This window comes from Vicia villosa, unplaced genomic scaffold, assembly GCF_029867415.1.
Source record: "Vicia villosa cultivar HV-30 ecotype Madison, WI unplaced genomic scaffold, Vvil1.0 ctg.000349F_1_1, whole genome shotgun sequence".
NCBI classification, from domain to species: Eukaryota; Viridiplantae; Streptophyta; class Magnoliopsida; order Fabales; family Fabaceae; genus Vicia; species Vicia villosa.
The window spans coordinates 883361-955449 of record NW_026705156.1 but is presented as its reverse complement, the minus strand read 5'-3'; the positions used below and the strand labels follow the sequence as shown (position 1 = coordinate 955449).

Sequence of the window (72089 nt, the reverse complement as noted above, 5' to 3'; positions counted from 1 at the left end):
AATCTCTTCATGATAATCATACTTGGGAACTGATCAAGAAACCTGTTGGGGCAAGGTTAGTCAGCTGTAAATGGATTTTCAAAGTTAAGGAAGGAATTGAAGGAGTGACGTCGAAAAGATACAAGGCAAGGTTAGTTGCAAGGGGTTTCACTCAGAAAGAAGGTGTCGACTTCAATGATGTGTTTTCTCCTGTTGTGAAGCATAGGTCCATTCGAATGTTGCTTGCCATGGTGGCACAGTTCGATCTTGAACTGGAACAGATGGATGTGAAGACTGCGTTCTTGTATGGTGATCTAGATGAAACGATCCTGATGAGGCAACCTGAAGGGTATGTCGAAAAGGGGAAGGAAGATTATGTGTGCAAGTTAAAGAGATCTTTGTATGGGCTGAAACAATCTCCTCGACAGTGGAATAGGAGATTCGACAAGTTCATGGCACGCATAAGTTTCATTAGAAGTCAGTTCGACCACTGCGTTTACTTCAGATTTCGACCTGGTAATTCATTTGTTATTTTGTTGCTTTATGTGGATGATATTCTCATAGCAAGCAACAATGTTGAAGATGTGATGAGGGTGAAGGCTGAACTCAATAAGGAGTTCGATATGAAGGATCTGGGAGCTGCTTCCAGGATTCTTGGAATTGACATTCGAAGAGATAGAAAGAACTCGAAGTTATGTCTATCTCAAGAGGCATATCTACGGAAGATTCTTGAAAAGTTTGGTATGTCGAATTCGAAGCCAGTTGTGACTCCAACAAACCCTCAATTCAAGCTAAGTATTGATCAGTGTCCCAGTACTGATGTCGAAAGAGCCTATATGAATAGCATCCCATATGCTAATATAGTCGGTTCTTTGATGTATGCTATGGTCTGTACTAGACCCGACATAGCATACGCAGTAAGTCTTGTAAGCAGGTACATGGCGAATCCTGGAAAGGCTCACTGGCAAGCATTGAAGTGGATTTTAAGGTACATAAATGGATCTCTGAACAGAGTTCTAATTTATGGTGGAGCATTGGGTGAAGATAGTAAAGCAGTAATAGAAGGATATGTCGACTCTGATTATGCAGGTTGTATGGATTCCAGAAAATCTATTTCTGGATATGTTTTCACTATGTTTGGCACTGCAATTAGTTGGAAAGCAACACTTCAGAAGGTTGTTGCTCTATCAACCACTGAAGCGGAGTATATTGCCCTAACTGAAGCTGTGAAAGAAGCATTGTGGCTTGAAGGTTTTGCAAAGGAGCTGAAACTTCAAGGTCGAGGTATCACTGTTAAATGTGATAGTCAAAGTGCAATACACCTGTCAAAGAATTCAGCCTATCATGAGCGAACTAAGCACATTGATGTGAGGCTGCATTTCGTCAGAGGAGTAATCGAGCGTGGAGAAGTCCAAGTGCTGAAGGTTTCGACTGAAGACAATGCTGCTGATATGATCACCAAGACATTGCCGAGTTGCAAGTTTTTCCACTGTATGCAGTTGATAAAGCTGCATGAAGAAAGCTAGTCTGTCCCTTGATGTTGTAGAGTTAGATCCAAGGTGGAGATTTGTGAGATATTGGATCGAACTCTAGTATGGTCGAAGGGTAGCTTCTTGGTTCGACAGGATTAAGCATGAAGTCGAAGGTTGTTCACATGCTTGTGTCGAAGATGCTAGGGTTGTTAGCATGTTAAATTAGGTTTTAGTGTTTAAACCCTAATTTGTTAAGTTAGCTTGTTTATTAAGTTGGCTTGTGTAATGGGCCTTGTGGAAAAAGCCCATTAGTTAGTATGTTAGGTTTTATTATAAATAGCATACTAGTCTCTCATCATTGCTAAGCTGCAAATCCTAATTTAGGGTGAGAGAGGTTATTTGTTATTCTTGTAAACTTGTAATCTTGTTTTAAGAGAAAGTAAAAGAATAACGGTTATAACCAATTATTGTGTTCTTCTTCTCCCCTATAATTCCCTATTATACTTTGTTATTGGTATCGTTTTTCACAACATGTTCGATATACTTTCCAATTTAAGAAATAAATTCCAAAATTCACTAACAACTTTTTTACAATTAAACCCAAATTTAAAATAAATTAATTCCATTATTTAGGTCTCTAATTGTTATTAGGCATTTAAAATTAAATTAACATATTATTAGTTATTGATTATTACTATTAAAAAAAACTAATTGAACCTCCAATTTCAAAAGAAAAACGAAAAATTCACTTACAACATCTTCAAACCTCTAATTCTCTTCATTCCTAAGAAACTAAATAAATTAAAAGCCATAATTAACATTTTTTATGTTAGGAGTTTTTATTGATTTACTCCATTCTTTAATTAACATTTTCACTTACTTCATAATTAATTAAATTTAAGTTTATTAATGTATTATTTTTCATATTTGATTTTCTATTTCTTTGTTTATATTGATATTAATGATTGATGTATAAAAAAACGAATTTAAAACATTTTATCCTCATTTGATATTTTAATATTTTAATAATCAATTTTTAAAAATAATAATTTTATAATCAAGTTACTAAAATAATTTAATAATAAAGATATTAAACATAATTTTCTCAAAATACAATATAAGATATTTTATTTTAAAAAGAAATTTTCAAAATAACTGTTAGAAAAAAGATTGAATACAAAAGAAAAAATTGGTAACAAAAAATACGATAAAAATAAAGTAATTGTGTCTTTGTTGTTTTTTTAGTATTCAACACTGTCACTTTGAAGAACAATTTTGCAGCAACATTCACACAGTTTCACTATTTTCATGAACAAATCAACAAATCTCAATCATTCCAAAAAATCAAAATTTTCTTTCCAAATCTCATTCCACAGAATCCAAAACAGCAGGAAAAAAAGTATAAAAAACGTATAAACTGTTTATCAAAAAAATCAGGTTTTTCCAAAAACTAAATTGAATCTTTTCAATTACAACAATTTGATACGCGATATCAAACCGGAATTAAAACTTTCTCTCATTTAATTATACAAACAAATTTCACAATCAAATTAAAAAAACGTTTTAAAAGGAAATTAAAAAACTTTTACAATCAAATTAAAAAGATATCTTCAACTCATCTGATTTAATGAATCAAAATATGCATCATAAAAAGGAAAGCAACAAAAAATACCTGAAACAAATCTTTCACTTTTTTTACTCAATCAAAAATAGATCTCAATAACAGATTCAATTCAACCTTCATCATTAGTCCATTACATTATTCTCCTTGATGCCGCAAATCCTCTTAATAAGTACCAATCAAGTAAAATAATCATGAACCATATAGTTTTTCTATTCAAGATTCAAGCTATACTTCCCCTGCATCCAAAAGTAACAAAAATGAAGATTAACCGACATTAATCAAATCAATTATTATTATTTATTTAATTCTTAATTCAAAACAAAACTATGAATTATGAATGAGAAATTTCAAGAACTGAAAATTCCATTTCAACCTCAGATTCAACAACCACAGTAAATCTTAGCAAAACAAAGCAATTCGGCTTACTACGAAAATTGGAGTTCTTCAATTCGACTCCATGAAACAGCATAAAAAAAACACACCCTGAAATTGAATGAATAAAATAAATAAAATAAAAAACAAACTCTAAAAAGGAATGAAATCGCCATTGAAGAACACCACAGAGAAATAAGAATTAAGCAAAAGAATGATGAATACTTGAATGCATATTTAAGCGCGTGTGAGATCGAATGGTAACGTGAAACGTGAAATTAAGAAACTTTCACAATCAAATTAAAAAACTTTCTAAAAACTTTTCAACCACCAGTGGTTTTTTCCTCTGCTTCTGCAACCTACATAATCATATTTAAAAGGAAGCTAATTATAAATCATATTAGCTACTAATGTTACAACCTTTATGCAAAATAGTGTTGAACCAAACAACTACCTGATAGAGCTATGTAATTTATTCAGCTTGTCTTTCGTTCCTCCACCTCACGAATGATACGCCCGAAACCCTACCAAAATCCAAACACAAAATTAGTAACCGAAATTACACAAAAATCATTAATCATGTTCAGGTCAGTACAGATCAGTTCATATGGGCGGTGCATACTTGAAGCTTGAAAGATGAGATGTTTAGGGTTTGAAATGGAGTGGAAGCATATATTTATGTTTGACAAGAAAAGGAAAAGATAGAAAGTTGGGAAATGGTGGTTTGAATGGTAAGTTGTAGATTAAGAACCATATTAATATAGCTTACAGGAAATCAATTGAATGAATATTGGGAAAGGGTGGGTATAGTTGAAAAGCGTGTGAAGATCGATGGAATGAATAAAGGGGCATTTCCCCTCTTTTGTAATGATACACTTCGTAAAATGGATTCAGCAAAGAGGATAAAGGTGAAAAATAGAGAGTAGCATAGATGGTTCTCAATATGATCTTTCACTGCTAAATGCATTGAGGAGAGTGAAAGTTTCATTGAGCCAAGAAAAAGCACGTGGTTTTTCTGTTTTGTCTATAAAACAAATCATGTTATTATCTTTCATTATTATCTTTCATATTGATCAATGCATGCAATGTGGAATAATTAAAAAAAATGAAATTGAAGAGTGGTGTAAATAAATATTGCAGATTTTTATAGTGATGTCATGTCAGCAAATTTCAGATTACAATCAATCATATTGCAGTATTTAACAAAAGGACTAAATATTGCAGATTACAATCAACCATGTCAACAAATTTCAGATTACAATCAACCATATTGAAGAGTGGTGTAAATAAATATTACAGATTTTTTGATTTCCCATATTTCTGTGGTGTATTTTGATTTCTCATCTTTGTGCGGATATTTTGTTTTTCTGTTTTTGTGCGGTGTTCATTTGTTTCAGGTTGAAAGATTAGTTTCAATCTAATGCAGATTCAATCAATGACTTTGGTGCCGTCAACGCTACAGACCCGGAAACATGAATATTTCAGACATCTCAATACAGTCAATACATTAATATTTGTAGGCATATGCAATTTGCCGTTTTATGCTATTAACATGGATGCTGTGGATTTGTTCGCAGATTCATCCTTTTTGTTTTTGGCGATTTTGAATTTGTATTGCAACGATGTACTCTATCGATTTGAATGAATATCATTTATTTTCTGTAAAAAAAAAAGACTAAGTTGTCCTTAATTATTAGATTAGATGAAGTTAAACTCAGTTAGGGTAATCGTGGAATTTCCAGGTACTTTAACTTTTATATATTGTTAATAGATGGTTATTGATCTAACAATACATTTATTATATATTGTTATAAATATTTCTTAATAAATAAAATTAGTGTTAAATATTTTCTCAAAAAATTAATATTAAATAGATATAGTTATGTTTTATTTTTTATTTAAGAAAATTATGTGTAATTTTGATTTTAATACCTTATCTATTTTTATTGGCCATAAAAAATTAACTAAGATCTACTATTGTTTCTACATTAATAATAGTAAATCTTTTTAATGATTAATTTTGAATTAAAATTTAAAAATAATATTCTCTTTTGAATATAATTCTTAAATTATATAAATATAATAAGTAATTAGTTTTATTATGTAGTTCAAAAAATATATAACATTAGTAAATTTAATTCATATTGATAAGATGATAAAAGTAACATGATTTTTTTTAATATTAATTAAGGATTAAAGTAATAAAATTAATATATTTAATTTATATTATATAGAGATTTAATTGAAGAAAATAATAATTTAAAAATTTATTGATGGTTTTTTATTTTAAAATATAAATTAAAATAAATTTTAATTTTAAAAAAATTATCTTAGGCCTCCAAATTTGTTAGATCAGCCTGAAGGTCTAATTGATAACTCTACTAGTGCGAAGTCAGTCACAATCTTGCCTATGATGAATGCTAGTATATATATATATATATATATATATATATATAATTCGTGTTTGCTTTCGTGTCTCCTTGTCTACCTTAGCACAATAAATAGAAATCAAGTCTTTTTTGTTTTTTTGTCTGAGACGTGTTATTTATAGCTATTCATACGCCTTAAATGCTCTGTCTGCGTAATGATATATACTAATTAAAAATAAAAATATTGTTCTCAGACTGACCTACTCGACTTGGCTCATTTAAGTTGACCCAACTCAATCCAACCCTTTAACTGATTTAATAACGGATTTTCATTAAATCTTTATTTGTCTAAAACAATTAGTCTGGTCAACAATATAAAGTTATAAATTAACGGGAAATCTTAAATTTTGGTCTTTGTTACGGATAAAAGTTAATTATCAGTAAACTATAATACTAATATTCTTAACATATTTATCTTTTAACTAAAATATATATAGTTAAATGACACTTTATATTGAATACTAACAAAAATATTTTATTAAATTTATTTTGTATTTTAAATAAGAATATTAATTGTATTTAATTAAAATTTTAGCGTGAAGTTTGACTTTTTTCCCAAACCAAAAAAAAAGTTAGACTTTTTTCTCAAACTGATTCTCACACTCTGGTTTTGAAAAAGTTTTTGTTGGTTTTGAACTTATTCTTTACACGTCTCAACAATTTTGATATATATCTTTGATTTTTGACCTAAAGGGTTCAAGTTCATAAAGAGTAATTCATAAATTAAACAAATAACATAAAAGTTAAACTTTTACTTATTTTATTGATGAAGTCTAATACATACAACAGCCATTAAAATTAATAGAAAACAAAACATAGTCCTCCTACAAAACAACCCACCCTACCCATAGCATCTTCAATCAAATGAATCTATTCTGTGGATTCACTTAACTATAAATTATGTCTACTTCTGCTTCTCATTCTCCATAAGCTATTTTCTAATTCTCTACAATAATTATTAATTGCACCCTTCAAAATGGAATGCTGTATAATCAATAGGCTCAAGACTCAACCTTTATGGTTCGTCTTAGTCTTTCTTGTGGGCTTATTCACCATTCTAAGATTTTCTTTCGTTCATTTCAAAGGCTTCTATGTCAAATTTTTCAAAGCTCCCAAGAAACTCAAAGATTGATGAATAAATTATTTTCAAGAATCATTGTATTTATGGAATTGAGAGTAATAAGAGCTTGTGGAGATCTCAGTGAAATCGTTGATTTTTAGTTTTTATAGATTATTTTTCTTTGAGTTTATTGTTTCTGTTATTGTAATTTCTTCATTTTGCTTATTTAATTTCATATTTGTGGTCACTTTTGTCTATTATCAATGACAATAAGTCATGTGGGTCAATATATAAGGAGCCTCTTGTTTTGAATTTAAAGTTGGGTAGCTGGTATTTAGTGCATGTTGTATAAAATCGGCAAAAAAAACCGCTCACAACAAAATTCTGTGTCCATATTTAAATATAAACAACTTTATTATGTTTGGTTAACTGTTTCTTTAAATGTTTGATAGATTTATTTATTTGTTACATTAAAAATTAAAAAAAATGAAAATATATACTAAAGAATAACCTACAACATCACCTAACAATATTGACCAAAGACAGCTTAAAATATCTGTATAGTAAAATTTCAATGGTTACTTTACTATCCATGGAAGGACAAGAAGTTTAAAATATATGTGTAGTGATGAAACTTCAATGGTTCCTCGCTATCGATTGAAGGACAAGAATTTGAATGTGATGGTTGAACTAAATTATTTTTCTTTTTGAATTAAATATAATATATTTTTAGTAATGTAAGCGAGATTCGCTTTAAACTATTTTTTTATCTCTTCGATAATATCAAGATTCTTTCGGCTCATGTGCACACTATTTTAACTTAGATTCCATTCTTTTAGTGACTTGGTAATACATGTGGACTTTTATTTAACTTTTTATTTATTATTTAAATTTCATGTGAATAAATTTTATTTTTTATTTTTGTACATTATATATATATATATATATATATATATATATATATATATATATATATATATATATATATATATATATATTAATTTTTATACAGAATATTTATTAATTAATAATTTTTATACCGGATAACTTGACTGCAAGTTATCTGGTGAAGAAAAATTACAAACCGGAAAACTTGACTGCAAGTTATCCGGTGAAGAAAAATTACAAACTGGAAAACTTAATCGTAAATTATCCGATGCACTTTGGTAGGGGTGTGAAATGGTAAATATTAAATAATAAAATTATTTTATAAATTAAAAGGATAAAATGAGAATATTTTAAAAAATGTAGAGGTAGAGGGATAATGGTAGAGGCACGAGGTATAATTTTCCCAAATACTACAAGAATTCTCTAGAAACTCTACCCAAAATTACTTAAGCCCAAAATAACTAAACCCAAAAATACCAATAATAATTAGGCCCAAATCAAGTTTATTATTTCAACATCGCCCCTTAAACTTGATTTGTGACTCCAAGCATACTCCTTAGCTTTACGAAAGTTTCCAACTTGAGTGGCTTGGTGAAAATGTCGGCAGCTTGATCTTGAGACATCACATACTTCAACTTCATCTCCTTTCTCTTATGAAGTGGTAACGTGTGTCAATGTGCTTACTTCTTTCATGAAAGACAAGATTCTTTGCTAAAGCAAGTGCTGATTTATTATCAACACATATTTTTATAGGATCTTTTTGTGGCATCTTTAACTCTTTCAACAAATTCCTTAGCCAAACTGCATGACAAACACATGATGTGGCAGCGACATACTCGGGTTCACAAGTTGATAGTGTGACTATAGGTTGCTTCTTTGACATCCAAGTGAATGTAGTATCTCCCCTAAAGAACAAAAAACCAGTAATGCTCTTTCTATCATCCAAGTCTCCACTCCAATTGCTATCATTATAGCCAACAATCTCATAATTGTTAGAAGAGTAATAGTGCAAGCCAAAGTTTGTTGTACCTTTGATGTAAGAAGGATTCTCTTTGTCGCCTTGAAGTGAGTTGTTGTTGGAGCTTCCATGTAGCGACTTACAACTCCTACAACATAGAGAATATCTGGTCTTGTACATGTCAAGTAACGTAGACTTCCAATCAAACTTTTGTAAAGAGTTAGATCCATAATCTCTCCATTTTCATGCTTACTCAACTTGCTACCACATTCCATCGGGGTGCCAACTGGATTGGCGTCATCCATCTTGAATTTCTTAAGTACTTCTTTGGCATAGCTTTCTCGGGTGATGAAAATTCCTTTGTCTCCCTGCTTTACTTCAATGCCGAGATAATATGCCATGAGCCTCATATTTGTCATCTCAAATTCATTTGACATGTCTTTCTTAAACTCTTCGAACATGCTTGGATTGTTCCCTATGAAAATCAAGTCATCTACATACAAGCATACAATCAAAATATCCCCACTTTGTGCTTTGGTATAAAGTGCATGCTCATATGGACACTTGATGAAGTTCTTGTCTTGAAAGTACTTGTCAATTCCAACATTCCAAGCTCTTGGTGCTTGGTTAAGACCGTACAACGCCTTCTTCAACTTCAAGACTTTTTCTTCTTGCCTTTTTACTTCATAGCCAAATGGTTTCTCGATATAAACTTCTTCTTCGAGGAAACCATTCAAGAAGGCCGACTTCAAATTCATTTGATAGATCTTCCATTTATTTTGGGCTTTCAAAGAAATGATCATTCTAATAGTTTCAAGACGATCAACGGGAGCAAATCATCATAGTCAATTCCTTGTCTTTGACTATATCCTTTCGCCATCAATCTTGCTTTATATCTCTCCACGTCTCCTTTTGAATTCTTCTTCATCTTGTACACCCATCTTACTCCGATTGCTTTGTGTCCTCGTGGAAGTGTAGTAAGTTCCCACGTATCATTCTTCGTGATTGACTTGATTTCTTCATCCATGGCGTCTCTCCATTTTATGTTTTCCGCCGCTTCTTCATAGCTTAGAGTCTCACAATCACCAAAAAGACAAAAGAGGTTAATGTTATTTAGGTTTTCGGTTACCTCATAAATATCTTCAATGCTCCTTTATCGCGGTGTCCTCTCACTTGAGCTTGTTATTTCCAACCTTGGTGTTGGTGAGGTCGGTGGTGTAAGATGTTCCTCTATCATTGGTTGTTCAATTTCTTCTTCTTCTTCTTCTTCTTCAAAGTAAGGAAGAAAATCATACCTTTCTTCTTGAACACTCCAATCCCAACAATCTTCTTCATCGAACTCCACGTTGCGGCTTATGACTATCTTTCTACTATTTGGATTATAAAGCTTGTATCCTTTGGACCTTGAGTCGTAACCTATGAACACATATTTCTCACTTTTATCATCGAGCTTTGTTCTTCTTTCATTTGGAACATGGGTATAGGCAATACTTCCAAACACTTTGAGGTGAGAGATATCGGGATTCCTTCCACTCCATGATTTTTATGGTGTCTTCTCGTGCACACTTCTTGTTAGGGAGCGATTTGTCAAGTAAACTGCACATGCCACTTCTTTGGCCCAAAACTCCTTCAGCATCTTCTTGCTCTTGAGCATGCTTCGCACCATGTTAAGTATGGTTCGGTTCTTTCTCTCTGTTACTCCAATTTGTAGTGGCGATCTTGGGACAGTCAGTGGATGACGAATTCCATGGTCTTCACAATATTTTTTGAACTCATTTGAAGTGAACTCTCCTCCTCGATCAGATCTCATGGCCTTAATAGAAAGACCACTTTCTTTCTCCACAAGGGATTTGAACTTCTTAAAATTTTCAAACACTTCTGACTTCTCCTTCAAGAAATAAACCCATGTTTTTATGGAATAATCATCAATAAATATGAGAAAGTACTTATTCTTGCCAAAAGAGTTGGGTTTGATTGGTCCACAAACATCTGTGTGTATGAGCTATAGCGGATTTGTGGCTCTTGATGGTGATTCCTTTGGAAAGCTTTTTCGGAATTGCTTCCCAATTAGACATCCTTCACAAAGTTAGTCTGGGTGGTTGATGCTAGGCAAGCTTCTCACCATCTCCTTCTTTGTCAAACGTTCTAGACCATCGAAGTTGAGATGCCTGAATCGTAGATGACATAGCCATGAGGAATCGGTATAGAAAGCCTTGAGACATTTTGCCACATCATTTTGAATGTTCAATAGGAACATTCTATTCTTTGACATAGGCACCTTAGCAATCAAGTTATGTCTATAATCTCTTAAGAAAAGACTATGTTCTTTCAAGTGGATATCATAGCCTTTCTCTAATAATTGTCCCAAGCTCAAAATATTATTCTTCATGTTAGACACATAGTAGACATCGGATATGAATGGATGACTACCATTCTTCAAGCGCATGAGAATTTTACCTTTGCCTTTGATCGATATCTTTAAGTTATCTCCAAATGAGACGTCCCAGTTGCCGCTTCATTAATCTCTACAAACATGCTTTGATCGCCGCACATGTGGTTGCTTGCGCCAGTGTCGAGGTACCACTTGTTTCTTTTCTCTTCAACTTAGTTTTGACACGCGAGTAGAAAATTTTCTTCTTCTCCACCTTTTTCTTCTACAAAATTAGCTTTTTCTTCAACCTTCTTCGAGAATCTGCATTCGGATGCATAGTGACCAATCTTGTTGCAGTTGAAGCACTTGATTTGTGATTTTTCGTACCTCGACCATGAATTTCCTCTTCCACAACCTCTTTTTGCTTGTGGATTCCAACTTCTTTCTCTATTTTTGAAGTTGTTAGAGTAGTTGTTGTAAACTCCTCTTACTTCTCCTCCACGTCCACGATCTTGGCCACGACCTCGTCCTCTTTGTCTCTTGTAGTTTACATAGTTTGCTTCCTTTATGTTGAGTTGTAGTAGTTGCTATATAGCCTCCTTTTGTTTAGTTTTTCTCTTTTGTTTTTCTTCATATGCTTGTAAGGAACCCATGAGTTGCTCTATGGTCATGGTCTTTAAATCCTTGTTTTCTTCAATGTTGGTAACAATGAAGTCAAAACTTGGATTTAAAGTGCGGAGTATTTTCTCTATGACCTTCACATCATCGACATCTTCACCATTTCTTTTAAGTTGATTGACTACGACCAATACTCATGAAAAATAATCAGAAATTGACTCAGACTCCACCATAAACAAACTTTCAAAGTCACCTCTAAGAGTTTGAAGATGAATCTTTTTTACCTACTCAACTCCTTTGTTGCAAGTTTGAAGCTTGTCTCATGCTTCTTTGGTCGTCATTGCGTTGGATATCTTCTCAAAAGTATCTTCATCCACCGATTGATAAATGAGGAAGAGAGCTTTCTTGTCTCTCTTTCTTGACTCTTTCAACATATCTTTTGCCCTTTAGCTTAACGAGGCTTCATCTTGCTCCTTGAAGCCTTTCTCAACGATATCCCACACATCTTGAGATCCTAGTAACGCCTTCATCTTGATACTCCAATTATCATAGTTGTTCTTTGTGGGCATCGGTATTTAGAAAGGGAATCCTCCATTCTCCATTTTTTGAGGACCTTGAATCTCTGGTACCACTTTGTTGGAATTAAGGTTGAATCTCTGCGTCCAAACTCCATCCCACTCTCTTGATCTTTTTTGTCTCGTCGTGCTATAAGGCCTTGTATATTGTCCAAACTCTAGATAATCGCCGTTTATCTTCCCCGGTTCATTTTAGACATTATGATATTTCATATTTATATGGACTTGAGAATCCACATCATCAAGCGTCAGAGCGAAGGGTCTTCCTAGGATACAATTGTAGACACTTTTGCACTGGACCACTAGGAACTAATAGTTTATTGTCTCAGTATCTCTCCTATCTCCAAAGGTGAATATTAGCTTGATATAACCCCATGGGAGAGTGGCTGTGCCATTAAAGGAATGCAGGTCGAATCCCTCGTACACCGATAACTTCTCTCTTTTCAATCCAAGTTTCTTAAAAAATAGCATACATGATAATACACAAACTTTCACCATCAATAAAGATTCTCAACACATCAAAGTTTTCCATAGTTTATGTTATCATTAGAGGGAAAATTTTGTTTGAGATACCTTCCATCTTTTCACTATCATAGAATTTGTGGATATTTCTTTATGGTTTTTCATCAGAGGTTGTCCTTACCCTTATGCTAACTCCCATTAGTTCGATGATTCTTCTCTTAACGGTTCCCTTAGACGTGTTCTTTAATATGGAAGAACTATCGTGATGAATGTGATGTATTGGCATTTTCCTATTTGGTCTTCCTCCTATTCAACGTTGTTACCTTTCCTCCTTTTGATTTTGATGAGCATTGTTGAACAACTGACTCCAAACACAAGAGGGGTGTGAATTGTGATATTCAAAAATCTCAAAAATCGATTTATACAAAGTTTTTTCTTAAAAATAATTCAGATAAAAAAACAAAGATGAAGCAATGGAATAAAATATAAGAGAATAGGCAGAGGAATAAGCAACGAAATAAGATAAATGACTAAAAAATAAAGAGACGAGGGACAAAATATCAAACTAGAGAGTTATCCTAGTTCAGCCTAACCATCTGACCTAATATAGCCCCTAAGAGTTCTCTATCTACTTAATATAAATCCAAGGTTGTCATGATGGCAACCCTAGCCACATGTCACCTTGGTAGCAACCCTAGCCACATGTCATGGTAGCAAGTCTAAACATAAACCCTAATTGTGTTTTTACTAATTTATCCCTATATTAAAAATTAATAATAATAATAATAATAATAATAGTAAACAAAATAATAATAATAATAATAATAAACTTAATAATTATAATTATAATTAAAATAATAATAAATAAAATAATAATAATATTAATAATATAATTAAAAGTATAATATTATTGAAAAAATATATTAATGAAAAAAAATCTTAAAATAATTAAGTATTATATATAACAATAATAATAAACAAAATAATAATATTATAAATAATATAATTAAAAGTAAAATATTAATGAAAAAATTTATTCAAATAATTAATTATTTTTTATTATATGTATAAAGTTTTAATATAGATTTATCATTTTTAAAATATAAGTTAAACATATCTTTCTTCTATACAATATTATTTTTCTTATTTACAACATAAATATTATGTCGATCACATAATATGACAATTTTTATATAAATAATTTATAATAGAAAAGAAATAAAAAATAAGAAATCAATTTTAATCACTCACCTCTTCAATTAATGTACCATTAAATTATTAATGGAAAAATTTTTTATAAATAACTCAACTGTAACTTTTTCAGTTACAAATCTAAAAATTAAACATATAATTTCTAATATCATTACATTTTTAAAATTATAGTAAAAAACTTTTTACTTATTTCATTCATTTTTTCAGTTATTAATTAATTATTTTTCTAAAAAGATAATTGTTATAAATGATTAACAATATTTTATTTAAATTAAAAAAAACTAATATAATTGAAAGTAATGTAGTTAATAATTGGTAAACAATTGAAATAAAAATATTATGAATATTAAACATTAATTTTTGCGTTACACTTTTTTTTTTTTAAATTCTCCACACGTTAGTCAATTTTTTTTATTGCTAAATATATTTTGCAAAAACAGTGGAATAAAATCTCACAAAAAAATAAAACGATGGATTATAATAAATATTAGAATTATGAATTTAGTAAAACGGAATTTAATCATCATTAATGAATTCACCTCATATTAAAAATCTATGTATCCTCAGTTTTTATAGTTATTCTTTTTTCAAATTCTCCCCACTAACTCCAAATTAATTTTTATTATTACTAAATATATTTTGTTAAAACAGTATAGTATTATCTCAACAAAAAAAAACTCCAAATTAATTTTTATTATTACTAAATATATTTTGTTAAAACAGTATAGTATTATCTCAACAAAAAAACAGGTGGAGTATGATTAACCATCATTAATCACATTAATATAATATAATTTATATTTATATTAAATAATGTTTTGTAACTCCCAAATATATATTAAATTATATTTATATTAATATTTTTGTTATTCTTTATAAATACCTCCTTCATTATCTCTATTTGGCCATCTCATCATACACATACATTTAGTCATCTCATCACACAGATAATTTTTTAAACAATTACATTATTTGAATTAGTCAAAAAATGACTAACAATGTTTAATTTTGAAAACATATCATTAACATACCGTATTTTGTATTTTTATTTTACATGATAAAAATTTTGTTTTATTGTTGTTTTGTTGTTTGTAGGTATCCTTCCATGATAACTCCAGTATAAAATTTTGGGTGACAAGATTGAAATTAACTTGAAGGTTAGAGTACTATTATACCTCGTTGCACAAATACAGCGTAGAATAAAAGTCTCCATATGCTTTTATTTATTCACGTGCATAAAGTGAATGAAATAGATACATTGATAAACTAGCAAATCAATTACATATCCTACAAATTTTTATCGGATGTAATATGCTACCATATTTTATTCAGAAAGTTTTCTCAAGAACCGTTTTGATAGTTACTCTTTTTTCAAATTCTCTGCACTAACTCTAAATTAATTTTTATTATTACTAAATATATTTTGTTAAAACAGTAGAGTATTATCTATAAAAAAAACGGTGTAGTATGGATCAATTATATAGTGTCAGAGATTTAGATGTATGCCATTTGTTGTTTTGTAGTTTTTTTATTTTTATATTTTGGGTCTTGACCCTCTACCTTACCAAAATAAAAGAAGAAAGATATTTTTTTTATAATATTCAGTATTACTATAATAAATTTTTGACATTAAATGTATTTATATTATATTATATTTAAAAAATTTATATATTTTTTAAGTTGATTGTATTGAACATGATTATATTTTTAACCTAATTACATTTTATGTTTGCTTTGTTAGGAACTTGAATTAAAAACCTTTTACTATAAAATATTTTATTATATAGAATGAGAAAAATTATTTAAAAAAAATATTTGATATTTATTATAAAAGAAATACCTGAGCTCTATATATTATTGACTAAGTATTATATTATTTATAAATGTTATATATATATATATATATATATATATATATATATATATATATATATATATATATATATATATATATATATATATATATATATATATATATATATATATATTGTAACACTGTATTACAAGAATAATAGAATGTTTTTCAATATTTTTCAGAATCTCAATTGTGTTATATTTTGTAATAAGTATTTTGTAGATTGTATTTTTTTATTAATTATTCAATTTTAAATATAATGTAAAGAGAATGGTAGACCACAAAATATGAAATATGTAAGATACAAATATATTGTATAAAATAAAAAAAAAATTGTGAGTTGAGGAAATAAGTGTATTTTTAAATTGGAGGTAACAATTTGAAAATATGTTATACTTATTTAGTAAGATTTTAATAAATTGATATTATTTTTCATGCTGTGACTTCTTTGATTTATAAAATTCCACGGAAAACACCAAAATATAAATTCATAATATTAATTATTATTATTATTATTATGAGTATAAATTATATTTACTAAAATATATATTATTTAAAATAATATTTGAGGTAAAGATAAATAAATCCCGTGCAACGCACGGGCCATACATCTAGTTTCCACTAAATTCAAACTTGGGCTTTTCACAGGATAGACCCAAACAAGCTTTAAAAACAACTTGAGATTTTGCACAATATCATCTCAAAAACCTTCCACAAATAATTAAAGATTTTATACACCCTTCTAAACCCCGCGTATAATTTACAAATAAATTAATCAAAACACGACACCAAACTTCATAAAAACATAACCATTCCTGCTCCGTAACACGGGTTACACAAAATTAACATTTAACCTTTCAAGGCAAATACACATTCATGATGTTTATACGACATCAATTCTCGTTTAAAAACTTCGCAGCTAAATCATCATCATTTATTTTGTTTTTATCATAAAATAAAACACACCATGAGTCTTAAACATTTAACTCGAAACATGATAAGCATAGTTTAACAATTTGCTTCTAAAATAAATAACATCAAAGTTTAGGAAATTCAAGCGTCAACCCCAACCCGATGTCACATGATCAAAGTAGAAACCACTACAAAACGATAACTAAAAAATGGTCTTCAAAACTAGATTCCACTTACTCCCACAGAAGCTACTCCTGAGTTTTTGCACGTTACCCACGTAGATGCTACATTCAAACAGAAGGGGTGAGTAATCATAATCAATTATAAAAGACATAATAAAGAATAGATTTGCAACAATTATAATCTACAAATCCACAATATCAACACATCATAAAATCACACCCCAAACTTCATAAGTAACTCATATACAACTTCCATCACAAGGCTCATATATAGTCACATAACAAATACAAGTATCAATAAATCACATAACACCAACAGAAATTATGCAATGACACATAGAATGTTATGCAACAACACTGACTCAATGCATGTGGTACTAATTTATGAACACACGGGTTCATTTCGCTCCCTGTTCCACCACCATATGATACAGTATCTATCACCATAGGATCTGGTTCACTCTTGAACCAGAGCACATCACAAAAATCATTATCGCCACCATGGGTAACACTTCGCTAACTTCCCATATTAGAAAATTAGCTACTCGCACTCGAACCACAACCATAGGATCGAGGCTGAAGGAGTGAAAAACACTTAGAAAGGGGAGGGGGGTTGAATAAGTGTAACTTCTCAAAATGGTAGATAAAAACAAAGAACACAATTATTTTTATCCTGGTTCGTTGTTAACTAAACTACTCCAGTCCACCCCTGACAAGGTGATTTACCTCAACTGAGGATTTAATCCACTAATCCAACTGATTACAATGATTTTCCACTTAGATACCCTCTAAGTCTTCTAGAGTCTACAGATCACAACTTGATCACTCTAGGAAATCCTTTTACAATCAATGTAAAATAAATGTTTACAAGAGTTCGATTTGTTTCTAATAAAGCTGTAATCACACAAAGTGATATTTCTCTTAAGTTCTAATTCTTAACTCTCACTAAGATGTTACAAAGTTGTGAGGTTGAAGATGAAGTTCTTTTCGCTTTTCAGTTTGACAGCGTTTCTGTAAGTTTGCGCAAGTGTTCTATGCTGCTTCTGAATGGAACTTCTATATATAGGCGCTTGAGAGGAAATGACCGTTGGGAGCATTTAATGCTTTGCGTAAATAGTACAACGCTGCATTTAATGTTTCACACTTTTGTCAACTACCTCGAGCCATGCTTTTGCTGCTTTTACTGACTTTGCCTTTTGTAGCTTCTAACGTTCCTTTTGTCAGTCAAAGATTTGACGTTATAGCCTTTTCATCTTGTACTATCTTCTGGACTCAGAATGTGTTGAATAGACGTTTGAATTTCATAGTCCCAAGCTTTGGTGCAGATGCAACTTCTGTCTTCAGACTTTGAAGTGCTTTGAGCGTGATACCATCAGAGCTTCAGAGCTTGTACTTCTGACTGCCATCTTCTGATGCTTTCCAGTTCATGTTCTGATTCTGCAGGACCATCTTCTGATGAAGCAATCCAGAACTTCTGGGTTAGTGCTTTTGAGCGCTGATTTGTGCATACTCATTTCTACTTTTCCTGAAATGGAAAACGTAAAGGATTAGAGTACCACATTGTCTTATACAAAATTCATACTTAATGTTATCACCAAAACTAAGAATATTTATCAAAACATTTCTTGTTCTAACTGAGGCCACATCATAATTAGAACCAAAGTTCCGATCCGACAACATGGATGCATGATTCACAACACGCATCATTAACAACATCATAACAGATACACATTGGCCATCCTTTGACCATTCATGCCAACATCAACAAAACATCATCAACACAATTCATCTCAATAACCTCATTATAGTAGTATTAATATAACCACATTTATGAATATTAATATTACTACTACTAACAACAACATCACATTGTTTCAGCCCTCTTCCGATCACAGTTGCGGGGTACAGTTCTGGCATCAAGTGGTTTCAGCCCCTTCCGATCGCAGTTGCGGGGGATCGAACTGTGGTTCTTCCTACCAAGTTCAGCGCCAATCACCATTGAACCAACTAACGATTGGTTAAACAACTCAATTTTAAACAACATAGATATTATAAACAATCCAATTTTAATCATGTGATCTAAAAAAAACTTTCAATAATATTTTTTTAATTTTTCCGATAGTCACTTAGTGTTAAGTCTATAAACTTAACCCTTTCATTTGTAATAAGTAACATTTTTCTTAATCTAAATCTATTTTTTGTGTTAACAATTTTTTCCTTCAACATAATTTTTTATATGAACTAGATTGTTGGCCCGTGCGATGCACGGGTATTTTAGAATTGAAAACTATAATATTTATTAAAATTTAATATATTATTATTATTATATTAAGTAGGTTATAATAATAATAATTATTATTATTATTATTAATGTTAATTTATAACAATTATTTTACTATATCATGATATTTTCTATTACTATTATTTTATCATTTTATTTTTTATTTTAATTTTTTATTTCAATAGTTTTGTTTCAATGGCTTGTTATTATCACTATAATATTTATTATCAAATTAAAATTTTAACTTAAAAATCAATGCATTCTCGTTTGTTTTCAGTATCTCTTAAAATGACGTGATTATTATTTAAATAAATAATTTAAATAAAAGAAAATATATTATTAATGGTGTACATAATTTTGTAAACTTTGAGGTATTGAGATGTTATTGTCATTAAAAATATTTAGTATCAGATGACAAATATGAAAAATTTAATAAAATATTTAATTTATATATTTATATATAAAAATACATAAAAAATGGGTGATTAGACACATGTTTTTAAACAAAACTTTTATAAATTGACCTATAAATCTACATGCCTATTTTGTTCTCTTACACACAAAAAATAAAAAAACCAACAATTATGATGACACATATCAAATGAAAAATATAGAATATATAAAAATAATAAAAATTTATATTTTGGGTGTGGGTAATGATATACCTATTAGAGAAAATGAACAGAAATAAAAAAGGATGGTAGAAATATATATGTATTAAGAGGGAGAAAAATATCATACACAAAAATAAACAAAAATAACAATACATTATATCTGCAATAGAAAGATGGGTAATATAATTTTAAACTATTTAAAGGAAGACATAGTTTGAAAAAAAAACTTAAATTATAATGTAAATAAATTCCTTTCGCTTAGTTATGTTCTCAATGATCTGTGAGATTATTATATTTTTATGATTTGCTATTTTGATCTCAATGATTTGTGAGATCATTGAGAAAAAGATATGACTCTAATCATTTGAGTTAAGATCTTACTCGTTCGATATTGTGCAAAATTTAAAGGAATATGAATTTGTGAAATAGATTGTCAAAGTAAATCGATTTTGATCGGTTGATATTCTAAAATCGATTTTAATAATTTGAGGGGTTAAAAAATTTAATTGAAATTAAATATTTGTTTCTATAAAACCAAATTAAATTCTTTGTATAAATGCTTTTTTAACCTATTTTAATTTATTGATATTTTAAAACTGATTTTAATTGATTGATATTTTAAAACTGACTTTAATAATTTGAGCGATTAAAAAATTTAGTCGAACTTAATTATTTATTTCAATGACGTATAATATAAATCTTGATTTTATTCTTTGCATCAAATTAAAATTTATTTATTTCAATAAATTTGTATAATTTAAACTTGTATAAATTATTATTATATATTATTATTATATTATTATTAATAGAGATCATTCAATATTATGTTTTTTTTATTATTAGTATTTTTATAATAGTAATTATTATTATTATTATTATTATTATTATTATTATTATTATTATTATGTATTAATATAGTGTTAATTTAATATTTAATAAAATAAAGATGGCAGAAATACATATATATACATATATACATATATATACATATATATATATATATATATATATATATATATATATATATATATATATATATATATATATATATATATATATATTATATAGTGTTAATTCGAATCAATTAATTGGAATAATAAAAGATAAATTTGACGATTTTGAGAAGTTACGACAATTGAAACAATAATCTAATTTACTGTATTGAAAATAAAGGACAATGAATTGCAACAACATGCTTGCAAGTAAATCACAATCATAATTAATATATAAATATTACTTATATTAAAAATTAATATAATTTATCATAATAATAATAATAATAATAATAATAATAATAATAATAATAATGTTTCCTATGAAATTCAAATAATGCAGAACAAAATGACAGATTTAAATATTGTTAAAATCATTTGTAACATAATTGAAGACCTTCAATATATTATGATTAGAGACAGATACTTATATGATTTTCCACATGATTCTCAAGTAATAAGAATGTAAAAGTAACAACAAAATAATTCTTCTTTCTTCTTTACGTCCGCAAGAAATAGTAGAGAAAACTACATCACAAAATCCTATACGAAAATTATTACAAAATCGTATAGTTAAAATATTTAGATAATTGATATAATAGAGTAAATTAAATCACAAGTCTGCCATATAAATTGAAGAATAGTTAACACATAGTCAAAAATAAGAAAAGGAAATAAAAATATCGATACAAAATTAAAAAAATTAGGTACCTTGTCTTTGTTTGGGTAGAAGAGGATGAAGATATACAACAACAACAAATAGTTGAAATATATATAATTACTACAATAGAATAAGTTGAGGTACTTGTCATATAAATCAATTAATAGCTAAAACATATGAAAAGAAAGGAAAATATCAATACAAAATAGAAAATGAAGTACTGTCTCAATCTTATTTGAAGAGAATGATGAAGACCTACAACAAAATATATAGTACAAATATGTAAAACTCTTTTGCCAATTATGTATTTATATACATAAGAATGATTATTAATAAGACAATAACTCTAATTTTGTAACTCATATGTTACAAAAAAAATTGTAACGGACCGTTTTACTAATTAAAATCTATTATTAACTAATACTAATTAAATTTTTGTATTCTAATTAAAACATATTTACTTTTATCTTCATTATAATAATTTCATAGTATTGTAGCTAATGAATATTTATGGAATATATTTTAGTCAAGTAAAAAATCTAAAATTATGAAATTTATTTATGTAGAAGATATATATATATATATATATATATATATATATATATATATATATATATATATATATATATATATATATATATATATATATATATATATATAATGAATAATAATAATTATAATCAATAAAAGTATTGACTAATTATTTTTAATAAAATCTTGCTCTAATAATTTTTTTCTCGTATTAGTCCTAATTGGTCAATCGGTTATTTTTAATCAAATATAAGTAAATAAAATCAAACATTATATATTATTAAAATAAACTAAGTTTTTAGAGCTAATAATATAAAATTGTACATATTAAAGTATTGACTTCAAATGTTTTAATATCAAATTTTTTTTTTGTAGTGAGACAATTTATTAAAAATTATTTATTTATTATAATAAAATTAGGAAATTAGATTGGATAAATGTAATGATTTGGTGTGAAGAATAAAAAGTGATAAAAATTCAAAACTTTAATAGGTTTATAATATGATGCCACATTGGATTAAGGTTTCTAATATGATGCCACATAGGATTTAGGGTTAGGGTTGTGTCCAAGCTTGTCATCATGACAACCTTGCATTTATATTAAGTAGATGTGACATATGTTAATATTACTTTTAACTTTTTAATATTCTCTATCTTTCAAAAACAATAACTCATCTTCAGTTATTATATATTTTAATTTAAATATTATAGGATGGGTTAAATATATTTTTAATTTTTATAAATATTTTAAATTTAACTTTTAATTTCTATAAAAAAATATTATGTTTTATTTTTTATAAAATTTGCATGACATTTTAGTCCTTCTACAAAGATTAAAACTACGTGCATAAATAATTTTGCAGAGACTCAAACATAACCTTTTTTATAAGGATTAAAAGTCAAATTTAATAATTTTATACAGATCAAAAATAAATTTGACCCTATATTATTTAAAAAATTATTTTAATTTCATATATTATATTTCAATTATTATATATTATATTCAATTTCATATTAATTAATCATTGAAATAAATGGTTTTTTCTTTGGCCACCTCCCTATGGGGGTCACCCCCAGCGAAAATCCCAAAATACCCCTGCTTCGGAAATGAACTTCCGAAGCGCTTTTTTATTTTAAAAAATTTCCTTAATTCGGAAGTGCATCTCCGAAAACACCCCATGGGGCGTGTCTTCGGAGATGAACTTCCGAAAACACCTCATGGGGGGTGTCTTCGGAAATGAACTTCCGAATTATGCAGAAACTGTGTTTTTATTTTATGTTTTTTCATAACAGTCTCGCATTTTAATTAAACGCAAACGCCAAATAAAATAAGCAATAGATAAACTGAAAATACTAATATGTTAAATAAACAAAAAAAAAAATACTAATCCGATGAAAATAATATATACAAACCGAAAAAAATAAAAATAGTGTGCTAAAGATATAATCCGATAACAAAAAATATATAAACCCGACCACTACTGGGTGTGCCTAAACCTCTCGCCCTGAGACCTCCTCTGCCGCGTGTATGTCGCCGCACGGTCCGCATCAAGGACGATCATCTCCATCACCGCGACTGCCTTTGGACCGCCCCGCTCCACGATACCTCGATCCAACGCGTCCCGCCCAATCATCGATATCCGCTGGCAGATCGGCATGAGATCAATGGCGTGATCATCCTCGGCCTGCTGGTTCTCCAGGATCTCCTCGTGTGCTGGCCTAGGAGCGCCGGGAATGTCGGATCTCAGAAGAGGATGTGACACCCGGTAGAACCATGTGACGTATCCCTCCTCACTGTGCCAGTCCTGGGTGACCCGAGTGAGACGGTACTCCTCTGGTACCACATGATGCTCCCAGTCCTCCCATATGGCAGTGAGCTGCACTCGGGTCACAGTGTCGGGAGCAGCCTCAAAGGGTGACCTGGGTATCCGCTGCACGAATCCGAACTGACGCATGCACCGCTCAGGGAGATATCGAACCATGATGCCGGTCCCGCATGCCAACCATCCTGAATATAGAGCAATGCCGTCAAAGGGGACAATCTGAGCGTAGTCGACGAACGGCCTCCAGGTGACGTCGTCGTGCATCGTGCGGTCCAAGTACAGACGGTATGGTCCCACCGCATCGTTCCCCCTCTGGAGAGCGTATCTGGCGACCCTGGGCATGGCGTCCACGTACGCAGAATCGATGTGAAAGCCGTGGATGCGGGAGAAGTAGGAGATGATCCAGCTCTGAAACAGAAACAAGATAATGTATTAAAATTAAATACGAAACATATATAAATAAATAAATACGATAATGTATTAAAATAAAACGTACCGTAAGCAGTGTGCAGGATCCGACCAACTGCCTCGTCCTTCAGTTGGAGGCCTCATTCAGCTTCTGGCAGAGATATGCCAGAGTAGCTGACCCCCAGTTCCACTGGTGAACGGTATCCAGGTCCATGAAATAGCGGAGGTAGGCCACGTCGACGTACCTGGCACTCTTGTCCACAAAGCATGCAGCGCCTACCACATGCATGTACCAGCACCGGAGAGCGCAGCCGCGGTGGTACTCCCTGAATAGGTCGTTATCCTCCTGCTCGGCCTCGGCCGCCGCGTCCAGGTGGAACTCAAAATAGATGCTCAGTGTAGTGAACCGGACATGAGGCCCACAAGTCGTGACGCACTCAAAGTGAGCAACCTCGTGCGGCAGGCCCAAATAGTGCATCATCCACTCAATGGCCTCGACCCTCTGGATCCTGGAGTGGTGCAACAGCGGCCCCCTAATAGGCAGGTGGAGAAGACACTGGACGTCATGCAAGGTGATCGTCAACTCCCCCACCGGCAAGTAGAAAGAAGACGTCTCCTTGTGCCAGCGCTCCACAAATGCCCCCTGCATGCCGGTGCTGATGGTGGTGTACCCGGTCATGCAGAGCCCGCTAAGCCCTGAACCTCGCACATGGTCGTTAAACCACTGAGCTGCTGGTTTAAACAGACCGAAAATCTTCCTGGAGTGGTTCACCATTTTCAATGGCTCTCTCTCCTGTTACAAAAAAAAAACAAATAAGCGAGAAATAAACGGTAAAATTATAAAAAATGGTGACAAATAAACGGCTAAGTTAAAAAAAATACCTCTCCCTCCTAGATCCGCCGAGCGACGTGATCCTGGTAGTGAATCAGCAGGGAAGTGTCAAAAGGCCCTCCCGGATAGCTATCCACCTCCTGCTCCTCCTCCTCCCCGACTGGAGGGTCAACATCCGGTATGACCTCCTCCTCCTCCTCCTCATCCTCATCCTCCTCCTCTCGCTGGCGGGAAGAAGATACCCGAGCCAGCCTACTCCTAGAGCCTGAAGCAGATGAACTCTCCACCAAGTCCTGTGGAACGTGCACACGGCGTCCCCGGCCCCGCCCGCGTGTCCACGCCAGCTGCGCCGCCGCCCGCTCGCGTCTAGCCGACGCAGTCTGGTACTCCCTGCCTTGTCTGATGCGTGCTGGCTGGTTGCCTGACATGTTCTTGTAAACAATCAAAATCGATTAATATGCGAGACAAATGAAAAAACAAAAAAAAAATGCACTTCTGATACAGTTCGGAAGTTCATTTCCGAAACTGGGATGAAGGTGTTTTCGGAAATGAACTTCCGAAACACCCCTGCGCAGAGCTTTTCTGCAACCTACAATGGCAGACCCCAAAATCAAACTTTAAACCTATGTCTACACATTCTAAACATCCTAAATACCAGTACCAACCTAACCTAATACATATTTTCCTATTTGTAAACACCCTAATATCAATTTTAAGCATAGATCTAAAACTCAAAATGCTTACCGATTGAAGAGGTTGGAATGCTTTTTAATGTAGTATATGAAGCTTGTTGGAGCCTTTGATGTTGCCTTGGAAGTCTTTTAACAAAATTTCGCCTTTGGTGTTGTTTGATGTTGGATTAGGGTAAATGAATGGGGGAGGGGGAGTGTTCTGCTTAATCTGCAGAACGTGTCTTATTTCGGATGTTCATTTCCGAAATTGTGGTTTCGGAAATGAACTTCCGAAATAAGACAATTTTTTTAAAAAAAAGGCGCTTTCGGAGATGAACTTCCGAAAACACCTTTTTCATGCAGTTCGGAAGTTCATTTCCGAAGTCAGGGGTAGTTTGGGTTTTTCACCAGAAGTGAACTAGAAGGTTGGGAGGTTGGCAGAAATTTTCAAATAAATTTCTTCCCTGCATGGCACATGTCAAATTATCAGCACTAAAAATTAATCCCATAGCATTACTTAAAGTTTTTTTTTTCCTTAGAGTAATTGAAGATATTTTAATCTTCAACTAAATACATTTGAATGAGTTCAAGTAATCCCTATAATGAGGAAACTTCCTTGTTTTTTCCCTACCGATTGAACCACAAGAGTTTGAATGTGTCTGATAAACCATTCTTTCTTTCTTTTTACGTATAAGTTTGGTAAGTTTACAGTTTAAGGAAGACTTGTTTATTAATTGAAGTCTAAATTTAATATAAAATAAGGCATTCCAATTAATTCACAATAGGTACATCAATTAATTAAAGTTCAAAACTAATACTAGAATAAGGCATGTCAAATTCACTTAATACACTAGAACACCATGTGAAACTCTCCTATCGTCACATAGCTAAACTAACACATCAATTATTAACACACCTGAAATGAATTTTTTACACATCATTAAAGTTAAATGTATAAAATTTAAAATAAAAATGAAAAATAACAAAATTTGACCAAATTTACTTTAGGTATTTTCTTTTTTCATTTTTATAAATTAAACATAATACTGGTAAACAAGGTTTTAGAAAGCAGACATAAAACTTTCGTCGCTTTGAATGAATGTTTCAATTTGTAAAGCATGGCTAACCTATTTTATTCTTTGTTATTTTTTAAAGGAAACTTTCATATTTACTTTTGGATTTGGAGCATTACTCTTTTTTTTTGTCGTTATTTATTTTTTAGATTTTTTTTTTTGTTTTTTTTTTTTAATGTTGTTGTGGATTTTGAACGAAAAGATTAAAATGCATATTGTTTCACGATCACTTTAAAGTAGGAAAAAAACAACTGTATTAGATTATTCTTTGGTCGAATTTGGAAAAAAATTAATTTTCTTAGTCCAAGAAACATAATTACACAATTCAAAGAGAGTTGTTTCACGGTATCAGTGTGATGGACTAGCTTTTAATTGTTTAAATAAGGATGAAAGAAACTATTTAGAAGATCATTTTATTGAGAGTGAGATCAAGGAGGCGGTATGGAGCTCTGATGGAAGCAAGAGTGCATGTCTTGATAGTTTTAGTTTTGAGTTCTTGAAGAAATATTGAGAAACGGTTAAGGATGATATGGTTAATTTTGTGAAAGTCTTTCATTCTAAAGCAAAACTCATCAAGGTTTGTACATCATCCTTTCTAACTCTCATTCCTAAAGTAGATAATCTTCAATCCTAGATAGAGTATAGACTTATTTGCTTAGTTGGTTGTCTCTACAAGATTCTAGCAAATCTCTTTGCTTTGAGATTAAAAAGAGTCATCGGTAAGCTTATTTCCAAAAATCAATCAGTATTCATTTCGGGTAGAAACATTTTGGACGGCGCTTTGGTAGTGAACGAAGTTTTAGACATGGCAAAAAGAGAAAAAGGGAAATGTTTGGTATTGAAGGTTAACTATGAAAAGGCTTATGATAGTGTGAGTTAGAACTATATGAGATTTTTGTTCAACAAGATGGGGTTTAGAGTAAAGTGGATTAAGGGGAGGGAGGCATGTGTTTTTAGCAGTTTTATGTCAGTGTTGGTTAGTGGTAGCGTAACTAAGGATTTTGTTATGGAGAGGGGGTTGAGGCAGGAGGATCCTCATCCCTTTTTTTTCGTGATAACTATGCAAGGTCTCTCAAGGTTGATGAAAAGAGTTGTGGAATTAAGGGAGTTTAGAGGTTTTCAAATAAATGAGGAAATTTTCGTAGATATGCTTCAATTCCCGAACGATACTATAATTTTAGGAGATGGGGGCAGGGAGAACTTGTGGAGTACCAAGGCAAAATTAAGAGGTTATGAGTTGATTTCAGGTTTAAGAGTCAACTTTTTCAAAAGTAAACTATATGGCATCAACATGAGTGGATTGTCTATGAACACAACATCATATTTCCTATCTTGTGGCAAGGATAACCTTCCGCTCAAATTTCTAGGTGTGAAAGTTTGAGAGAGCCCTAGAAGAGAGTATATATAGCCGGATATAATTCATAATCTCATAAAAAGAATGTCCTCTTGGAAAGGTAGATATCTTTCTTTGGGAGGGATGGTAATGTTAGTTAATGATGTGCTAAAATTTATTCCTATCTATATTATGCCCTTCTACAAAACCCCGGTAAAGGTGTTAAAAGAGATTAGAAGTATTCAAAGTAAATTTTTTTATGGAAAGGGAACGATAATAATAGAACCATTCACTGGATTAGTTGGGAATTTGTGTGTAAACTCAAAGATTTTGGGGAACTCGGCATTAAAAACATAGAAAATTTTAAGAAGGCTCTTTTACTTAAATAGAAATGGAGGATTTTGAAGGAAATTGATCTTATTTGGAGTGAGATCTTGCATCGTAGGTACAAAAATTCGGAGATGAAGATGTTTATCAACAACAAAAGTGCGATTAGCAAAGGGGACTCAATATGGTGGAAAGATATAATTATGGTGGAAAGCTTGATAGAAGGAGGTCTAGAAAATTTTAGTGATTATATTCGTTGTAATATGAATGATGGAAGGTGCATTCTTTTTTGGCCTTGTAAGTGGCTAGGAAACCAATCTTTGAAGGGAGTTTTTCTTGATATTTATGATTTGGCTGAAGATCCATTCGGGACCGTAGCAGAAGCGGGATACAAGGAAGGTGTCTGGAACTAAAAGTTGCAATCTAATCTGGATATTTTAGTGAATGTTGACAGTTTGAAGGTGGGAGAATTAATTACTTTGATGTATGATTTAAAACTGAAATCGTCACTTGCTGATGAGTTTTTATTGATGACAGTGAAGCTTTAACAATCAAGTTGTGTAGGATTCATTAGGTTCCTTCTCAACATAGGTTTCGGAAAGGAATCAATTGACAGTCGCTTTGAAAATCATGTGGAATTTAAAGGTACCCTCAAATATCTAAATGTTTTGTTGGAGGATGCTTATCAATAGACTACCGACCAGAGACCAATTAATTCTCAGAGGCATTTTAATGGGTGACAAAAACAAGTGTCGTGTCTTCTATTTTCATGAAGAGGAGGATAATTCTCATTTATTTAGAACATGTGCAGTTTTAAAAAGAATATGGATTGCAGTGGAAGAATGGATGGGTTATCAATATGGTTTATTTTAGGACAACTTAACAAACTTATTGTTACATAGCAATAAGGTGAAGAGCAAGGATAAGCGCAACAAACTTTATGTATTCTGGTTAGCTACTAATTGGAATATTTGGTTGATGAGGAATGCTATTATGTTTCAAGGTAGAGTTTTTCAATTTTTAGGATCGTTTGTTGTCAATCAAATTTTTATCTTGGAAGTGGATAGGATTGAGTAACAATTCTCCTTTCTATTGTGATTTACGTGATTGGTATACCTCTTCCTTGGATTGTCCTAGGACGATGGGATAGCTTTTGTTTAGTGTTTTTTGGGTTAGATTACCCTTTGTACTCTTATTGAGTGAAATTGAACCCATTTGGCCTAAGACTCTATGAAATGATTGGAAAAGTAATTAACCACTTTCTGATGAATCTCATACACCCCCTTCACTCAAGTATCACCTGCCTTAAGAGCTAAAATAGCATTCCTCCTATACATACTTAATGCAGGCATTAAAGAAACCAATATTGGCATCTCCCTCCCTAAGCCATTTGACTCTGGCTCTCTAAATAAATTGGGCATCTTTGATCCGAAGGAGGGTCTAGGGATCAGACACTACCTTCTTCCTATAGACAATCTCCCCTACTAAAAGTCCACCCTACTCAACTCTAGCATATAAAGAATTTATCTCCTTCCTTAAGGCAACAATCTAAAAATCAAGGTCACTAAAACCTTGATGATTCCAAGTTTTTAGAACACGTTTCATGGCTTTAAGTTTCTCTTTAAGGACAAAATCTTTCCAATCAGAGAACTGGGAGCTCAACCAACTACTAAGCAACAACTCAGGAAGATGAGGATGAGAAAGCCAATGGTTATTGAAACGAAAATGCTTAGGACCCTACATTTGGTTGGAATACCAAAGAATAATATGACAATGATCTGACACATCTCTAGGCAAAACCCATTGAGACACTGTCCCCCAAAACTCCCACCAACTACTCGATATAAGAATCCTATCCAGATGACTTACAACTCCATCAAAAGGCTAGTACCAAGTAAAACTCCTACCAAGAAGTGGGAGATCAAGCAAACCCATCTCAGAGATGAAATTACTGAACTCAATAAACTCAATATTACTAACACTATAGGCAAAGTCATTCCCTCAAATTCTTTCTGACGAAGACAGACAAAATTAAAATCTCCAAGAACGCACCACACTCCCTACCAAGATTGATCCTCCTCAATTGAAGGTCCCTCCACAAAGACCTTTTCTCTATGAGACTACACTTAAAATAGATATTAACGACAAAACAAGTAGTATTATCCATCCCTCGCTCTAAACATGCATCAAAGTACCTCGGACCAATAAAAAAAAGAGCGGGCATTCCATCGAGTTACACCAAATAGATAAGAGATCACCACTATTACCTAAGAGCAGAGAATAAAATTATAATGATACGAAGAAGATCTCTTCATCCTCAATCTCTTTCCACTTAAAGAAGATTTTTTTGTTAGCTTGTGTTTGAATCATTTGTTTGAATTGAACAATAGGTTATATAATTGCAAGGATTTATCCTCGTTATATATTGATCGCCATGAAAATCAACATATGACCATAGATCAAGGTAAGTTCAATTTATTCTCATTTAATGTCGATCATTAGTAGATCAACCCACTTTGTTGTTTAAACCTCCTACTATTTCATTTTGGGTTAATACTACTTTACCCCCTGCCATATAAGCGAGATTCGGTTTACCCCCTCTAAAAAAAAACTTATTGGACAAACCTTGCAAAATAAAGATTCCATCAAATTTGACCCTGATCAGTTTTTTTGGCCAAGATTCTTAGAATCTTGCCTACGTGGCATTTTTGGTAGTGCTGACTGTACAACACATAAGCAATGTGGCACAGTCATCACTGCCACGTGGAATTTAATTTTTTTTTTTGAAATTTTTTTTTTTAAATTTTTTTTTTTAAATTAGTATTTTTTTTAAAAAAATTTAATATTTTTTTACGTTTTAAAAAAATATTTGACAGTACCTGCGGATTTACGTACAGATTTAAAAATACCTGCGGATTCACCAACGGATTTGACAATACCTGCGGATTTACCTACGAATTTGACAATACCTGGGGATTTACCTGCGAATTTACCTGCGGATTTACCTACGAATTTGACAATACCTGCGAATTTGACAATACTTGCGGATTTACCCACGAATTTGACAATACCTGCGGATTTACCTACAGATTTAAAAATACCTGCGAATTTACCTACGGATTTGACAATACCTGCGAATTTAACTACGAATTTAAAATTACCTGCGGATTTACCTTTAAAATACATGCGGAAAAAAAAAAAAAAAAAAACAGTAAAACAATTTTGGAAAAAAAATTTTAAAAAAAATTAATAAAAACGTAAAAACGTAAATTTTTTTTAATTCTTTTTCAATTTTTTTATAATTTATATATAATAAAAACGTAAAAAAAATATTATTTTTTTTTTTAAAAAAATTTTAAAAAATCAACAAAATTAATAAAAAAAATTTTAAAAAATATTAAATTTTTATTAAAAAAAAAATTTTCAAAAAAAAAATTAAAAAGAAAAATAAATTCCACGTGGCAGTGCTGACTGTGCCACATAAGCAATGTGTTGTACAGTCAGCACTACCAAAAATGCCACGTAGGCAAGATTCTAAGAATCTTGGCCAAAAAAACTGATCAGGGTCAAATTTGATGGAATCTTTATTTTGCAAGGTTTGTCCAATAATTTTTTTTTAGAGGGGGTAAATCGAATCTCGCTTATATGGCAGGGGGTAAAGTAGTATTAACCCTTCTATTTTTTAATGTATTTTGATTTGATTGTATCTTTTTGTCAACATGTGCAATATGAATATATGATGCATTAGTATTTATTGCCAAAGCATGGTGTCAACTGTCCAGCCTCCCTACTTAATTTGAAGTTAGTTTTCTGCTCATCTACCTTACCATACCATACCATAACCACACTACTCTCTCTCCCTCCCTCTTACCATAAATCCAATCTTACACTCTTTATTTTCCTCATAAATAATTAAACCCCTCTCTCTTTTTTCTTCTCACAACTCAACTATTACCATTTTCTTCTTCATCTTCCTCCTTCCACCCTCAACATGGATTGCTGCATAATCAGCAAGCTCAAATCCGAACCTCTCTGGTTCCTCCTTCTCTTCTCACTCGGCCTATTCGCCATTCTCAGATTCACTCTAATATTCCTCAACTGGGTCTATGTCAATTTTCTCAGACAACCCAAAAACCTCAAAAAGTACGGATCTTGGGCACTCGTCACAGGACCCACCGACGGCATTGGAAAAAGCTTCGCCTTTGAGCTCGCTCGCAAAGGCTTGAACCTAATCCTCGTCGGCCGCAACCCCGACAAACTCAAAGACGTTTCGGATTCTATCAGAGCCAAGTTCGGGAAAACCGAGGTTAAAACCGTTGTCGTTGATTTTACAGGTGATCTCGATGAGGGTGTGGATAGAATCCGTGAAACGATTGAGGGGTTGGATGTTGGGGTGTTGGTTAACAACGTGGGGATTTCTTACCCTTATGCGAGATTCTTCCATGAATTGGATGAGGAGCTTCTGAAGAATTTGATTAAGGTGAATGTTGTGGGAACTACTAAGGTTACACATGCTGTTTTACCTGGGATGTTGAAGAGGAAGAAGGGGGCGATTGTTAATATTGGTTCTGGTGCTGCGATTGTTATTCCTTCTGATCCACTTTACGCTGTTTATGCTGCCACTAAAGCGTGAGTGTTTTTGTATTTGAATGCTGTTTTCTGAGATTTGAGTTTTGTTTTGAGATTCTCGGGTATTGATGTTATGATATTTTCTGTTTTTGGTGTTTCAGGTACATTGATCAATTTTCTAGATGTCTCTATGTTGAATACAAGAAGAGTGGGATTGATGTGCAGTGTCAGGTATTGTGACGCTCTTTTGATTTTACTCATTTTACCTGCTTCTAGCTTAGTAGTGTAGTGCATTTTTTGGTAAAAAGTTTCATTGTTTTTAATTAAAGGGTAATGCTAACTTGTGCCCTTGGGGCACAAGTTAAAATAAAGTTAATTGCTACACTACCAATTAGAAGAGATTGGAAATTGGAAATCCAGATTAATAGCTCTAGTTTCAGATGAAGTCAATTGAATTTTGTGGTGATGATGATATATGAATAAAAAATAAGCATAAGCATGCATAGGCTTTTAGCATTATCACCTTTATCTATTACCATTGTGGACTTTACCAGACATAGATTTTGTGGTACAGAGAGTAGATCGTATGGAAAGTAGTCAAATAGATAGAGACAGAGGAAGACTTAGAAAAACTATAAGAGAAGTTATAAAGATAGATTTTGAGATTAACAATTTGGATAAAAGCATTAAAATATTATGGCAAAGTTGATCCATGTAGCCAATCCTACTTAGTGAGATAAAACTTGGTTGTTGTTGTTGGGGACTTTACATGCACAAAGTATGATTAATTTGGTAACGCACAAATGTTCACGGTTACAACTGTGTGAACAAAAACTAAACAGAAAAGTAACCCCTTTACTTTTTCTTTCCAAGTTGTTGCAACTATATGGGTAAAAAGTTTGTTGGAAGTTGAGGACTTGAGATGTCATAGTTCCGTTTGATATTGATATTTTTTTCATGACAAGAATTCTAGCCATGTTTGTCTCTCTGTAGAAAATTGACTATGTTACCATGTTTCTGATGTAATATCTTTTTCTGGATTTCAGGTTCCATTATATGTGGCAACAAAGATGGCATCAATCAAGAGATCTTCCTTCTTTGTTCCATCAACAGACGGCTACGCAAGAGCAGGTGTGAAATGGATAGGATACGAGCCTCGTTGCACACCATATTGGCCACATACCCTTCTTTGGGCTGTGGCATGTTCGTTGCCGGAGTATGTAGTTGATACTTGGCGCCTCGGGTTTTGTATGGGTATTAGAAAGAGGGGGCAGCTCAAAGACTCAAGGAAGCAGGAATGAAAAAAGGATGCTTGTTTGTTTGTACTCTTTAGGCATAGATGTTGTTGCTGATAACTGCAGAATGGTGCTAGTAGGTTAAGATTCCAAGTTGTCTCATGTGTTTCTAGTTTTACTCTTAATGTTGTTGGTCTTAATGTGTATCAATTGTGTGACTTATTCTTTTTCTTCCCACATTCCACGTGTTTCTGTTATTTGGTGTTAGTATTATGCGCTTAGGTTTAGAAGTTATAGCTCTACACGAAATGCATAAATTTGATGTGCAACATAAGTTTGTGATGATGTGATAATGATGAATTTGCATGAAACATAAAAGACTATATGTTTATGTCTGTTTGGTAAGACCTAAAAAAGACTTTTTAGTTTTTCAGCTCACATTAATGAAAAAGTTTTGTTTGGTAATGCTATTTTAGCTTGTAGTTTTTTTATTAGTTTTTTGTTTTTTTTATTAAAAGCTATTTGAAATAGCTTTTGAACTTGTAGCTTCTAACTTGTGACTTTTTTTTTCTTCATTTATACCCGTATTATTTTAACAAAATATTATTATTCTTATTAATTAAAATGATCTTTTATGTCATTTTGTATCTATCAGCTAATAGAACAGCTAATTTACTAAACACTCATGTTAGTTTATCAGTCACCAGCTATCAACTACCACCTATAAACTATCACCACCTATAAACTATCAGCTATCAACTACCAGCTATAAGCTATTAGCTACCTGCTAATTTTACCAAATAAAGTCATAGGCTCTATTCTCTTCGGTTGGTTTTCCAAGAATTAATTGTGTAGAATTATGTTCGACATATTTTGTTGATTCCGAATATCAACTACCAGCTATAAGCTATTAGCTACAAGCTAATTTTACCAAACGGAGCCATGGACTTTATTCTCTTCTGTTGGTTTTCCAAGAATTAATTGTGTAGAATTACGTTTGACATATTTGGTTGATTTTGAATAGAATTAATTATATTTAGAAAATTGATTTAATTATATTTTAAATTTTTTATTGTATTTAAAGCTAAGATTTACTATAATTTTAAATTGAAATTTTCGATTTAACTCATTTTTGCATAATTTATCGTTTTATCTTCAAATCACTTTAAATTTAACTCAAATCAATTTTACATAATAAACTCATTTGAAATTAATGCTCTTTCCCGCATAACCAAACACATGCTAAATATGTAAAATTATTTTCAGAATTTTGAGTAAAGTAAACTAAACAAATAATTAAACAATTGGAGACTAACTTTTTCTAAGTATTAAATATGTGTTTGGTTTATATGCAAGTATGTTTTATTTTAATTTAATTCCTATAAAATTTGTTCAATGAGTATTTAGTCGATTACAATCTTACAAATAAATTTAGGGAATTCTTATTTTACTCTAAGTGGTAGAAAAACTCTCCTAAGAAAATCAAAAATATCTTTCAAATTTTAAAAATGCATTTTTGAACGCATCTCTTCCACACCAAAACACGTTCTAAAGTGAGTCTCATCCATTTATTTCTAAAATATATTTCAAAAATGCATCTCTGGATCTATCTTATACGCACCCCACACATTCCTCACTGAATCACCCTCTTTTTGAAATAAATTAATCCAAAGATAGATCTCCATATTCAACCCGGACAAAATACAAAGATGCATTTCCGTATTCACACTACTAGACAGTAAATTTAACTTTGTTTTAGAGATACACTAATTTAATTGACAGTGAATTATAACTATTCTATCACATTCAATTTTATATAAACTAAACCATTCATTAATCAAATAATGTGAAAATGACAAATATATAAATGATTAAATCTAGAATGCACAATGAAGTCAAAATAAAGTACAAACGATAATAGTGCTCCTGATACAAATACTATATACTATTGTGTATGCCGGATCGGGCCCTTTAATTCCTACACTGCCTTATGTACTGTAGAGCTGCCCATGCCACCCTCATGATGGCATCCATAACGTTCCTCACCTAAGAGCCATCTAGAAAAACTCCTTTGTCTATATCTGTCTGCCCAAGCTCCATGATACGACGACATCTAGGCAACACATTAATATCATGATATGCCCTAGCTGGTTCTTCCTCTTGTATCTCCTGATGAGCTGGCTTAGGTGGATTTCTTGGAGCATCCGACGTCATAAAAGGATCTGACACCTTGAAATACCATTGAATTTAGTCGTATGCAACACTCTAGTCGTTATGAGCTATTGTACCATGTTCTGCATCTGGTACCATATGATTAAGGTAATCATCATACATGACACTAACACCTCTGTGTGTCATAGCGGGAGGAGCATACTCGTAAGGTTCTATGAAAAAAACTACATGTATTCGAGCTACTGCATGGCGTGCTCAAGCAAATGTGCATACATCAGACGTGACCCGCAAGCCAATTGTTCAAAATATAAGGCTCTGTCTTCCAAAGGATACATCTCACAGTGATCTACGTATGCCTAGAAGTGTATATCCTCTACTAACAAGTGGTCAAAATACACTTTGAATGGCTTCGCCTTTTGATTCCATCTGAGTGGCACAAATGCAAAAGCACGTGGCATATCCTCAGTGTAGGTCAGAACACATGACTAGCCAGATATGTGTGGGAAGTGCTGGAGGACCAAAGCCTAAAAATGATACATATGAATCATTAGTATTGAGGTAGCACAAGTGATAAGAAAATAACACACAAATACTATGAATGCGAGGAATACAATGAATGCGATGATAAATTGATTTGGCCTTATCACACTTCAGGAGATCTTTGTCTGAAAGAGGCTTACATGCTCAAATCAGTTCCCTCTATTAAGCTTCCTTGGACAAAGCTGATTTGGAACAAGGACATTTTACCATCTAAAGCCATGACTATTTGGAAACTGACGGTTGACAAATTACCTACTGATGAGCAACTTATGACTGGGGGTCGTGTGATGGCTTCACTCTGCTCTTTGTGTAGATCCAATTCTAAAAATATGAGACATCTCTTCTTTTCTTGCAGCTTTGCAATGAGACCTTGGCACTAGTTTTGTAGAACCTTAAACTGCAACCATCTCCCGACCAGCTTGGACGATTTATGGAGGATTGATGGTCGTTCTCCCTAATGTTCTCTTGTCATCAATTCTAGTATTGGCTTAATTATTAATGGCATTTGGAATGCTAGGAACCCTGTTACGTTCAACAATATATCTCATACTGATATAAGCACCATTATTAAGATAAAGACTCAAATCTCTTGTTTAGGCAAGAATTCTAACCTTTGTGTTTCTTCTTCCATGGATGACTTCATGCTTCTCAAGGCTTTTGATATCTCTTTCAGACCCCCTAGGGCTCCCTCCATAAAGGAGGTTATTTGGAAACCTTCACCTAATGGTTGTCTTAAATGTAACTACGACGGTTCTTTTATTCATAAGACCACTTGCAATGAGGGTGTTGAATAATTTTTTCAATTGTTGAATGCTTCCAATGGTGTGTTGAATGAGATGTTGAATATGATGGATTAATTGGTGTTGAATATATTCAACATGTTGAATGAGAAGTGAGTGGGGACCACATCATTTAATTTACAAAATCTTATTGGTTATTTTGATTATTTAGATTTTTATTTTATCATAATTATTTGAAACTATTATTTTATAATAAATAAATTTTTTATTTATTTTTATTTTCACTAAAATTCATCACTTTTTTGTCTATAAATAGAGTCTTGGTTCATTTGATTTGGACAAAGAAAAAAATCCATTTTTTCTCTCTAATTTTTTCTATTTAGCCTCCAATAAATTCTTGTTTATAGCTCTAAACAACTTTTTAGTGAAATGGATCCCAACAATAACCCTTTTAATACCCAAAATTCTACTAATTATCCTTTCAACTATCTGAATCCCAACTATATATTTCAAAATCAATCTTCCAACCAACTAGGTCCCCAAAATATGTCAAATTTCATAATGCCGTCATCTAATCTAAATTATCGTCCATATTATGGATCTATGATGTCATATTCATCGCAAGCACCACCTTATTATTCTTCTACTCCAATGGAAAATGAAAATGTTCCTAATGTTGGACTTGATGAATTTCCTGAATTTTCTACACAAACGGCTCTTGGTGGCATGAGCGGTGGTCATGAAGCCACTCCAAATACAGAGGATTCAACTCATGTTCGCCGAAAAAGCCCCAAATGGACCACTGGTCAAACTTTGATTCTAATTAGTGGGTGGATTAAATATGGAACAGACAGTGTTGTTGGGAGAAACCAAAAAAGTGATTCATATTAATATAAAATATTTAAGTCTTAATTATTTTAATTTAATTTCAATCGACAATTGTTATTAATATATAATCAGAAAAACATAAAAGAAAATAAAAATATGAAATAAAAGTGGTGAGGTAGGGTGTTGAATTTTATTAAACAAAAATCATTGTAGTGAGTAAAAGTTGAATGATTGTTGAATTATTAGATGTGAGAGAGAGAAGATGATGTGGAGTGTAAAAAAGGAAAAAGGAGGGTGTTGAAAATGTATACCATTGTAGATAGTCTAATAACAATATGATTGGTTGTGGCAGCATTCTCAGAGATAGTAGTGGAGATTTTATGCTTGCGTTTTCTAAAAACATCAGTGATACCTCTTCTTTTTTTTTTCGCCGAGTGCAGAGCCATTATCAAAGCAATCCAAATTGCTAAAGATAGATCTTGGCCAAGAGATTGGATACAAACAAATTCCCTTTTTGTGATGCAAACTCTTACTAACCCCTCCACGATTCCTTGGCAATTTAAGAAACATTTGGAATGACAATCTGACCATCAATGCAAATATGACTTTTGTTTTATCTCATATTTATAAGGAACGAAATAGTTGTACAAATTTTTTTCGAACATCGGCCTCACAACTAATTCCTTAACATACGTCGATGATATTCCTCCAAACATTAGACAAGGTTTAGTAAAAAAATAAGCTTAAAATATTTTTTTTTTTTTAAATTCTCTTCATTCAACATTTTGGTATAGTCCTTTTTTTTTTTTTTGTGTATCTCTATTTCTTTCCCTCAATATATCATCCTTATTTAAAAAAAAAAATAAAAATGTATACATTAATTCATCCAAAAATAAAAATAAAAAGATAATAAATGTATCCAATCAAAGTCTCTAGATTTTATGCAACAAAGAAAAAAAAACTCTAGTATTTAAGAAACTAATGGGGCGCCAGGGAAAGGGAGCCGCCATACCATAAACCCTCGAAGCTGAGGTTTATCAATTCGCATTAGGGTTATTTCGTAATCGCGAGATGGCGGCGATGAGTTCAGACAACCGCAGCGTCGTCTTCATCGACACAAACCTCGACACTCACTTGGCCCTCACTATCTCCGATCACGACACCGTCTCCGACTTCAAAAGTAATCTCTCTCCCTCTTTATCCTTCTGTTACTTTACATTGCTTAGTTTTAGTTGAACTTCAATTGATATATGTATCTATTTTGTTTGTAGAGAGAATCGTGTTAGAGCATCCTTTATGTTTTCCCAAAATCGGACAGATACAGATTAACGGGATTAAGGTACTTTCACTACTGCATCCATTGTTGCTCTAACAATGATTATTGCAATGTAATGTCTTATTGATTATGTTGTTTTTATTCGTTTTTGTTTTCGGTAGGTTAAGCGCAATGGTCACTTTTATCATTTATCGGATTCGATGATTGTGAAAAGTGCTTTTAGTGGTTACAACAAAAGCTGGTTTCTTAGTGTTGATGTTTCTGCATTGGAGGATTGTAGACAGAATGAACAGTTGTTTTCTCATGCTTCTCTTCATCGGGTGGATGATAATAATGCGATTGTTTTACCATGCAATTACAAGCTGCAAATGTTGGAGAACAAACAGAATGAAAGGGAAGGAGTTGCTGTTGTTAGCCCTTGTGTTTCTAAACATAGTGCTAGTAAAGCGGATACAAATTTGAAGGCTGGTGTCAATTTGTTTGGCAATAATGATGGAGAAGTTCCATTGGCTGGTTCAATCCCGAAAACTGATGACCGTAGTCGTTTGAATAATGAAGTTCCAAGTTTACATATGGAATGCAAAGTAGATGGGATTGATAAAGGAAATAAGGTGGATTGTAATGCGTATGAAGATGAACCTTCGGTATCTGTGCAGAGTGAGATGAGAAAACGGAAGAATAAAAGGAAACGAGAAGACACTGTGGAGGGCGATAAGTCCAAAGAAGAAATTGCTTCTGATCACCCTCGGGTTTCAGAGGTCACTGGAAAAAAAGCTGTGAAAGATTTGGAGATGGCTCCAAGTTTGAATATTGAATGTAAAGTGGGTGAATCCGGTGAAGGAAATAAGGATGATTGTAATAGGGGTGAAGATGTACCTTCAATAACTGCGCCAAGTGCAAAGAGAAGAAAGAAGAGTAAAAAGAAAAAAGAAGATGCTGCTGGAGGTGATAATTCAAAAGAAGAAACCCCTTCTGACCGTCCGCATGTTTCAGAGCATACTGAAAAAGAAGCGGTGAAAAATTTGGAGGTGGTTCCAAGTTTGCATATTGAATGTGAAGTAGATGGATTGGGTGAAGAAAATAAGGGAGTAGTACCTTCAACATCTGAGCCAAGTGCAAAGAAAAAGCGTAAGAGTAAAAGGAAAAACAAAGATACTGTGGGAGGTAGTAACTCAGAAATTAACAATGGTGCTGTCAATAATCCTGTTGGTTGCCCATCCGAAAGGGCTTCTAGTTTCAACATTTTTCAAGTGCCACAATCCGAGAACAAGCCGGATGAAAAAGAAGAAATCCCTATTGACCACACATGCGTTTCACCGCTCACTGAAAAAAAAGCAGTAAAAAATTTGGAGATGGTTCCAAATTCACATATTGAATGTGGGATAGATGGATTCAATAAAGACATTAAGGATGACTCTATTGTATGTGAGGAAGCAACTTCTAAACCCTCTCCAAGTGCAAAGAAAAAGAAGAAGAGTAAGAGTAAAAGGCAAAAAGAAGATGATGCGGGAGGTGATATCTCCAAAGATAACATTGCTTCTGTTGATAATCCTCCCGATTGTCCATCTGAAAGAGCATCCAATTTCAACAGTTTTCAGGTGCCTCAATCAGAGAATAAACAGGATGAAAAAGAAGAAATCCCTATTGACCGCCCATGTGTTTCACAGCCCACTGAAAATGAAGCAGTAAAAAATTTGGAGATGATTCCAAATTCACATATTGAATGTGAGGTAGATGGGTCCAATAGCAAGGATGATTCTATTGTATGTGAGGAAGGAACTTCTAAACCCTCTGCAAGTGCAAAGAAAAAGAAGAAGAATAAGAGTAAAAGGCAAAAAGAAGATGCTGCGGGAGGTGATATCTCCAAAGATAACATTGTCTCTGTTGATAATCCTCCTGATTGTCCATCTGAAAGGGCATCCAATTTCAACAGTTTTCAGGTGCCTCAATCAAACAACAAACAGGATGAAAAAGAAGAAATCCCTTTTGACCGTCCATGTGTTTTGCAGCTCACTGAAAAAAAAGCTGTCGAAAATTTGAAGATGGCTCCAAATTCACATATTGAATGTGATGTAGATGGGTCCAACAAAGGCAATAAGAATGACTCTATTGTGTGCGAGGATGGAACTTCTAAACCTGCACCAAGTGCTAAGAAAAAGAAGACGAATAGAAGGAAAAAAGAAGAGACAGTGCAAGATGATACTCTGAAAGAAAATGATGCTTCTGTTGTTTTGCCAGCTCAGCAGGATATTGTAGTCCTAGCCAACTCTTCAGAGAATGCAAATAAAGATTCCGTTGTTGTGCCAGCTCAACAGGATATTGTAGTCCCTGCCAACCCTTCAGAGAATGCAAATAAAGAAGAAATTAAGGAAACTGATGTTTTAAAGGAGCATCAAAACACTGCATGCAACGATAATAACACTAAGAGTGACGTTAATGTTCTGTCAATGAATGGGGCTTCAGAACTCATGTCTCCTGCAAAGAAGAAGCAAAAGAAAAGGAAGAAACCTCCAACTCATGAGTCAAAAGGTGATAATACTCCGTAAATGGATGAAAATAGAAAATAAATTCATTTTAGTTTTTATCATGTTAATATTAATTTGAAAATTTTTAAATATCATACATTAAGATCTATCACTGATTTTTTCCCCTTCTTGCGGGTAGATATCATTATGAGCAAAACAAATCTTGATAAAATGGAGATTGAGAAGGAGGCTTGCAAAGAAAGCATGCAGTCTACTACAAAAGAAGCTGGAAATTATAAGAACCAAAGTGATATTGAATTGGAAGTACAGCTTTCTAATGCAAATGAGCCCAAGGATCTGATGAAGGATAACGAGAATGTTGTTGTTGGTCATTGTAATGAAAATGAAGTTGGTCAAACCGATAGAGCTGCGGCAGGAGAAGTATCAAAACAAAATGCTGACATGAGTGGAATAAAGGAACCTGTAAAACCAGTGAAGGAGAAAAAGGGGATAAAAAAAGCTACGAGTAAAGGCGGAGGACAGATACTTAGTAAAGATAATGGCCATGTGGATGCTTCTGAGAGTGAAACTGCTGTTACCAAGTCTCTTAAAGCAACCATTTGTGATCCTATGCCAGGAAACACAGAGACAAAGGAAAATCCTCTAAATAAAACGGAAGGGGAAGTACTGCAGCAGGAGAAAATGCAAGGGATTGCTCCTTCCGTGACAGATAAGCGAAATGATTTTAGCACCGAAAATATTGATTCCCCGGAACAAACTAAAACAAAACCTAATGCTCAAAATATGGATGAACATGTTAGAGTTGGGAAATTGTCTAGTCCGTCTGACAGCGGCATGTCCTCAATTGGTGAATATAGAAAACCTCCCAACAGAGCTTCTGGGAGAAGTAGGGATTTGGAAAAGCAAAGGAAACACATTCCTACTTCAAATGCAAAGCTGGAAGAAGGTTTGAACAAAATGGTTCAAAATAAAGCAAGAAAAGCTTCTGGGAATGATGCGAAGAGAGTTGCGAGTAACTCTCAGCAGAAGAAGAGCTTGTTAGATGGAGCCATTTTCAAGGATGACAGTGACAGTGCCTCGGAAGATGAAGATAAGGCTTATAATTCTGATGCCAGCACTAGAACTCCATCTGATAACTCAATCCCATCTGATTTAGACGGGTATGACAGCCCAGGTCTGGATTCACAACAAAATGGTAAGTAAAGTTTACTTTGATTGTGAGTGTACCTTCATTTATATATCAATTGATACAGTGAATGCGGATAATTCTTGAGTGGCTGGATTATGGGTGGATGGAGAGTTTCTGACTGTGCTTGTCCCAAGTTTACGTTTTCTTTTCTCCCCATTCATTGAGAGCAGATCTTTGGTACTTTTGTAATGCACTGTCAGTCCTAATATATTGTGTCTGAAGAGCTGCAAGCATGTAGATATTTCATTTAAGGTTTAAGTTTTTTTTTTTTTAGAAAATGATATGAAAAGCTTGTTTGTCTTCTGGTAATTTTGAACCGTTTGAAGTTTATATTATTATCAAGTTGTTACTTAGTTAGGGATGCAAAGTGAAATGACAACTATTAGATTATTGCAGAACAGATATTTTTTTTTTTTTGGATTAGTTGTTGTATTTGCTATTATAGGTAGGCACCTACTCTAGCATACTTGATAATTTTTCCGTTAACGACTGGGTCACTATTTTCATATCTATTACTGCACTTACTCTTGATAATTTTTCTGTTAACTACTGAGTCACTATTTTCATATCTACTGCACTTACTTGGACAACTTTTGGTATCTCACTTAGTCGTTAAGATTATGTAGTAGTCTTACTTTATGTCATCAGTGTACTATTTGTTTCCTGATATGCATATTGTTCTTGATGACAAGCCTGAATTATAGATTTATACTGTATGTCTAAACTTTGGAAGTCTCAAATTGGATCAGGTTCTTATGATGGGAAAGGGCTGGAAAATGATGAAAGAAGTTCCTTAAAATCAAGGTAAGTTAATAACTTATGAGTTTGCAAAGTGGGCACATTGTATACCTGCATGATTTAAAGCAATAAATTGTTTCGAACAAGTCTCTTTTTGCTTCTGCTGCTCCTGCCATTCAATTATTTATCATACTTAAAAAATTCTTTACATAATCCTGCAACACTTTTTTAAAATTAATTATAACTGGACTCTAACTTGAACACTATATGCTTCCTATCATCCAGTTTATCACTATATGCTTGTTTTCACGTTGGAGATAATGGAATATATTCCTATAATACAACATCTTTTTGATGTATTGATTATTTTATGATAAATTGAGCCATTCACATCCACGACCATCATGTGAGAGATGTAAACTAGTCGTGCATTGGTCTTAAAATTATAGGTTGGGCTTGCCATAACCAATTATTTGTTACTAAAATTTGAGTTCTAGTGCTACATGTATCTCTATGATGAAATATGTTCATTTTATTGTAAGGTTAGCAACAACTTTTTGTCTGGGACATGCTTGTTGTTGCTTTGTATGAATTATTAACGGGGAAGAGCCTTCTAAACATCTGGTCTTTCGATCTCTACATCATTGCTGATAATAGATGTTTTTGGAGGCTTCTCTTTTGTTTTACTTCTCATCATGCATGTGTTTTGTACTACATTTTTTAATTTGCAGTTGGTGAATTCTGAAACATTCTCTTTGTCCAGTTTGTCAGGCACAACAAAATTGCCAATTGAGCAAATCCTTAGAAGCTCAGCAAGGTATAAGAAAGCCAAAATTACAGCCTCTCAATTGGATGAATCTGAAACCCCGGAATTTGTTCCTGACAGCCTTGCTGAGATGTAATCACAAGTTTCAGCATTGTGATATTTTTGTTCTCCTCTGTAGCTCTGATGTAGGGTGTTCTTAGGCCATCTACTTTTCACCTTTGCAAACAGTGCTGATTTTCTGTTGAGACTGTTTACAGATTATGATGCTATTTATGTTGGAACCGGGTTTATTAATTATGCCATTGTGTCATTATTCCCATATAGATATAAATAAAGTACATTAATCAAAGTTTTGTAGAAAATTTGAAGTCAATGCCAAACCATTATGTTCCGCACTTACGTGTGTATATTAAGCATTGATAGAAATTTTAGAATGATATATATTCTCAAGCAATAAATGTATAAAGAAGTGATCAAGAATGACCGTTGATGTGTATTTCAAATAAGTTGAACAATAAACATCATGGTTGAATATGAGGTAAATTTTGTCAAAAATCTGCTGAGATTTTGCAAAAGTTTTAAAGTGTAATCTTTGTCAAAAATGGGATGATTTAATAACTCACATGTTTGGGAGTGCGATTCAGTCACCCCACCCCAAGTTTAATTGGGTTTCACCATGGAAATGCACTTGCTACAAACTGTAGCAATAACTGTTTTCTCTCACCTGAAGCCAACACTCGAATGTGTCAAATGTAGTGTGATTCTAAAATCCCAACTACCTTGCACAACATGATTCAAATATATTTAATGAATTTGTTGAAGGTGCTTGTTAGAGAGATGAAATGTTTAATTTGTAAAAACAAAAACGAGTGATGTGCAAGAGTGAGATGATCTCAAATAAAGAACAAAGTAAGCCAAAACAGAAAATGAAATGACTGCTAAGGATAAGTAGAAAACCAAGTTTGATATATGACACAAAATATAGAAAAAGAGAGAACATTAGGTACAAGTTACAAGCAAGTGTTACAATAAAACATTGCACAAAAATCACCCACTCCTATTTTATTCAGATCTCATCTTATTGATCTGGTTAAGAGCAGGCTGCAAAATATTGTAAAGCACCCAAAGTATAGCTGGTGCAACCACAAACAGCAGAAGTGTTCCCCTGTTGTCACTTCCAGCAGCAGCAGCATCAGCAATCATACCTATCTCACTAGCAGATGCTTCCGACACCATACCTGATACTGCAAGCCCGCCAAGCCCGAGTCCAAGCCCGACAATCACCCCTCTCGTGCTACGCATACGGTTGATTTGGTTCAAAGCTGGCTGGAATATGTTGAACAAAACCCACCCTATGGCTGGAATCAATGGCAACAACAGTGCTAGTCCTCTGTTATCACCTTCTGCTATTTCTGCTATTTGTTGAGCAGCGAAAGCAGCGTCGCAGGTTGCGAGGGATGAGAATATTGCACCAGCTATTGCAATGGAAGGTGAGACAGCAACGTTGGTGATGTCAATTGAGGTAAGAGCCTTTGGTAGGTTCTGAATGGTGGTGGTTTTGCATGTTGTTGTTGTTAGTTTTGCAGTGGTTGTTGGGTTTTGTAACTTGGTTATGGCTGTGTTTAGACACTTGGAGTTGATCATCATTGCCATTGTTGCTGCCATAGATGAATACTATGTTGAGAATGGGGACTTGGTGTTTGCTATTGAAGAATGGGGACTAGAGTTTGTTTGGAATATAGATGGGAAAGCCACGTTGGAGAAGTGAGAACCAGTAATATTGTGGTATTTAGATTCTTCTCTTATCTAAATAGCCTCATTGGCGATATTTCCACCTCCTATTCTTTGGTTTCTTATCACTTCACTTCAAATACAAACTAAAATTCAACAATACATTATTATTGTCTTAGTTTGTTTAGATGTGACAAGGTGAGGATCAGCAACATGTTGTCCTGCAACAAACAAACAAACAAAAGGCAACATGTTAAGGTAGTCATTAGATCATGGTGCAAGTGTTCATGCATGAAGTTGGGCCTAGCCCTTACTGATTGAGAATTTACCCTCTCAATTTGACTTGACACCCCCAATATTTTTATAATACTAATAATACTCCTTTTCAAGAAAATCATTCAAAAAATATGGTAGGCAAATAAAAATCGCAGTAGACACATGTAGTTAAATAAAAAAATTCAATATGCATTTTTTTATCGATTTTTTCAAAAAATCTGATGTGCGTTTCAAGTTTTAGCGGTGTATTTCAGAAGCATAATGGATAACCACATTTTTCCCATAAGCTTGAAATTCAGTAATGTTATCTTAGTGGTTTTTTTAAAAAAATTTCTTATATTACTGGTTTTTTTAAAAACCACCTATAATTATCGATGTTTTTTTCACAACACTGAAAAGTTTGATAGTGTTAATTTTCAATTGTAGAGATTTTGTTGACACTTTTGTACAGTTGTGATTGCGCTGACATTTTGTGTGGTCCATATGATTCCAAACTTGTATAATTATGCATGATTTATTGTTAAAAAAATCTCAGATTGTCCTAATATTGGTATCTTACATTTGTGAACTTCAACGACATGAAACCTCCAGTTGATTTTAGACCTATAGAGGATGTCCCTCTTGTTGTTCTGAAATCCAAATTGGACAATCTTGTAAAAATTCTGTTAAAGAATGATTCCCCAAAATTTTCCGTCAACAATTTTGGTCACTGACGTTAAATGTGAGTAACAGAAGTTGACATGGCTTTTAGTGGTAGATTTTGTTATACTTTGTCAGTTATTGGTGCTGTCAAGTGGATTTAATGTTTATTATTTTTCTATTTTAAATGATCTATAAAAACACAACAAGGTATATCGTTGTTGCCTTAATTTTTTTCTCATTCTTCTCTTCTTCTTCCCTGTTACTCTTCCCTATTTCTTCCAGTTGAAAACCCAACTACTGTAAGAATGTTATCTTCAAATACAAACTCAACCAACGTATCACCCATGTTATCCTCATCCGTAAAAAAGTCATGGTGGATATTTGTGTGATTGTCAAGGTCAAATGATATCTTATCAGTGCAAGAAGGGATCCAACAAAGGTAAGCTTTTATGGAGATGTCCATATTGGAGGAGTGATGACACTTGTGATTTATTTATATGGGATGAAGATATGATAGCAAAATACGGAAACGAAGATGAGAGCAACATGAATGAAGTTGTGGGTTATTTGAAGGAGTTGCATGAAGATGCAAAGAAGAAGAACAAACTGAATGCAAAAAAAAAAAAAATTGGAAAAATGAAAATGTTACTTATTATAATCTCTTTTATGTTTAATTTATATTTTATTCAATTTTAGTTTACAGTTCAAACGTAAATGTTGAAGGATTGTGTTAAGAGACATAGGTGTAATGTTTAATGTGGACTTTCTATGTATTAACAATATTTTGGTAATGAAATTAGATTAAGGTTGGGAGGAATTTTGCATATTAATAGTTATATGTTTAAGAGATAAATGTTAGCTTATTGTTTACACTGATCATTAGGAAACCTGTTAATTAGAAATGTTACTTAATATTCAATGTTAGATGTTAGTTTATCTATGAAATGTTGGCTTAATGTTTATAGATAAATGTTGGCATGATGCTTATAGATAAATGTTGGCATAATATTTGCACTAATAATTAGAAATGTTGTATAGAAACCTTTTATGAAATTGTTAGAAATGTTGTATAGAAGTCTTTGTCATAAATATTGTCTTAATGTATGCCTTAACTTGTTAATTAGAAACCTGCTATGAAATCGTAAATTGGTGTATAGTACAACTTGATAAAAAATGCCAGAATAGATAAATTGGGGTATGAGAACATATGACAAAATTCATGGGTAAAATTCATACATTGATCATAAGGCCAAAATAGATACAACCCATGATACATAGTTCCAAAGTACACACCACTGATACATAGTTCCAAAACAGATATAACCAAAACAGTTACATAATTCTAAAGTACACACCACTGATACATAATTTTCAAAGTACACAACTTAGAGTACACAAAATTTCAAAGTACAAAAACTACAAATACATAAACTACACAACTTCAAATTCTTCTGCATCATTGAGAAAAGATCATTGAATTTTCTTCCAACTCTTCATTCTCTGAGTAGTGACACCAAGTGCTAACTCTAATTCATGTTCTTCAAGAATCACTAGTGGATCATCAAGATTTATTATAGGTCCCACAAAGTTCTTTGTCTTTAGTGTTATAATAAGTCTATCACTCTTTGTTTTCACAAGTGGAACTTGTTTGACCTTTTTTATTTATAGTGTCATACTTTTGACCTTTCATAATAACACAGTTTTAGCATAATGTCTGCATGAATAAAACTAAAATTAACATAGTAATAACCATAACATGAATTACATGATCACTCACATGTAGTTTGTAAGTTGTTTCCTTAACAGGATTTGGTTTTTTGGACAAAGACTTAAAAGACTTACATATTTTGGGCCTTACACCAATGAAAGTTCTCACACCACTTGATGTTGGCTTTGCAAGAGCAACTTTTTTTTATCCTTGTGTCAATACTTAATGGTGGAATATCTAGTATAACATCATCTCAAAAGTCCTCATCATTCAGCAATGATGGCAATTGGTCTAGGTCTAAATGAGAATACCTTTTCAAATGAATATTCTGGTCAACAAATGCTTGAGTGTCAGGTTCAAATAATTGAGATGTTTCAGGCTCAGGTTCAGGCACATTACTTGCAGTTAGCTTAGGTTCAGACACATTACTTGCAACTAGCTCAGGTTCAGGCTCATAACTTGCAGCTGGATCAAGTTCAAGCACATTACTTGCAACTGACTCAGGTTCAGACACATGACTTGCATATGCTTGAGTAGAAAATGCATGGCTCTTTTTCTTTGACACTTTAGTTGCTTGTTTCTTTGGTCCACCCTTATTCACACTATCTTTTAGCCTCTTATATTGGAAACACATACAAATAGTTAATAATGTCCATATAAAAAACATGTAACAAGTTGTTGAGCAATTAACTAACCAGTTTCTTAGGTACGTTTTGGACAAATGGAGCTTGACTTGCTTGATTAGCTGGCTTAGTAACATTTTATTGCATTTTCCCCTGGAGTAATTGCAAGTTTTTTATCCTTCTTGCATATTCTACTATTGTGACAATATTCTAGGCATTTCTTGCATTTGTGGCTTGTATTAGTTCTTTGCCACTTGGTCTGGTTGACCTCATCTGGTTCCCTTCTTCTTAATTTCTCAGGCCTTCCTGGACCATGTTTAAAAATTAGTGGCAAAATGATAGGATATGTGGTCTTGGGCCATTTGTTTTGCCCATTTATGGTACTGACAACTTCATTATAGCATTTTATGCAAGTTGACCTACGATAACACATATGCACATACTTGATAGGATCATCAACCTTCCTATGTATTGCAATAGCACCATGTCTGCATGAGATTCCAACAAAGTCCCAATAGTTACATGAACAAATGTGTTTTGCCAAGTTTACAATAAAACTATCAGTGAACAATACATGTGTTACCTGAAATGCTAATCTACCTACATGTGTTGCAGACCAAGTTGCACTCTTTTTTATCCCTCTATCTAATCTCTTAAGTGGCTTAGATATTATCTCACCCTTGTATTTTTCTACTTTTCTCTAAGTGTGGCAAACCTACCGATAAGGTAATTCCTCATCCACTCAAACATTGTAATAATATGTTTGTTTCTCTATAACAATATAGTGGCATTAAATGATTCACTGAGATTGTTCATTAGAACATCACAGTTAGAGTAAAATGGAAATGCATGTTTACACCATTTGTGTTTGGGAATAGCATTTAACCATTCAAAAGCATCTAAATTCACCTTCTTAATTTGCATCATCTTAGCATCACATGCTTCATATTAGGTTGCCTTAGTTGCAACCATCATTAGATCTCTAAACAACGTATCACCTCCAAATTTCTTCTTGAAGTTAACATACAAATGTCTAAGACAAAACCTTTACTCATATCCATGGTATTTCTCCTCAAAGACTTGCGCAAGTCCCTACATAAATAGAAAATTTTTTAGCATACATAAATGTAAAATGAAACTAAACACATTGGTAAATATGGATACCTTTTGTTGATAAAAAATGAAACACCATCTATTATCTCTAATACCTTGAAGAAGAAGCTTAACAAACCTGATTTAAGAGTTCTTGGTTTCGTTCTCTACTACCCCAAAAGCAATAGGCAAATACTGATCATTGGGATTTCTTCCAACAACAATCAACAATATTTCACCATACTTGATCTTTAGGTGGCATCCATGTAAGCCTATAAAGTATCTACATGCTTGTGTCAAGGCCTTTTTTGTCCCATCAAAACCCATGTAACACCTCTCAAATCCTGGTTCCAAGCCTGGTCTAGGTCTATTAATGTTTAACTTGAATGTGTTTCCTGATGAAGCCCTTCTTAACTTAGCTCCATATGTTCAATAATAAACTATTACTTACTTGAGTCCCCTTCTACAATTTGCTTAGCAATCTGCCTAACTTTAAAGCCCTACGACTAGTTATCTCAGTTGCAAAACTCAATCTTACATTTGAGACTACTTCATTTAACTTCATTTTATTATTGTTCTTCAAATTGTCAACAATCATTTTAGCTACCCATTCAGCCTTGGTACTCTTGTTGAAGAACTGTTTGTCACATTTATGTTTATGAAGCAAAGTCTCAATATTGAATGTTGTGCTCCTTATAACCATGATGCATAGAACAGTGTAGTTACAAAGCTTCTTATGCTTGCATACAGCCCTACACCTTATGGAATCATTTTTGGCAAATCTAAACTCCCTACCATTCAAAACATTGTACTCTAGTATAACCTTCTTGAATTGCTTTAGAGAGGAAAAATCAATTCCAACCTTGAATGTGAAATCCTTTGTCATTGGTTCTTCTTCATGAAACTCAATAAAGAAACTATCAAGCGGACATTAAATATTAAGTCAATTTGTAACCCTATAAACTATAGTTAATGTTAGCTTATTATAATCCCTTTTTTAGATGCAGATGAAAACTGTGGGACACATGAAAATGACACAACACTAAAAAACGTAAAAGAGAAATTGACATGTGGGACAAACCTGTCTGGAACACGAAACACCAAGGACCACAACTTTCAACAAAAACTCCAACCTTCATACACAGTGGCTTGAGAGACGAAGAATTCGTTAACAACGACTTGCATAAATGGTGAGGATGCTTGTTTGAAGAAGATGAGGCATGATGGTATGATATTAGGGTTTCTCAATAAAGTAACTTACATTAATCCTAATAAAATCCTATGTGGTATTTTTTACTATTAATTTTCACATTTCTGCCACCTGTCCCGCCACATCAACTTCCGTTACTCACATTTAACGCTAGAGATCAAAATTGCTGATAACAAATCTTTGGGAGATCATTCTTTAACGAATTTTTTTACATAAATTAAAAGTGTAAATAAGTAACTTTCTAGAGACTAAAAACATTTTAACCCTATTTTTTATAATGAGTTAGTTTCATCTATGCATTATTTAAAACTTCATTCAATAACCTTTCCTTTTTATTTATAAATAAATCTAAATAATATATCAACCACGAATTCCTCTGTGCATTGAGTGATACATTTATTATGACATATTAATAAGACTATATCAACTCCTAAAAAAAACTTTAAAATAATATATATAAATATACATATTTTTTTATTTTCCACTCTATCTGATCCTTAGAGCATCTCTAATGGTGATACCTATCTTTGGATTCTTTGTGGGATCCGTTGAACGACATCATCTTGAATCAGCTCATTAAATTTTCACTCCAATTGTACAACTCTAAAGAACTTATATTGAGTCCCACAACTTTATTTTTTATATTAATATTTTATTTATATTAAATAAAATAAAATTTAAAGCAATGATTTAAATTATATAAACTAAAATTAATATAAAATAAATAAAATTAAAATTTATTTAAAATAATAATTAAAATTAATCTCAAATACATGACATATAATTGAAAAAAATAAAAATAAATAACATCACATAATTAGTTAAATTTAAATTTCGTCAGCCTCGTGTCCAAAACGTTCCCAAATATGTTCGACTAGATCTCCTTGAAGTTGACGATGAACTTGTTTTTCATGAAGACTTGCTCTTCTTTATTGTCTTGTTGCAAGATTCGGACGAGAATCGTTAAATGTTTCAGTTGTTGACTTATTGGTATCTACATTATCATAAGAGTAATCAAAATCACCTCCATATGTGTGTCGTTCGTCTTCAACAATCATATTGTGCAATATGATGCAATCATATATGGTATGTTTGAGAGTTTCCATGTGTCATGTACGTCGGACCATGTACAATTACAAATCGAGATTGAAGCACTCCAATTGCCCGCTCCACATCCTTTCTAGCCGAATCTTGATGTTGTGCAAATTTTTTTCTCTCTTCTCCCCGCGACATTGAAGTGATCTTGACAAATGTAGTCCACTCAAGATATATACCGTCTGCTAAATAATACCCCATATTATATGGTGTCCAATTAACTGTATGAGATGAAACATAAATTGTTGAAAATTATATTGATTTGAGTCCATTTGACCTTAACAATAATAATTTGAAGTAAGAAAATAAAAATTTGGATAAAATATATGATCAATTGAAGACTAATAAGATGAAATTGTTAGAATATTTTTTTATAATATTATGAGTAATTACGAGAGAAAATATGAAAACAAAATTTTGATTTGGTCATATTTATAACCAAATAAATTATTAAAATTAAAGTTGAAAGAGACATTGCACAATGGCTAGTAAAAAGTCCATTTAATATTTTTGATTCAAAGTAACAGTAGCATTGCATTACTACAGTTCGACAAATTGTCGAACTTAAACGATTACATATTCAAAATTCATACGTGATAGCTGACGAACAAGCAAAAGAAAAGACCGTTGGAGTTGATCTTAATATAAACAAAATTATTTTTTAGATTTATTAACTAATCAATGTATTTAGTTTATATTTATTTTGAGTTTAAAGCTACTGCACTGACAGTGTAAACTAACTTTACACATTCAACCAATCAAAATTCTTACACTTGTCATATAATATTAGTTTTTTTAAATTAAAATTGCGTTTTAATTAGATACTCCCTCCGTCCCAAATTATAAGAGAAATTCACTTTTTAGATTCATTGAATAATTAATGTATTTGGTCTGTATATAGACCAGATACAATAATTATTCAATGAATCAAAAAAGAGAATTTCTCTTATAATTTGGGACAGAGGGAGTACATGGTTAAAATTTATATTAAAGATAAATCTAAAATAGATTATTCAATAAATCTATAATACAATTTTTTTCTTATATTAAGACAAATCTAATGAATCTAACAATAAATTTATGAGAAAAAGGGATATGTATTGACATTGTAGAATATTTTTACACTCTCAACCAATCACAACTATGTATCCAATTAAAACATAATTTTAAATTATGACAAGTGTAAGAATTTTGATTAATTATATACGTAAAGTTAATTTACAATGTCAATGTCAGTGCACTACCTTTAAACTCTAAATTTATATATATTCAAACTCATACTCCCTCCGTTTTTTGTTATAAGTTGTTTTGGCATTTTCACACATATTAAGAAAAATAATAATTGTTGTATGAAATAGAGAAATTATAAAAGATTTTACTAAATTGTTATTCATTAATTGTACTTTATTAATTGTATGGGAAAGACAAATTAAATTAATCTAAAGAAAGAGAATAATAAATGCTTAAGGGTATAATAGAAAAAATAGTAGTATTAATGATTCATTGAAATTGTAAAACGACTTATAATAAAACACAAATTTTTTCTTTAAAACGACTTATAATAAAAAACGGAGGGAGTATATTAAAGGTATCAAATAAGGTATCCAATAGAGTATGTTATTGTTTTTTACCATTTAAACTTTATTTAGAATTTAAAACTCTTGATACAATGATAATCACGTGGAAACTGAAACAAAGAAAAGATGAAACTACTATTATATCACCCCCTCGAAATCATGACCGAAAGTAGAAAATGGTATCAACCGAAAAATAAATAAATAAAAATAATATTAGTGGGTCCTTTTCATTTTTAAAAACCCAACAAAGACGGAGGAAAAAAATTTTACAAACCCCTCCAACTATATCACCACAGTTGTATGAACAATTACTTCGCCTCCATTTCCGTACCTTCTTTTTCCACTACTGCGCTTACAGTTACAACGCTCGTATCGAAGAACCGGTCGGTGATAGGTTTTTTATTGAACCGGTTCGTTGCAAAGCCAGCTAATGGCGGCTCTGTTACCTTGCACCCCGACTATACTCTCTCCTCCGTTAACGAACCGGCGGAGGAGCCATCTTCCGCTTAAACCTCACTCCCACGCCTTCTCGGGGTCTACCAAACGGTTTCTTCGCGGTTCTCTCTCCGTTGCCCGGTTCGGATTGCAGCCCGGTTTTTTACCCGAACCGGATGACGCCGGATTTGTTGTCAGGGAATTGATTAACCGAGCGGAGGGTTTGCTTTATACAATTGCGGATGCGGCTGTTTCGAATTCTGATACGGTGGTAACCACCACCGCTGCGAAACAGAGTAACGATTGGCTTTCGGGAATTACCAATTTTATGGAGACGATTCTCAAGGTATAGGTTTCTGAAATTTCGATTCAACTGATTTTTAATTTTATTTTGATTCTATTGGTTGCGAAATCATAACCGTTATTTGAGTTGTCAATGAATAGAAGGAATGACACTGGGAACATGACTCCGACCCCGTGGATATCGATAATATTTTGAAAAAAATGAATAAATTAAATATAATCACAGGTGTCTGAGTCGGTTTTGGACACTGACACACATTTTTTCAGAGGTTTCAAGGAAATTGTATGATTGTAAAGGACGAAAGTTGTCAAGTAATATGGTAGTTGTAATGCTTTCTACATTTGGAACTCATAGATGTTGGTAGCTAGGATTCTGGTTAATGGTGTCTGCTCTTATAGTTGTGACTTGAGAAATATTAACAGTACCATAATATGGATGCCATAGAAATGATTTTGAAGTTATAATTTTCGGATAGGTGACATAGCAATAAACTATTTGCAATTTGCGAAAGCATCCTAGTTTAAACTATGGATTTCTTGTTGTTCTGTTTCTGAAATTGTTATAAGTTGTCAAATTGGGAGTTGTGATTTATTTGTATGTTAGTTATATAGCTATTGTTGGTTGCTGGTTTTATTTTGTCAAGTAAATTGTAAAGGGAAGTATTTTACCCTTTTCAGGTATTCAAGGATGGACTTTCTTCTTTGCATGTGCCGTATGCATATGGTTTTGCAATTATAATGCTCACTGTTCTTGTAAAAGCGGCCACATTTCCGTTGACAAGAAAGCAGGTTTGTTGATTATGGAATGTGCTTCACTTATTTTGAAAAGCTGAAAGTGATCAATATAAGTCGTATTCTTTTGATACAACTAAATTTATGGATGTGAAATGACTTTCATTCCCTTTGAGATTTAAGAGACATTTTCTTCATGTTGTTTTCTATATAATTTAGTTGGATTAATTTTTGTCTGACTATTTTCAGGTAGAATCTGCCATGGCTATGCGATCTTTGCAACCTCAAGTAAAGGCTATCCAGAAACAGTATGCTGGGGATCAGGTATTTTATAGGGCTTCTATAAGTGTTAAATTTTATAATAAAACATATTTTATAAATACAATTGGGTATGAGATATTTTGCATGGCTATACAACCAAGCAATTTTTTTTTTTGATATGCTGTGACCAGGCAATTGAATGAGCTCTGTATATTGTTTGATGTAATTATGATGCCAATACTCTTATTTGGGTTTGGAATACCGAGAATTGGGATTTGGTATGATTTGTTAATCAAATTGTGTTTATAATGATTTGATTTTGAAAATCTCATTGATTTTTGATGTCACAGATCTTATTGAATTTGTTAATATGTGTGGGAATTGATTTAATTTAATTATTTAGACTGACCATTTACCCTTATAGAATAGCCTTTTCAATAAAAAACCAATTCCACGTTTAATGAGTCCTAAACATGAGATTTGATTGTAAACATCAAATTTGATTGTAAACATCAAATTTGATTTCTAAATCAAATGAAGATCATTTTTTATTTTTAAGGATTCCAAACATGATGTTAGCATTTGACTCTGCATTCTCTGACCAATGGTGCTTTTCTCTTTCAATTTACAAGATTTCTATATTGTTTTCTTGCAGGAGAGAATTCAACTTGAAACCGCTCGGTTATATAAATTAGCCAACATTAATCCTCTAGCAGGTATCCATGACATAATTGTCAGTATTGCATCGGTTATATAACTGTGCCCTTCCTCAGCTTTCATATCACAAGTCTGGTTGTTTTCTGAGTTATTTCCTCAAGTTTGCTTGTACTTTTTCTTACGTTTTACATGGAACTATAAGCATTGTTATATCATAGATATGCAAGTGGTGATTATGGCTTAGGTAGGTAGATGGAGGCAACAATTAATCCATTCGACTCCAGTATAAAGCATTAATCTTGCTTTTTAAAATTGTACTTGTTAGTTCTTTTATTAATCAGTGTTCATTTTTCCCAGGATGCCTGCCTCTTCTCTTAACAACACCAGTGTGGATCGGGCTATATCGAGCCTTTTCTAATGTGGCAGATGAGGTATGTTGCTTATTTTGTTGCTTTTATATTTGATAGTTTACTATGCTGTTTTTTAGGCATACAAATCTTTCTATCTTTCATGGCTAATTATGTTTTTATCTAATAATATTCAAAGGGACTCCTTAACGAAGGCTTCTTTTGGATACCTTCTCTTTCTGGTCCTACTACAATTGCAGCTCGGCAAAATGGAAGTGGCATCTCTTGGCTTTTTCCTTTTGTGGTAAATATCTCACTTAGCAAATAAAGTTACATTACATATGTTGAGACTATTAAATTTGCAACCTTGTAAATATTATTTTCTGACCAGGTCATTTACTCATGCTGAAATTGTATGGAACAGATTTGTGAACTCTATTAATTTGTTTCTTAATAAGAGGCATATTTTTTATATTTCTAATTTTTGTTTTGATGTTTTTGCCTTTTCAATGAACATTGGATTTTTCATAGATTGGTAGGAAGTTGTGAAGTTCCTTTTGGGAGCGGGGTGGTAGCAAAGAGGGGAAGTTTTTATTTTGGAGTTTGCAGTTAAGTTTCTTGACTGGGACCATAATAGTCATTTTAAGTCCTCTGATTTTCTGTTTCTAGCATTCTTTTTAAGGTTTCCCTGGTTGGCAACTTGATATTAAAAGGAATCATAAAGCGCTTTTCTTCAAAGTTTACCGTTTTCATTGTGCTTGTATTAGGAAAAGGCCATACTCTCACCATGAGTTTTTTCACTCTTATATGTTAGAAAATTTCCCCTTTCTCAATCTCAAGTAACTAAAATCTCAATGCTTTGGGACTGTAAGGGGGTTATATAAGTTAAAATATTTGCTTGTGAAAATGTTTTAAACGAAATGTGACATGTATGTTTAGTATAAAGTTATATGCTGGGGCCTATTTTTTGTATTGGTCTCCTAGTGTGGGTTAGAGCTACACAATGGGAAAAAGTAGGATAAGTGTGTATGTAAAAGGCATGCGTGATCAACCACCAATTCCAAGAGCATATAATAACGGTACCAATTAGGATGCACCTTCTCTCATTAATGACTCGGTGAATGTTAAATTGTTTCACTATTTCTCAAGTGAGACATATCTTCTGGATTCTGATTCAACAGAACTGGTCAGAATTAACTAGTTTTGGCAGAAAGATTCATTTGATTTATTTAATTAAACTCTGGGATTTGTACTTCCAACATAAATGTAGTTACAAAGGGATATAAGAATACAATAATAGAATAGAGAGAGTGAGAAAGATGGTAACTGCCTAGGAGATAGAAAATCTAGTCTCTCCCTACCAACCAAGGCATAAAAACCGAGCTCCTTTCCCTTCCCTTCTTTATTTTATAATTACAAAAATTAAACAATTGCTGTCCGTTGCCCATTGAAGTTCGTTGGCTTCCTTCTCGAATAAGTCCTCATAATTGGAGGCCTGTTACTTCATGATTCATATCTATTGGTCTAAATTATTGTGAAAAGTTTCCATATTATCATTTTGTTTTTTTGTTCATACTGTTGTTGGTAATTTCTGGCAGATTCGAGGTGGGTTTAAATTTGAGATTTGTTTTTACGCTTTTTGTTTAAATTTTTTCATTTCAGGATGGACACCCTCCCCTTGGATGGCCAGATACCCTGGCTTACCTTGTCTTGCCTGTTTTGCTGGTTGTCTCTCAATACATTTCTCTTCAAATAATTCAGTCATCTCAGGTAATTGGTGTTGCATGTACAATTAAAATTGGATACTTCTTGACTCTAAATTAATGTTGTCCCTGAACCTGCAGACACCCTATTAGTACCTCAACATAATTGACTCATACATAAAAACGTAACTTCCAGTCCGAACCTTGTTGACTGTAAACAAGTGTTTTTTGTTGTTGTTGTTGTTGTTGTTGTTGTTGTTGTACTGCACTTAAGACTTAAGAGCCATATCTATGGTTAGTTATAACTTTAAGTAGAGCGCTTTTCAAGCTTGTTAATTAATATAGTATGTTGGTATGATTTTTCATTGCTGTCCTTTTTGTATGGCCAGGCCGTCTAACTGGATTATCTTTTATCTAAAATGTCATGACAGTCTTGGGAGCCCCCAATCATTCTTCTACAAGAATTAAAGAAAACTATTTTTGTTTTTGGTGTCTGCTCATTAAGTGCAACTTTGTATTTACATTTGTGAAATACTCATCATTTTCCATGTCAATTTTCAGGCTACTGACCCCAACGCGAAGAGTTCTCAAATCTTAAACAAGTTCCTTCCATTAGTGATTGGTTATTTTTCTCTTTCAGTTCCTTCTGGTCTTAGCCTTTACTGGTAAGCATAAGTAAAACCTTCCAATTATCTTGTATGTTTAACCGTGTTATCTATATTTACATGTTATACTTTTAAGCTGTGCAGGTTCACAAATAATATATTGAGCACTTTACAGCAAATATGGCTTCAAAAGTTAGGAGGTGCAAAAAATCCTTTGAGACAAGTTCTAGATGATAATCTGAAAAATGACCTAATACAGACTATGAAGCCAGTATCTAAATTAAATTCCACAAAAGTTGAAGAAACTAGAAAAGTTGAAAAGTTGACATCAGAGGGGCCACAACCTGGTGACAGGTTAGTAATTATATTTGTAGGTAGCCACGCTCATTTCATAATGCTATTGATTTATTTTAACCTTTTGTAATTGTGTTCCTCTTTTGGTTGTGCAGATTTAAGCAATTAATGGAGCAAGAGGCAAGGAAGAAACAAAAGAGAGAAGAAGAAAAAAGGAAGGCTGAAGCAGCAGCAGCTAAAGCTAATCAGGAGCAAACAATTGAAGGGGAAAATCAAGCTGTAAACGACTTAGTTGAAAATTCCCAATCCGCGGCTGCTGATACTGATCCATCTATATCAGGAGTAGTAAATGGTAAACCATTAAGTAAGGACTTGGAGGGAGATCAGAATTCTACATCCACATCTGATACTGAAAATGATGAAGGTTCTTCTCATTTCAATTCAGTAAACGAGAAAACTCTAGAAAAGGTATTACTGCATATATAATTATAGGAAATGTTTCCAAATATTTTGGTTAAGGATGAATTGCTTCATTTATAATGCACAATACTATACTGCTAGCTGAGTTGTATAAAAAGGGTTTTAACAATTTTACAGGAACCAAGAGAAGTACTAACAACCACAGCTACTACAAACACGCAACCCCAAGGAGAGGATTCAGATCACGTGGCAAAGGATTGATCAATTAGATAGAAATTCAGCTGCTGTAAGATTGACTGGGCCAACTGGCAACTATAGGCTATGTTATAGCTTATAAATGTGACCTCCCATGCAATTTGAGGTCTCTGGTTAAAATGTTTTTTGCCATAGAAATGATGCAATGAACAAGATTTGAGGTCTCTAGAATTGCCAGAATGGAAGGGCTTGGGTTTGTTTTAGATTTTTGATGGCTGATTTTGCAGCTTCATAGTTTGTGTTTGTAATATATATTTTTCATCAATTTTCTCTAACTAATAAATAAGTGCAATACCCTTTATAGAAGTTTGCTTGTCGTCTTGGATGCTATTTTTGTTTATAGATGAATAAACTCTGGCAAGTTATATGCTGTGACTGGATTACAGTTATCGGAGAGCTTCCATACTTCATTTTTCTGCTCTCAAAAGGTATGGTCAGCATAGTATTTTCTCATGCTTGCCACCTCAAAATTGAGCATAGCAACCCCCATATTTTAATAATGGCGAAAATGCCCTACGAAATTTCAGGTATACAACAGAATTTTTGAAAAGTGCTAAAATATTTTTGGGAAATTTCATAATGTGCTATGTCATACTGGAAATTTGGCGCAATTTTGAAATTTTCGATATTCATTTATTTAGGAAAAATGACAAAAATTAGTGAAAGAAACACATTGAAAATTTTAAAGTTTCTAGAAGTTTTCAAATTTTTTTGTCCTTATCATAGAATTTAAAATTTTCGGTACAAATGAATTCAATAAAATTTGGAAAATTTATAATTATGGGTAACAAATTTCAAAATTTTCATAATTTTAAAATTCTAAAATTCTCATAATTTTAAAATTCAAAATTTTCATAATTTTAAAATTCTAAAATTCTCATAATTTTAAAATTCAAAATTTTCATAATTTTAAAATTCTAACATTCTCATAATTTTAAAATTCAAAATTTTCATAATTTTAAAATTCTCAAATTCTCATAATTTTAAAATTGTTGAATTTCCAGTAGTTCATTTATTTAAGAAAAATGACAAAAATTAGTGAAAGAAACACGTATTGAAAATTTTAAAATTTCTAGAAGTCTTAAGAAAATTTGTCCTTACCGTAAAATTTGAAATTTTCAGTACAAATGAACTCAATAAAATTTGAAAAATTTATAATTACTGATAACAAATTTCAAAATTTTCATAATTTTAAAATTCTCAAATTTTCATTATTTTAAAATTGTTGTAACAAATTTTAAAATTTTCAAGAAACTTGGCAAGACCGCGAGCCATCTTCATAATCTGGTTGACTTTACTAGGCAGACTTAATACGAAAGATCGATTATTGAAAATTGGAGTTGAAATGGATAGGGCTTGCATGTATTGTGGAGCACTAGAGAGCATGGAGCATTTATTCTTCGAATGCAGTGGCACAAGAACAATGTGGAAAATAATACTTAGCTGGATCGGTTTTGATAGGCAACCGAAGTCATGGACAGCAGAACGTATATTACACTTGGATCTCAAGGAATAACATGTGTTCTGGGAAAGCATTACATATTGATATTGTGCAGGATATTAAATATACTATAGTGCAAAGAGGGAGCCTCAATAGAGTAGTCCATGCCCATATTGATAGAGCAAATTTGCTTATAGAGTAGTTTGTCTTGTTTGATTGTGATTGATGTACCTGGATCCCGTGGGATCGGTTTGTAACCAATTGTTTTTTGGTTTAATAAAGTATTTTTATCTCAATTTTTTTTAAAAAAATTTTCATAGTCTTCAAATTATAAAATTTTCGAAAAAATCTTTCGGCAATTTCAACTTTTCCAGTATTTAATGAGATTTTAATTTTTTTAGCGAACTTTGAAAATGGTGGAAACTTTGAGAAAGGATGTTATGATTTTTTTCATTAAATTTGGGGGTGTCAGATTCAATTTGGGGGTGACAAATTAAATCTTCTAATTACTTCGGAAATTTCTGCTTTTCCAGTATTTTATGAGATTTCAAAAATTTTCGATTTTTTAAGTGAACTTTGAAAATGGTGGAAACTTTGAGAGAGAATGTTATGGTTTTTTCATTCAATTGGGGGGGGGGGGGGTGTCAGATTCAACTTGGGGGTGACAAGTTAAATTTTCTAATTACGCGGGATTAAAATTTTCAGATATGATGCAAGTTTGTCCAAGCCCTATCGTTTGACGTGAAGTTAAGTTACCATAACCATCGCTTTTACATGCATTTTTTATGGTAATTTCTCATCTCACCCACATTATCCCAAGTCCTCTGCAGAATTCTAAAAATGTCCTTAATTTTTGGAGATACATCTTCGGATGCATCAAATTTTTTCCTCAATAAAATTCGGAGAAGCAGAACCGAAGTCGTTTTAAGGGTGTGTTTGGAAATGCATCACTGATTTTTTTTTTAAATTTAAAAAAAATTGTTCGGAGATGCATCTCCGAACTAGGCGAATATATTTAAAGCTCGCACAAGACCCTTCAATCTTCTCATTCTTCATTTTTAGAAAAACAACTTTCTCTCTACCTCATTCTAAGCATTTTAAATTTCCACTCAAGATCAACTTTTGAAGCTACATTTACTTGACTCTTACCATTTCCAACCTCTTCTACCTACATCATTCAACATCATAGCACTTTAATCCCTCATCAACACATTTTTGAGTAAGTTTCTCATTTAACTGATTTTTATTTTTGATTAATGTATTAGCTCAAATAAGTTAGTTTTATAGTTCAAATAGGTTAATGTTCAGGTTTAGAAACTCTGTTTATATGATTTGGATCAGTTTGAATGTATTTGAATGAGCTAGGGCAGATGATGTTAGTAAAATCAAATGTAAGTATTATGTTTTATTGTATCCACAGAGATTGATGCGATATCAAAACTGTTCAACAATTTTCATAGTTCTAAGCAGAAAGTTTCAAGATGTTTGTTTGAAATTACGAAAAGTAAAAATGCGTAAATAACGAAAGATAAATTCAGAGGAATAGATTTGTTGGGAATTGGTTTTCATCCACCGATTCAATATGCAAATCTCGGATCAGTTATACACAATTTAAGCATATTTCATTATCATCACGTATTGCTCATAATCAAAGTTTATGTCTAAACATTGTTGAGATTTCTACCTTATGGTTCAATCGACGATTTTTCAGCCTATTAAACAATACAGTAGCATTCAGATTCAATACTTTAGAGTGAATATTTAACCTAAATCTATGTCTAGCATTTAGAGTTTAATAGATGTTATCTTGAATCAAGATTAAAATTGCATTTGTCAATATTAATTCAATCCATGAAATAACCGGTAAGACAAAGAGAACAACGATAATGATTCAAACATAAATGGCATATAACACAATGATCAAAGAAAATACATACTGCTTCGGTGAACTACGACCAATCCCAACAAGAGAGAGATTTAGCTACTCATGGTAGCTTGATGAACAATGGAAGAATTGAGTTGAAACGACATCAACGATGATTTCCTGACTCTTGATTTGTATCCAGCTCCTTCTACCTAAAACCTCCTCTATTCCTACTTCAATTACACGAATGTATTGTATTACAAGAGTAAAAACTAGAATTATGATTCTGAACTGTGTTTCTGCTCTATTTATAGCAGTTCTGGCCGCCTGAGTTCGCTACGCGAACTTTTGCTTCATGGTTAAGTTTTTAAGTTTGAACTGCCTTCAGCAAACCTCCAAAGTTTGCTACGCGAAGTGAGGTTCGCTTAGCAAACTACCTTTCTTTAGCCTTAAGTCCTTAAAAAGATCTTTTAGAAATCATCTCCAACCTCTTAAACACATCATTTATAACTCCCTTAGTCAACAAATCAGGAACTTGGTTTTCACTTCTATAATATCCCAATCTTAGTTTGCCTTCACTAACAAGCTCCCTCTAGTAGAGAAACATCATCTCAATGTGCTTGCTCCTTCCATGTGCAATTGTATTCTTAGTAAGATTAATAGCTGAAACATTATCAACCAAGGGTGTGACAGCCTCAACCTAATTGTTGCCCAACTATTTCAATAGATTTGTTCGCCACCTGGCTTGACCCACACATAATGAAGCGGCAATATACTCGGTCTTACAAGACGATAGTGTAACAATTTGTTCCTTCTTCGAACAACATGAGTTTGGTGTTCCACCGAACATAAAGATATATCCAGCTGTAAATTTTCAATCATCTTTATCTCCGCACCAATTAAAATCGGTAGAACCTAGCAAATTGCATTTTCTGTCTGTTTCCGCTACGGGAAAGAGAATTCCGCTGCTAATAGACCCTTTAATAGTTAATAACAAATATTATAATCATAAAATGCAGTGTAAAAAAACTTTTCAATAAAACAAAAAATAAAAAGCATATATATGTTTTAATATAATTATTTTAAAACAATTGAATGACAAAAATAATAATTGATAAAAAAACTAAAATCTGTCATTTATTGTGGAAGTTTCAAATCTCCACAAAATAATTTAAAAAATAAATCATGGGTATGGGAGCAGCTCCTAACAATACATTTAGAAATAAAGGAGTTTAAAACAATATGACAACATCTAAAGCATATATTATGATGAAAGAAGGAAAGATTCTTGATCAAGTGGTTGGCATCTTGGGTTTATCAAATTTGAGTTTTGTTTCTTATATTTCAATTTCAGTATTCCATTAATAACAAAATTCTGCAAATTTATTTCTCATACTTATTTTAAAAATATAATACATTTTGATAACAATGTTTAATGCCTGAATTATTAGTCAAATATTTTATATAATTAATTGTTTCTTTTATAATTTCAGCCAGTCGATGTTGTAAGTGAGCCTAACTCACCGTTGATTGCAAGAGGATCTTATGGTGGCAGTAACGTTTGATCCGTGTTTTATCAAAGAGATTGAATAAGACCCATACTTTTTCTATGTTTTCCTTATGTTGACTCTTTAGATAGAAACCAATGTTAAATTATTTTGAATTTTTGTTGGATTAGATGAAAAATTATGTTAGACTATTTTGATTTGTGTTGGATTAGATAAAAATTATGTTAGGCTATTTTGAATTTTTGTTGAAGTGTCACATTTAATATAACATTGAATACTTTGATTAAAAAATAACTATTTAATGAAGCTAATAAAACAATATATGCATAACAGATAAATATTCATTATTAATAAGAACTAACCGTCTACCCGTGCGATGCACAGATACTTTTTAGTAAATTAAATTATTGTTAACATAAAAATTTTAATTTAAAAATGATTTAAAATATATTAAAATATTATATTTTATTCTATTAACCACATGAATAAGAATTTATTACCATACAATACATAATAATAATAATAATAATAATAATAATAATAATAATAATAATAATAATAAATAAGAAAAAAAAGGAATTGGATAGAACTAAAATGATAATAATAAGCACTATAATTATAAAACAAAAAAATATTATTAAATCAAATATTACTCACCCTTTTCTTTGTTTTGGGAGTTGAGGCTTTCCGTCTTGTATTGTCGACTTTTTAGCCTCTCATTTTAATAGAAATCTTGCCTATTAAAAAAATAAAAAACTTACATAATAATTATCCTTCAAATATCAATAACATAAATACAAAAAAGAATTTAAAATTTTGAATTTAATCCAACTCAGATAAAAAAAAAAAGAACACAACTCAAATAAACAATGTAATTAAAAATAATTATATGATGCTGCAAAATGTAAACCTACAAAAACAAAAACTATTGTATGATGCTGCAAAATGTAAACCTACAAAAACAAAAACTATTGTATGATGCTGCAAAATGTAAACCTACAAAAACAAACATAATCATAATTAGAAATATCAATAATAATAAAAGTAATACCAAAATATATTGTATGATGCTGCAAAATTGAAACCTACAAAACAAATATAATCATAACTAGATTAATGGCCTGTGCGTTGCACGGGTTTGGTTATTTTTATCTTAATAATTTATATATATAAATTATAACATATGCTTAAACGTGCTTTAAAATTAAAAAAAATATAAATAAAACTCTACAAATATGAGAACTCTAATAACTAATATATATATATATATATATATATATATATATATATATATATATATATATATATTATATATATATATATATATATATATAATTTTAATTATGTTCTTTAAATTTAAAAAATTGTCATATTTATGTTAATAATGCAATATTATAAAAAATATTATATTAAATTATTTGTAGATAATATTTTTGATTAATCATTAAATTCATAATACATATAAGTGTAGATCAATCTAAATTTCAATTATTCTTTTCGTGTTTAGTCTATAATTATAAAATGTAAGAAATTTTGTTATTCTATATTTTTTTTAAGCTGAAAATATTATAAAATAAAAAGGAAAACAAGAAAAACAAGGGGGACCAAGCCAAGACCCCTTAAGAGCAAATTCTAAGTATAGGGGTACCTTCCTTGTCTAACAAGTAATCCTTAACAAGGACGGAATGAACAAAAGGGAACCAATAAAAACTTCCTAATGACAAGCCTAAATTCGCAAGGAAGTCAGCACAAAAATTGACTTCTCTAAAAGCATGAGAGATCATAAACTCGATCGAGCGAGTATATTCAATACACCAAAGCCAACGAGATCTAATCTTCCAAGGAACAATATAAAAATTAGAAAAAGCTTGCACTACCGTCTTGCAATCAGTCTCCATCCAAAGTTTATCATAGCCCAAATCTTTTGCTTTCTCAAGAGCCACCATTACTGCCCATAACTCAGCCAAGAGAGCACCCCTTCCTCCATGAAGTCACAAAAGCTACCCAAATGCATAGCAAGATGATTGCAGAAAATGCCCCCACACGCGATCAAGGGAGGAGATCCTCTAGCTAAGCCATCAACGTTCACTTTAATCCAGCTAAGAGGAGGAGGATTCCACAAAACCTCAAGAAGAAGCATTGGATTTCTAGGCAATATGTTAACATCAAAGCTTTTGAGAATGGAGAAACTGTTAATGTTATTACTTGAACAGTTTGTAGTGTTGTTCCCAACCATCTTTGCCCGAGAGATGATGCTACTAATACAAGTTTTCCAATGAATCAATTTTCCTCCAAACAACCTTTGATTTCTAGCACGCCAAACATGGTAAAAGACACTGCAGATACATGAAATAGCCACATCCTTAGCCTGTTGAGACCACGAAGTATTAATCAAGTTGGAACAATCTTGAAGACAATTAACATGACCAGCAAATTGCAGTATTTGCAAAAGCCAATTCCAAATGTTAGAAACAAACTGGCAGTGGAAAAAAACATGAGATGTTGTTTCATAACATTTACGACATAACACACACATAGAGGGAATTTGAAAACCTCTAACCATCAAATGCTCATCAGTAGACATTTTTTCATGAGTAATTCTCCAGATGAGCATAGAGTGAGAAGGAGGAACATTTTTGTTATTCAATGTGATGTCCAAAAAAAGTTTTAAATCATATATTCTCTAGATTTTTTATTTTATTTTGGTATACCATATTATATCTTACCCTATTGTTTATTATAGCATAAAGCCAAAATGTATAGTATAAATATGTAAAATTCCTTTATCAAGTACGTATTTATATATACAATAATGGTTTTTATTAATTATAATTTATTATTAATTATTATTATTGTAAGTTGAGTGCTGAAGTAGTTATTAAATATGAAAAAATATATTTTAAAAATTGATGCATTAAAGAATAAAAATTATTATTTGTATAAAATGAATTATCTACTTTAAGATTATCTAGTTTATTGCAAAAATTGATTAACTAAACTATATTTAAAATTTATTTTAATAAAATCTACTATTTCTTTTTCTTTCTTTCACCAATTAAATAAAACGTATAGATTATTTTGTTATAGTTTAATATTTTTAAGAATAGAATAATTTTATTCTTTTTCAATGACTAAATTAAGTTTCACATTTTTCTTTAAGATATTTAAATATTTTTTCACATTAAAAATTAAAAACCTAAATTTGTAAGTCATTTGAAAATTTGATACAATTTATCCATTAACTTCAATCTTAGCTAAGGATAAAATATAAGTTAAAAAATTTTAATACGGACTATTATAATAATAATGAATTTTTTTTAAAATAATTGATACAAAGATTAAGTTGAGTCAATGGCATATAACATAAATAAAGGATCATTAGCCTACAACATAAATCAAAAGATAATTAAAACATTAGTGAGAATTAAAAAGTAATAAAAATATCAATATAAAAGGAAAAAAATATCTCATTTCCATGTAGGTTGGACTTTGGAGTGGTAGATAAGACATATTTATATTGAATAATTTTTTTTGTATTAATTGACAAAATTGAAAGGGTTAATAAATTTTGTCATTATAAAAAAACATCACAAACTAAACTATACACCATAAAAATATTTAACAGGGTACCATTTTATTATCAATTTAAGTTATTATAGGAATTTAACATAATATTTTTATGCAGAATTTTAATTTTGTCATCATTATAATAATATATGTTTATTGTTCAATATCTATACGTATTTTTAATTTGAATACATCTTTTTATTTTTTTGTTATAGAAACAAAAAATAACAAAAAAGTTATTTGAGATTTTTAATAAAATATACATCATGTAGAGTGTAAGAGTAAATGAAAGTATATCCAAAATATTTTAATTAAAGTTTAGAGATTTTATTAAAACAGAATAATGAATTTTTTTATTATAAACAAAAATTGTGAAACTCATGTAGAAATATTTTTTATTTTATTTTTGTGTTTTATTTAAATTTTGTTTAACAGTAATTGTAAACGCATTTTTGTATTGTTTTTAATATTTATATATTATAATGAATATAGTGTATTAACTAACTTCAATCTTAGCAAATAAACATATTTTTAATTGAATTATATAAATATTAAATTCTATTAATTTTATTTTCAAACGACCAATTTATTTAATTTTTTCAAACCATATCAAGCTAAGTATTCTACATTTTTGTAAACTGACTACTTCTCGAAAAGGCTTACCTTATTTTTGAATAAAAATCATTTCCGTTAAAATCAATATAAAAACTAAAAAAAATGAAAATTCTAATATAATGTCACATCAACATTAGGGTTAAAGTTGTGTCTAGGGTTGTCATCATGACAACCTTAAATTTATATTAAGTAGATTTTTAAATACTATACAATTTTAATATTTTTTCTTTTTTAGATTTGAAAAAGTAAAAATAACTATAATCAAAAAAAAAAACTTTACTATTATAGGCTTCAACTACTAAGAAAACTACACGAACTAAATAAAATCTTAAGTATGAATTGTATCATCATTTGATTAATAAAAGTTATTAAAAAAATTCTTTTACTTTCATTTTTTTTAGTCAAAATTAAAAATTGAACTTGATATAACAATTGGTTGTTAACATGTGAATAGTAAGATAAAAAAGAAATATTATGTGAAATTAACTTCAATCTTACCTGAGATGATATAGCAAATTTGGCATTCTATCATACTTTCTTTCCATATCATTCTATTATGGAACGTTTATTATTCTCACCTCTAATACTATATTAAATCTTATAACTTAACTAATTTGTTTTACATGATTATTATTCTTATGATTATCATTATTTTTTACATGCTTATCATTATCATTTTTTTACATGATTATTAGTTTTATAACTTCAATTAATATTACTTGATCTAAATACTATGAAAATTTTGTAACAAAAAAAAACATTTTTTTTTTGAAAAATATAAATCACAATATAAATTTTTTAAAATAAGCTTATATTTTTTTTTCAATCATTTTAATTTTATTTAAGTTAAACATTACATACTCATTTGAAATTAACAATAGTAAATAAGAAATAATACAAACTTATTAGATAATTATTTTGACAATCACTAAAACTATATTATATTTTTCTATAATACAATTACAACACTATATATGAAGGTTGATTATTATTAATATATTTTTTTAAATGCTTGTATTTTAATTAAGATATATTTGTTTTTTACATTAATTGTATATAATTATAATTGATTTTTTTATTATTTTAATTGTATATTTATAAATATTACATTGAAATAAAATAAAAATAGTGAAATTTTATTAGTTTATTTAAGGATAAAGGTTTTTAGTGAGTGATGAAGTAGTTATGGAATAGAAAAAGTTGAAGAAATATCTCAATTTTTTTAAAATCTTGGTATTCGGCCTTGGGAATTTAACTATAATTAATATTTTGATGACTTAGAAATCAAAAGATCACTATTAATAATATATAAAAATAATAATATTGTTAATAATAATTTTTTTCTACTATTATATTATTAATTAGAATTTATGTTATTTATGAAACATATAAATATTATTATTATTTGATCGATTTAAAATATTATTTTAATATATATATATATATATATATATATATATATATATATATATATATATATAGAAATAAAAATAATGTTAATAATATTTTTTCTACTATTATATTATTAATTGAAATTTTATATGATTGAAATTTTATATTATTCATTAAATATATAAATTTTATATGGTACATAAGATAAAGAATTAGAAATATGGTTGGTGTTAGAGTAGTTAATACGATGATATGTGTCTAGAGTTTGTTTTAGAAATGTTATTAGGATGACATGTGTCTAGGGTTGTCATCATGACAATCTTAAATTTATATTAACTAGATTAGAAAGAAAAATAGTTAAGGATATACTTGAAAGTTAAGAATAAAAAACAAAAATCAAATTATTTAGAAAGAGAGAAAAGAGAATGAAATAATTCATTTGTAATCTTTTTTAATCGATTTTTACAATCCTCTTTAATATTAGACAGAATATCAGTTAGCTGAGAAACAAATTGTTATAATAGAGATATAAGTTGTAAATTGTTATTCATCAGTGAGTTTGAGAATTAAATTGTTATAATAAAAAATAAAAGATGAGAATCAAATTGTTCTAATGGAAAATAAATTAGTTTTTATAAAGAATTGTCAAGTTATGGGGTGAATGGAATTGATTTCACAATTA

General features: G+C 31.5%; 6 protein-coding genes across 6 annotated transcripts; 4 read left to right on the top strand and 2 right to left on the bottom strand.

The window, feature by feature from the left end:
- The first annotated feature begins 32291 nt into the window (after window positions 1-32291).
- Window positions 32292-34556, top strand: LOC131627115 (very-long-chain 3-oxoacyl-CoA reductase 1-like). The gene is made up of 3 exons (XM_058897942.1): window positions 32292-33144; window positions 33246-33315; window positions 34131-34556. The coding sequence occupies exons 1-3, from the start codon at window positions 32507-32509 to the stop codon at window positions 34383-34385; spliced, it is 963 nt and encodes a 320-aa protein (XP_058753925.1). The 5' UTR covers window positions 32292-32506; the 3' UTR covers window positions 34386-34556.
- Window positions 34557-36705: 2149 nt separating this feature from the next.
- LOC131627089 (uncharacterized) lies at window positions 36706-37825 on the top strand. The gene is made up of 3 exons (XM_058897916.1): window positions 36706-36841; window positions 37146-37404; window positions 37549-37825. The coding sequence occupies exons 1-3, from the start codon at window positions 36706-36708 to the stop codon at window positions 37823-37825; spliced, it is 672 nt and encodes a 223-aa protein (XP_058753899.1).
- A 1750-nt stretch (window positions 37826-39575) lies between these two features.
- Window positions 39576-45427, top strand: LOC131627143 (leashin-like). The gene is made up of 6 exons (XM_058897982.1): window positions 39576-39779; window positions 39871-39938; window positions 40037-42404; window positions 42540-43556; window positions 44300-44354; window positions 45052-45427. Exons 1-6 carry the CDS (start codon window positions 39671-39673, stop codon window positions 45188-45190), a joined length of 3756 nt encoding a protein of 1251 aa, XP_058753965.1. The 5' UTR covers window positions 39576-39670; the 3' UTR covers window positions 45191-45427.
- A 572-nt stretch (window positions 45428-45999) lies between these two features.
- Window positions 46000-46789, bottom strand: LOC131627144 (photosystem II core complex proteins psbY, chloroplastic-like). Its single transcript, XM_058897983.1, has one exon. It carries the CDS (start codon window positions 46717-46719, stop codon window positions 46117-46119), a length of 603 nt encoding a protein of 200 aa, XP_058753966.1. The 5' UTR covers window positions 46720-46789; the 3' UTR covers window positions 46000-46116.
- An 8477-nt stretch (window positions 46790-55266) lies between these two features.
- LOC131627142 (ALBINO3-like protein 1, chloroplastic) lies at window positions 55267-61326 on the top strand. Its single transcript, XM_058897981.1, has 11 exons — window positions 55267-55789; window positions 56425-56535; window positions 56728-56802; window positions 57395-57455; window positions 57754-57827; window positions 57943-58047; window positions 59406-59513; window positions 60008-60111; window positions 60196-60405; window positions 60501-60813; window positions 60943-61326. Exons 1-11 carry the CDS (start codon window positions 55439-55441, stop codon window positions 61024-61026), a joined length of 1596 nt encoding a protein of 531 aa, XP_058753964.1. The 5' UTR covers window positions 55267-55438; the 3' UTR covers window positions 61027-61326.
- A 5475-nt stretch (window positions 61327-66801) lies between these two features.
- LOC131627088 (uncharacterized) lies at window positions 66802-67779 on the bottom strand. Its single transcript, XM_058897915.1, has 3 exons — window positions 67482-67779; window positions 66885-66918; window positions 66802-66829 (listed from the first exon to the last, which is right to left on the bottom strand). Exons 1-3 carry the CDS (start codon window positions 67777-67779, stop codon window positions 66802-66804), a joined length of 360 nt encoding a protein of 119 aa, XP_058753898.1.
- Between the last annotated feature and the right edge of the window lie 4310 nt (window positions 67780-72089).

Coding starts and splice junctions, on each gene's coding strand:
- LOC131627115 (XM_058897942.1), top strand. CDS start 32,507: ATGGATTGCTGCATAATCAGCAAGCTCAAATCCGAACCTCTCTGGTTC. Junction 33,145..33,245: donor GTTTATGCTGCCACTAAAGC/GTGAGTGTTTTT, acceptor TTGGTGTTTCAG/GTACATTGATCAATTTTCTA. Junction 33,316..34,130: donor GGATTGATGTGCAGTGTCAG/GTATTGTGACGC, acceptor TCTGGATTTCAG/GTTCCATTATATGTGGCAAC.
- LOC131627089 (XM_058897916.1), top strand. CDS start 36,706: ATGAAAAAAACTACATGTATTCGAGCTACTGCATGGCGTGCTCAAGCA. Junction 36,842..37,145: donor TACATCTCACAGTGATCTAC/GTATGCCTAGAA, acceptor ATCACACTTCAG/GAGATCTTTGTCTGAAAGAG. Junction 37,405..37,548: donor AGCTTTGCAATGAGACCTTG/GCACTAGTTTTG, acceptor TTGGAATGCTAG/GAACCCTGTTACGTTCAACA.
- LOC131627143 (XM_058897982.1), top strand. CDS start 39,671: ATGGCGGCGATGAGTTCAGACAACCGCAGCGTCGTCTTCATCGACACA. Junction 42,405..42,539: donor TCCAACTCATGAGTCAAAAG/GTGATAATACTC, acceptor TCTTGCGGGTAG/ATATCATTATGAGCAAAACA. Junction 43,557..44,299: donor TCTGGATTCACAACAAAATG/GTAAGTAAAGTT, acceptor AAATTGGATCAG/GTTCTTATGATGGGAAAGGG.
- LOC131627144 (XM_058897983.1), bottom strand. CDS start 46,719: ATGGCAGCAACAATGGCAATGATGATCAACTCCAAGTGTCTAAACACA.
- LOC131627142 (XM_058897981.1), top strand. CDS start 55,439: ATGGCGGCTCTGTTACCTTGCACCCCGACTATACTCTCTCCTCCGTTA. Junction 55,790..56,424: donor TTATGGAGACGATTCTCAAG/GTATAGGTTTCT, acceptor TACCCTTTTCAG/GTATTCAAGGATGGACTTTC. Junction 57,828..57,942: donor TTTCTAATGTGGCAGATGAG/GTATGTTGCTTA, acceptor TAATATTCAAAG/GGACTCCTTAACGAAGGCTT.
- LOC131627088 (XM_058897915.1), bottom strand. CDS start 67,779: ATGGTGGCTCTTGAGAAAGCAAAAGATTTGGGCTATGATAAACTTTGG. Junction 66,919..67,481: donor TTACTTGTTAGACAAGGAAG/GTACCCCTATAC, acceptor TTTGTTTTGTAG/GTTTCAATTTTGCAGCATCA. Junction 66,830..66,884: donor GCATCATACAATATATTTTG/GTATTACTTTTA, acceptor TTGTTTTTGTAG/GTTTACATTTTGCAGCATCA.